At 38.9% G+C, this 72,089-nt stretch overlaps 1 protein-coding gene across 1 annotated transcript; it reads right to left on the reverse strand.

Moving 5' to 3' along the window:
• Positions 1–20,481: 20,481 nt before the first annotated feature.
• lrrc4.2 (leucine rich repeat containing 4.2) lies at positions 20,482–33,343 on the reverse strand. Its single transcript, XM_085167764.1, has 2 exons — positions 31,177–33,343; positions 20,482–31,024 (listed from the first exon to the last, which is right to left on the reverse strand). The coding sequence occupies exon 2, from the start codon at positions 30,901–30,903 to the stop codon at positions 28,909–28,911; it is 1,995 nt and encodes a 664-aa protein (XP_085023890.1). The 5' UTR covers positions 30,904–31,024; positions 31,177–33,343; the 3' UTR covers positions 20,482–28,908.
• Positions 33,344–72,089: the final 38,746 nt, after the last annotated feature.

Below are 72,089 nucleotides of genomic sequence, written 5' to 3' on the forward strand. Positions count from 1 at the left end.
ATGATGATACACCAGTCAAAAGTTTGGACACACTTTCTCATTCATTGTTTATCCTTTATTTTTACTACTTTCTACATTTTAGATACATACTGAAGACATCAAATATATCAAGCAAGATATATGGAATTATTTAGCAAAGAAAAAAATTAACAAATAACTCTAAATATGTTTTATATTTTATATTTCCCAAAGTAGCCACCCTTTGATTTGTGGACAGCGCTGCAAACCCTTGGCCTTTTCTCAATGACCTTCATGATGTAGTCACCTGAAATGGTTTTTACTTCACAGGTTTGCCTTATCAGGGTTTATTTGTGGAATTTCTTGCTTTCTTATTGGGGTTGGGACCATCAGTTGTGTTGTCAGCTTGGTACACAGCGGACAGCCCAATTTGACAACTGTTAGAATTCATATTATGGCAAGAACCAGTCAGCTAAGAGAAATGATAATCCACCATTACTTCAATAAGTGAAGGTCAGTCAGTCCAGAAAACTGCTAAAACTTTGAATCTCCCCAAGTGCACTCACAAAAATCATCAAGCGCTATGACAAAACTGGCTGACATGAGTAAAGAAAGACCAAGAGTCACCTCTGCTGCTGACGATAAATTTATCTGAGTCACCAGCCTCAGAAATCACAAGTTAACAGCACTTCAGATTAGAGGCCAGATAAATGTGACACAGAGTTCCAGTAGCAGACACATCTCCACATCAACTGTTCAGAGGAGACTGCACGAGTCAGGCCTTTATGGTCAAACAGCTGCAAAGGAACTACTACTAAAGAAAAGCAGCAAGAAGAAGAAATGTGTTTGGGTCAAAAAACACAAGGAATGGACATTAAATAAGTTTAAAGCTTTGGTCTGATGAGTCCAAATTTGAGAGCTTTGGTTCCACCTATCATGTCTTTGTTTGACGGATGGTCTCTACATGCATGGTTCCTACCATGAAGCATGGAGGAGGAGGTGTGATGATTTGGAGGTGCTTTGCTGGTGACACTGTTGGGGATTAATTCAAAACTGAAGGCACACTGAACCAGCATGGCTACCACGGCATCCTGCAGCGACATGCAATCCTATGATGTTTGGATTTAGTTGGACCATCATTTATTTTTCAACAGGACAGTGACCCCAAATAGACCTCCAGGCTGTGTAAGAGCTATTTGAACAAGAAGGAGCATGATGGAGTGCTGTGTCAGATGGCCCAGTCTCCACAGTCACCTGACCTAAACCCAATCAAGACAGTTTGGGATGAGATAGACCACAGGGCGAAGGCAAAAGGGTCAACAAGTGCTCAGCATCTCTGGAAACTCCTTTAGAACTGTTGGAAAACCTTTTCATATGACTACCTGAGAACGCCAATAGTGTGCAAAGCCGTAATCAGAGCAAAGGGTGGCTATTTTGAAGAATCTAAAATATAAAACATATTTTGAGTTATTTTACATTTTTGGTTTACTACATAATTGTGTATGTGTTTGTTCATAGTTTTGATGCCTTCAGTGAGAATCAGCAATGTAAATAGCGATAAAAATAAAGAAAAAACATTAAATGAGAAGGTGTGTCTTTTGGTAGTGTATGTGTTGACTTTATTTAAAAGTCGATGATTGGCAACAAAAAGTAGCATTTCATCTAAGAAAAAAGCCAAAGATGTCCACTTTACAAAAAATTGGCGTTTTGTTTTAAAAAAAATTCCCACATAAAAAACTTTTACAGTTTCTGCAATCTTATATAGATTCGTTTTGAAGTCACATGACTACATGTAAAGTAAACCAGACAAAATATGGATCTATCTGCTCAAAGTCATTATGAACCTTGTCTATCCCCACAGCCTCAGCAAAAGTGTGCTGAACGATTTCAGCTGTTAATATGATAATCAATTATACATGTGTCAAAACTAATGGCCTTGGCCAACACAAAAGGGCATCAATGTTGAACTGCAAGACCAAAAGAATTGTTACAGGAAGTGTAATTTTCCTCCCTAGGATACTAGAGAGGATTAAACTAGAGGGCTTGTGGGAGACTGGAATTGTTTTTCCTCTCAGTGGGGTTGTCTCAGGTAACAACTATTCTAGTATTATTAAAGAGCTAAAAATGGCCCATACAGTTACGGCAACCTGAATTCAGCTACCATAGGGTATTTGTGTGTGTATGTGTGTGCAAGTGGTGTGTGTATGTGCATGTAGATGACACGAGTGTGTATGTGTCTTTGCATTCATGTGTGACTGTCCCTTGGAGATGTATGCGTTGTGTGTCTGTACAGTGACGTGTGTGCTGATGGAGGCAGTTGGTAGCTGTGAAATGTGTCTAAGAAGAAAGCAGGGTGAGAAGTCCTCCTTAAATGTGCACAGCGCTGCAGAAAACAACTCTGGCGTTTGTGCTGGAGCACTCCAAATAAACACCCGATAAGTAGGTCTGTTTTGTCATTTCAAACTCTGCATATATTTCACTGTGTTGAGCATTTTTTTTTTCGACTATATTTCGTTTGCTGTGCATTCAGAAGGTGCACTCTGCTCCAAATGTGGTTTGTGTCTGTCACAGGATATATTCACATCAAGTCTTTTGTCTCGCTCGCTGCCTTTTTAACTGCAGGTTTTAGCAATCTCGTTACAGTGCCACTTCTCTATGTTGTGAATGCAAAAGTTAACAGACCCATACATAAACACACACACCCTCAGATATATAGTACACGGCATGCACAGACAGTTTTAGCAGTACTCCACTACTACATGCATAATTCCTTCCTTCATGTGGGCTGACCCCTTTCTTTTCCTCTCTGCTCTACTCTTCTATCAGCCTGCACTTCCATTTCATTATGAATCCGTCATACATTGCTGCTTTCACTGGGCTTTCTCTAAATGCAAACAAGATTTAATATCTTTTATGCATGTTCATGTGTGGTGGTCCTGAGAGCCAGAGTGCTCTCAGCATGCAGAAAATCAGGTCAATCAGTAATACTCCTCATTATCCGGTACTATAGTGGCAGACATCCACAGACGTGGATGGCATTTATTGCAACTCTGGCGACAGAGCAAGCAGCTGTGTCTTTCTATCTGTTGACACTTGTATGATTTATGAAATGTCTCTTTACACTGATGCCTGTGTTGTTCTGAACATGCAGTAAAAATTACTACATTGTAAGTTCATATGTGGGCACACACAACCTTCGCGGTTTTGTAGTATATAGTATGCATCTACTTACAAAGTGCCTGTGACATTGATTTGTATGCTTCCTGATGCCAAACATACACCTGAATTGACTAAAACATCAGCCACATTCACTGCTAGCTTCTAACCAACCTATGTGTATTTTTTGTCTTCCTTCCAAAAAATCGGTATGGGAAGCCACTAAAAATATGTCACATGCCAGTGATTTCCCCACCACAGGGTGCAAAAGCTTCTCATGCTATTTTAAGTGACTGTTTCTGACAAATAAACAAATTTGTTCTTTCTGGAGTCGCTAGGTAGACATGTGCCCCACTGAGTCTTGACTGTGTGTGACTGAAGCTGAAGTGAGTTTTAGTACACAACTCCACAGCTACCTGTGTTCATGTCCCTTTTCCCTGGGTCCTATCCTGGTGAAAGACAACAGAAGTTTGCTGCACTCTGACATCTGTTTTGTGATTAGCCTGCCAAGCTGCACAAAGGTGCAGACCCTTGAACACTTGCATTCCCAAATACCTGTCGCTCATAAGTTTTTTTTTACCCCAATCGTCCTACCTGCTGCCTCCTTATAGTATTACCTTCTTATATTTGCTCAGGTTCCACTTTTAAGGAGCCGATTTATGATAGAATTATGTTTAGCCTTCTTTTAGACATAAAGTTTGGTTGAAATTGCAAAAGATTCAATTAGAGAAATGCTCATTTAATGATATCTCTTATCTCTCTTCGTTTTCATACAGTTTTGATGTGGAGGACTTAGAATCAAAGAAGCAGCTTTGCCATTCATTAAGCAGGATGACACACTTGCAGTGTCAATGTGTTATGTTTATGCAGTATATAGCAGGAGACTATAGACTTTTATATTGTATTATCATATGTCTGTGTAGGTTCTCAGTCATCCAGATCATGGTAGTCTGAGGAGTTTGGAAATAAAGCAACTGTTTTACCTCTGATCTAAAAGGCTTCTTCAATTTTAAAACTAAATGGTGAAGAATTCCAGGTCTTTAAACCCTAATGAGGGTTGTCCCTTAAGAGGGTCATTGACCCACTATTAATCATGTACCTCATCACATGTGCCAAGGTACGAAAAAAGGCGTGGGTCTGTACCATCAGAGGTTTCTCTGATCTTGCCTCACCATATCATGCGACCTATTGAGGTCACCTGACACAAGATGTGAGTGGGGGTTGAGGGTCTTAGGAAGGAATCTCAAGACTGCATCGTAGGTGCCTCACAGTCGGTGTCAAATGTCACTAACTGTATAATATATTTCAAGAAAAATTATTGCAACAAAAATAATAGTTTACACTATGCACACCAGTAGCTTTAGCTGGGACCAATTGGGTACCTATTGCAAGATTAAGAGTTACTATATGCAGTCTAACAGTTCTGGTAGCCAGATACATGTACCACAGCTGAGCAAGCTGCAGGCTAGTCAAGGTTCCTTTAATCGGTAATATATATAAGTACTGTATAAAACTCTTGAGTTGCTCCTCAAAGTTCCTTCCAGGGGGCCAGACTTTCTTGTAATTTTTAAAAGTGGTCTTGAATATTAGTTCTTCTAAGTTTTTTTTTTTCAAAGTTTTTCTTTGGCTGCCTTTTCAGTCATTTTCAATCCAGCTATACTGCCCAAAAAGAACACAAAGGCTTGTCTCACATTTGCCAAAAAAACTCTGAAGACTCCCTGAGACTTTTGAGAAAACAGCCTGTGGACTGACAAGGCAAAAGTTAAACTTTTTGGAAGTTTTGTCTCCCATTACATCTGGCATAAAATTAATGCACCATTTGACAAAAGGAGCAACAAGTCAGCAGTCAAACATGGTGAGGGTAGTGTGATGGTCTGGGTTCTGCTCTGCTATTTCAGAAATTGGTGACTTCTGCTCCATACCATTAAGTCCTGAAGGAGAATGTCATCAGTTTGTGGCCTGAAGCTCATGTACAGATGGGTTAATGAGAAGAATAATGATTCAAAACACGTAATGTAGAAGAAATGAAGAAGAAAAAAAGAAAAGAAAAAAGAAAGCTAAATGACCATTTTGGAGTATTTGCAGATGTTTCAATAAATCATCGTGCCTATTTAACATTTTTCTAGCAAAAAATACAGCTTTTGCACAACACTGTAATAGCTTACTATGTGAATATAAAAAAGACCCTAGAAACACTAGCACCCTGTCAGCATGGTCTTAGAAAGGTAGAGCCATTTGAATGATTTTGTACAAGAATGCAAGCGATATATCTATTCATATCAAACACGATTCAGACATTGTAAGACCACAGTTCCTTATGTTGCTGTTTCACTTGAGGCAGCTGCCAAAATGCAGCTAAACTCCAAAAAAGAAAAAATCTGACCTTCAAGCTTTATTTTTTTAATATGTTAACATTTGTGTATGTTATTTATGTTTATCATATTCATACATGAGGACTCACATTGGTCCACTTCTCTCCTCTGACCAGCCTGCACCCTTTAGACCATTTGCCTGAAATTGTGTTTTGTGTATTTCTGCCTCAGCCTTCTGTCAAATTGAGCAAGTGGACTCCAAACAATTTCACACAATAAACAAAACAAATATGACCTTTAAACACAGAAAGGCAGAGGAGTAGATGGTAATGCAGGCGTTAAAAAAACAGAGAAAGGGCAAAGGATACATTCTGTATTCATGTTAAGTACCCTTAAGGATAATTTTAAGTAAGAACCTAATATTTAACTTCACATTTTCAAAAGTGCAGCACCAACCAGAACTGTTTGCTAGAATGAAATTTAAATCACCTCTGCCATTGCTTGGGTCAGTGTCATTTGGAAGTTTATGGGGGGTTGACTGCAACAGATGCACAGTAACAGTGATCTGGTTTGCACATGTGGGGTGTAGTTGACCACATGTGGATCTGGTCATCAATCAAATATAATCACTAATATCGGCCCATTGCTCACAATGGTCAGTTCCTTCTATACCAGTGGTCCCCAACCCCTGGGCGACGAACCGTTACCGTTCTGTGAGTCGTTTGGTACCAGGCCATGAGAGTTGAGGCTCGGGTGTGAAATGTATGGTTTTCGGGGTTTTTATCATTATTTTTTTTAATCATTTTTATTGTTAACTGGGCCTTTCCCCGTGTGTTATGAATAAATCTTCTTCTTTTTGGTACCGGTACTGGTTTTATTTCGTTGTATTTACCCGCGACACCTTAAAGGCCGGTCCACAAAAAATATTGTCAGACATAAACCGGTCCGTGGTGCAAAAATGTTTGGGGACCACTGCTCTATACCACCAGTACTGAGTGTGCTGCTCCAAAAAGAGGTGTATTACATACAGTATTTGTTGTTGTAATACAAAACAATACAGTACAAGTTACATATTTACTCCATTACATTACTTTTCCTTTAATTCACAAGATGGCCTGAGATGCACTGTCAGACAATTAGCATTTAGCTATATAGATCTGAGCCTATATCCACACAACCACCTATCGTAATTTGAAGGCACAAAGAAAAACTTTGTGTTGGTGTTTAACACAAACCTTTCAGCAAAGTTGACAAAAATCAGTCCCTAAGAGCACTTCACAGAAAAATGTTAGTGCAACAGTGATTCTCAGGAGTAGGTTTTTTGGCTGGATTCTTTGCTACCTTTGTGTTAGCATATTCTCTTTACTTACATGGAAAGACTTGATGTCACGTTAGCAGCAGAGAACAGTTGTTAATGTCCTGGAAGTCATAAAGGGATGGACACAGTATGCATCTTCTGTCTGCTTTAGTTTTCTGATTCTGCTTAGTTTTCTGATCTTCGCTTACGGCAGTGGCACTGGTGTGCCCTTCTGCTGCTGTACCCCATCGGCTTCAAAGTTCAATATGTCATTCAGAGATGCTCTTCTGCATACCTTGGATGTAAAGACTGATTATTTGAGTTGCTGTTCCCTGCCTATCATGTTGAAGAAGTCTGGACATTCTTCTCTGACATCAAAACCCACAGAACTGCCAGTCGGTGGATATTTGCTCTTTTTTATACCATTAACTTAGTTTACAGAGTTTAGTTGTGCAAGAAAATCCATGTAGATGAGCAGTTTCTGAAATAGACTAGCCAGTGTCTCACCAACAATGCCACATTCAAAGTCCTGTAGATAATCTTTCTTCCCCATTCTGATGCTTAGTGTGAAATTACCGGGCTGTCTTGACCATGTTTACATACCTAATGTATTGTGTTACTGCCAGGCTATTGGCTGATTATGTATTAAAATGTGCTGAAGTGTGAGGAAGTCACTCTATATCATGTGAAAAAAAAGGTCTGCCAATTTAGCCCCATTTGATTGAGGGAATAGCTGGAAGTAGTACTTCAATATATCTCTCCATATAGTGCTCAGTGACTTTATCTAGGTATCCATTGAACACAGAGAGGCACCAGATTATGCCATTGTGTAAAGTAGAAAGGATGATAAGCATAACAACAGGAGAGGATCCAGAGCGGTTCAACTGCACACTGCCGGGGCTTCTTCCAACCAGCTCAAAGCATTATTGTCAAATAGCCTATCCCATAACCGTTTTTAGAAGGCCTTTTAAGTATGTCAACAACTGCAAGTGTAAGTGCCTCTTTTTATCCTGCCTTAGTGCATTGTTTTAGATCTGTCACAACTTCTGAGTGACAGCTCTAAAAGACATCCTCGTATATTTGAGCCGACACAGCTCAAAGAGAGAACACCAAAATGCCATCCTTACTTTAAAAAAGTAGCCATGGTCAGATTTTATTTCATATTTGAAGTTCAAAGTACATCACAAGGACATAATATTTCCTCACCTTTTTTTTTAGTGGAAACACACTGCACATAAAACTGTGTTTATTTTCTGTAACAGAATTTTATTTAATTTTTTTTTTTTTACAAATAACAGCAACAAAATGTATTCAGGTATTGAAGATGTGAAAAGATGTCGACACCAGTGGTTTGAACTGGTGCATGCAGCATGAGATTAATCATATAGACTAAGAAGTGATAAAAAGGCCCCAGGATATTCTGGCTACAAACCTGAATAGAGAATGAATCTATATGTCCTTCACTGTGTCTGGTAGCTTGTGTGCATTGGCGTGCACCAGAAGTGCCTCACACATTGTAAACACTGTCCACAACCTTTAGTGTTTGTGGTTGAGGAGATGTTTGTGTTTGAGATGGTGTCTCACTGTGTATATATCGGCTTGTGTAGGTGTGCGTGTGTGTGTGTCATTGACAGAGGTCATGTCCGAGAAAGGATTTTTATCTGTCTAATCGTGTCCACTAGTTTCTGTGACACCATTCAAGATAATGCCTATCTGAGCTAAAGAAGAAAATGTGGCCTAGATTGTATTCATGGATCGGATAACAGAGGATATTTTAGATTTTTCAGAATTTATACATTTATGTGAGCCAGTGCTTAACCTTGTTATTTTTGACATGACAAAACCATTGCCTGTGGCAGGAGAAACATTTTAGTCGAGTTAACAGTTCAGACAGTTCATCACAACAGTGAAGCTCCTCTGAGACTGAAGACTTGCCCCCTACATACACACACACACACACACACAAATCACAAAGTAATAACAAAAACAAGCCACCGTTGTTGGAGGTGTGCCTGTGCATGTCTCTGTTTCAGAAGTTCTCGTGTCCTTATTAGCGGTAATGAAGAGTTATGAGCGTGTGAACGGTTGCAATAGCGAGGCTACAAACATCAACGCACTATTAGTCCACCAAAAGACCAAGTATAATATATTCAAAATACAGCCACCGGGTCCTTGTTTCCACAGTGGTCTTTTAATAGTTATATCACTACTGTATGAAAAAGACAGCAAGCTGTCCTGTCTTTCTTGAATGACCCCTGACTGGATCTTAGTGACCAATGCAAGGAGAGGAACATTTATTATTATTCATTAGAGTGGAGGTCAGATGAGGCCGGACTACTGAGAAATAGAACTTGAGAGTGGGTGGAAGAACAGAGAGTGAGAATGTTTTGAATGAAACAGAAAAGCTAAATTGCAGCTGTGCCTTAGAGTCTGATGAGTCATGCATCCAGACAAATAGACATGAGAGAGAAATGAACATGAAAAGTGAGACAATGAGGGTAGAAAGTTTGGAAATGACAAGTGTTTTCTAATCTTTTGAGAAATGTCGGGACAGGTTTTGTTTTGGTCAACATAGCTGTATTGTTTTAATAAACCCAAACCCAGAGAAAGAAAAGGAGGGAATATAAGCAGATTTCTATCAGAACGTTTGATAAAATACCGTCAACAAGTAATCAAAAATATAAATAATATCTTTTGAAAAGTTATACTGAACTTGGTAAGTGATAATAGTAAGCACATTCATATTTGTTGCATCAGACTGCAGATTCAGTAACTTGATACAGACAGAGTTAAAACAGATAACCTGAAAAGAAGTGACAAAAATAAATAATGAAAGTCAATATCAAAGACAAACACTTTGCAAATATTTGATTAGTCACAGATACAGAATATTCACAGACACTAATTTCAGGATTCCAGCATCAATATTTGTCTTTCTTCAGCATTAGATGTGATTAATGTAGTTTATTAAATTTCATATATATTGTTAAGCTGTTAAAAGAGGAAAATACTGTGTAGTTGTCAAACTGTTATCAAACATCAGTTCAAGTAGCTCAGCCCAATAAGTTAACCTCTTAAGCCCCAACGCCCCCTGATACGGGGGCAAAAAGCAGGAGATCAGGTAGGCTTGGGGCTTAAGAGGTTAACTGTGACACTGAAGAAGCATACTGTGGCCAAGTAGTAAATTAAAGTGTGGAAATGAATACTGTACTTGTGGTAATTAATACACAAAGTCTGAATTTTTCTCTAAATGCTGCACAGTTATTGCTGCCATAGCAGAGAAAAATTAGACAAGAGACTGTACCATATGCCTGAGAATGACCCTGACATTTTTTTTCCATGAGGCTAGTAAGCCTGCCACCTGGGGCTGAAGGGTCAGACCTTCAGTATGCTCTGTTCCACAGAGAACGATCGTTATAAGGTCCTCAACTACAGGGACAACCTGAAAGTAAATGTTGCGGCCCAGGTGAGGAAAGAATTATTGCAACAGCAGAAATAGGATTTTGCTGTTTGAATCCACGGTAAAAATAACTAAATAAGACTAACAACAAAGCAACAAACAGATAAATACAGATTCTGTAGAAAATGGGGGTTCATGGGGTTCATCCATAAAGTATAGCACAGAAGATTTCACCATTTTAAAATGGTAGATTGTACTTTTAGTCTCTAAAAGGAATAAAGGACTACAATGAAGTTTAAATGCAGCTGTGGAACTACAAAAGAGTCAAGGCTCGCAACACACAAACAACACATGTAACCGTTCTGTTTGTGCATGTAATTCAGTGCTGAGCACTTTGGAGTACTGACCAGGAATAACATATCTATATACATCTGCCGACTTAATTTTGACTTTTCCACATGACTTTATTATACAAGATGTCCCTGTTTGAGGCTCGTTTAATATATTTTTCCATAATTATTCAAATCATTGAAAAAGAAATTTTATCTTGAGTAATACTTCTATCGTTTGTTAAGATTTATTTTTTCTAATTACAGTGAAGTTTACCACGGGGACTTCAGTACTTTTTATTTACCGACATTTGTATAATGCTTTTCTGGTCTTAGTGAGCTGAAATGTGTTCATTTACAACTCAGGTTCAGATTTTTACACCTGTTAATGTATACATTTATGTATTGTACCTAGCTTGAATTCACATATAACATAGCGTAACATACAATGCCTTTGGATTGTGGGACTGAGTAACTGACTACACACAACGGCACAGAAAGAACATACAAACTCCACACAAGAAGGGTGTAAGACAGATGATTCTTCCAGGATCTGAGGTACAAGCCTCTGAAGCTGTGGCTCAGAGGGTAAAGCTGGATGTCAACTAGTTGGAGGGTTAGTGGCTAAATCCCTGGCCTTTCCATGTTCCCTATAACACCGAACACTAAGTTTCTTCCTCTTCTACTGTAATTTCCTTTACTACTAATTTACTTCATAGTTTATATTAACAATTACATCAATGTATTGACACTGTCATCAACAAATAAAAATTAGATGAAAATAAGAAAAACAAAATCCAATCGAATTAAGTTCTTTAAAAAGGTGGGACGAGTGATACTCTGAGGAATAATCTCCTTATGCAGTAAGGTTAGACATGCATATGTGACCTGCCTCAAGAAACTGTATAGCGTTTTTTTTTTTTACTCACTGGTATAAACATGACAAACTTTTACACTTTATAGATTTATCAACTTTAGATTTATCAACTTTAGATTTAGTCAACTATAATCTTATGATCTTTAGTGAAGTAAAGCTCGACTAAAATGAAAAGAATTTAGATTCAATTCAATTTTCAATCCTCCTGAGAACCGAGGCAAAAAGAATCCTCCCATTGAATTTTTTTTTGTGATTTGCTGCCTCTTTGGAGCTAAAAGAGGCCACCCCACACACGAGATATCAATGGAAAGCCCAGGGTGTCCTCTACTTAGGACTCATCAGGACTTATTAGGGTAGCACAATGAAAGTCAAAAGATATAGACCAAAACAAATGTCTATTATAAAGGACATAAATGAATAGGCTGGTTCTCAGGAGGATGTAGTGACAAATTTACAAGAGTTACTTGAATGCACTTTCTATTGTAAGGTAAAAATCTACAATAATAATGAGAAAACCCGAACAATTGCTAACGGTGGCTACGTTACCATCGGCCACACCGACTACAGGGGCCTGGCTACTTATTGGTTTTAAGGGTGCAGAGCGAGGTCTCCAATTCAGTGATCCTGGCCTCCAGAGCTGTAAACAGGTTGCGGCAGATAGCCGCCCCTCCCTGAGCCTGGTTCTGCCGGAGGTTTCTTCCTGTTAAAAGGGAGTTTTTCCTCTCCACTGCTGCCAAAGTGCTTGCTCATAGGGGGTCATATGAATGTTTGGTTTTACTCTGTATGTATTATCGTAGGGTCTACCTTACAATATGTGCCTGTTGATGTGATTTGGTGCTGTATAAATAAAATTGAATTGAATGAAAGATTACAACTATCATTATTGCTAAAATAGAGAGTTGAGGAGTAAAACATATTATACAATGATCAGGTAGGTACTGTAAACAGGAAATGATACAGGAAGTGATACTGTACCACAGATAGAGCCAACACCAAGTGATTGCCTAAACTGACTAAAACTATATCAAAATCTCATGTCAAAATCAACACTGCCATCAGCTAGTTTACTTTTGGAAAAGACATGTTAAACCCAATCATTATAACGTTGTACTGTTTTTCAACACGTGACATTTTTTCTTTTCTTCAAGTGCCTAAAAAGTTTCAGGTTTTAGATGCACTGGCACTGTTGGAATAAAACGTAGACTAGTTCAGGTATTTTTATTCATCTTAGGTTATTTTACCCTGTAAACTTGACATTCACTTCTAGGTACTTCCCTGGTACCTAGAAGAAGCAAAATGTCCCAGCGAAACTCGTGGAGGATGTTTGTGTGAGAGAGAAAAAGTGAGAGATATTATGCTGCAATAACTTGAAAAGGTTTGAGTACTTGGTTGGACAAACAGCAATTTAGGTCTCACCCAGACATATAAGTGATATATGGGTAAGAGTTACCATGTGCTCTCTCATCACTCTCTGTCTCCCTCTCTCTCTCCTTTCCTCCCTCTCTCTCTCTCTCTCTGTCCTAGTGAGCGTGACTGTACTGACAAAAGCTCTCATCTGGGGAAGATGGTTGCTCTCTATGTGCAGACACCCTGGTTGCCGGGGAAACCAGTCTAAAGTTGTGAGCAAGAGGCAACGCAGGCCTCTGCAGTGCAGCAGAAAAACAGCAGCACAAGTCTGAACTTGGAGTGACGGCATGCACAGCAGCAGTCATCACGATACACACAGTCACACGATTCTCCAAACTCTCGCTCTCTCCCTTCGTCTCCCTCTCCCTCCCCCTTGCACCTGAAGATGTAACACACAACAGCTCTGTTTCGCGTGTAGGCGGGTTCCACCGTGGCTGGAGCTGTTTGCTGCGTACCATCAACAAGTCAAGTCACTTGGAAATCAGAGTGAGAAGAAGCCTGAGAGTAAACACTTGATGTTCGCTGTTCAGTGTGTAGTTGAAGAGCGCTATTACACAAGAGCTAAGCCAAACAAAGCTGTCAGATATACAAGACACCAGATAAATTTATTTATCCAACAAAAACTGTGCAGCATATGAGAGGAATTCTGTACTACTAACACTTTCTAAAAGTGGGCCTTGGTAACAGCTGCTTCTTGACCATTTTCTTTGTTTTTAGCTTTTGTTTTTGTTTTCTTGTCTTTTGCTTCTGACCTTTAAAAATGGCAGCATCCAGGTTGCTATTTATCATTAATATAAATGCTATAAGAATTAAAAGCAACACAACAGCAACTGCAGAAAAACATTCAATATATAATTTTTGCCAAAGAAAAGATTTGAGAACCCACTGAGAAACTGTGTGGCTTATATCTGAAAGCCGTTATGAGCCAAATTTGAATGAGGTTTAGTTTTCGGATTTTAAAACCAGAAAGCCAACTTTATGATCTCGCCCTACATACGGCGCCATGTTTGCCATGCATTCATTTTCCAGTGTTTGTCACCTGTGAGTGTAGCAGAGCAACAACAGACCTTGAAGTCTTTGGGACTGTTATTGTTATTCCACGGGACAAACTGCATACAAATAAACTAACAGGCTAAAACACCTTGAGAGAGTAATACTTTCATAAAATCCAATTACATTCTTCAAACTGAATGATAATGAAAACAATATGTAAACTTTTAAATTCATGTAATTTTGTATAATTTTGAGCAGCCGCGAAGAGTCTGCATCTCTTATTTTTGCATTTTGTGTAGATTCCAGGTTAATATTGCAGCTCTTGACGGGTACTGTATACTAGTTTAGCCCATCTAGAAAATGACTACTTAAAAAAATACTCTGTGTAACGAGGCTACAAAGAGTGACAATCATAGGGTTATTTGATGTAAAGATTAGTCCCACTTTACCATCTTTTGGTCTAAAGCCATCCAACGGTCACAGCAGTCGTTTGTCGGTTTAATATATAGCTATTGTTTAACACTTAGAAGTGACTAAGGGAGAGAAAATAAAATAACGCATTGGAAGAGTCATCACTTGTTCTGTCAGCAGTCGAATCTGTATTATTAACCGGAGAGTTAAAAGAAAATCAGTTAGAGTTGCTTAGAGACACTGTGTCAGCTAAAACTCAAGGCTTTCTTTCGCCCGCTCTCCCATCCTCATAATTTCTTCCTTACCGTTTCTGTGTATGTGCATGAATGGTATGATAGTATGGAACTTTATAATGCTGATGGGCAGAATGAGAGCAGAGGGGAAGCTCCGAAATGGTGAGACCATGAGAGGTTGAAAAGGGAAAAGGGGGGGAGAGGATGCAGTCGCCTGTCAGTCAGAGCTCAAACCTCATCACTTGCAAAAAGACAAAGGGAATGAATGAAAAATAGAGGCTGGATTTGCTTGTGTGCACGTATATCTGTAAATAGGTGAAGGGAGAATTAATAACACAAAAACAGGGTTACATCTAAATTAAGTCTATTTGTCAGGAAATGCCAGCCACTGTGCCCCCTGGCATTGCTATTGTGAGGAGTGTTGCTTTGCATATTTTAGCTGGAACTGATATTGTTTGAGGTGATTGAGATACATGAGCCTTGTTAGTGAGGTTTCTCTCTCTCTCTCTCCTCTTCTTTCGCTTTACATGATCGGCCGGACAATCAAGGATAAAAGCACAGCGGAAAAGAGAAAACTGCAGACGTGATAAAATAAGAGATACTCTTTGCTGGCTTTAATAAGTTAGGTGTGTGCTTTGATTAATGAATCAGGAAGCTCTGACATGTATCAGCACTTTCTCTAAAGAGCCACTGTCACTTCTCTGTGCCATTTTCAACCGCTCAAGCTCCAGATACACTTAAGGCGGCTAATCATCAGTACTGCAGTTGCAGCATATTTTACATATATTAGTCATTAGTCTTTTTAGTTGTTGTTTTTTTCCAGAATTTATTTTTTTTATTTTTACTTTTTAGAAAGCAGTGTATTACACTATTTGTTGCATTTCTCCACATCACTGCTAGGGAAGCACTGTCATATAATTTCACACACACACACTCACACATTTCCTTTTATCCTTTTTGATAAATGAAACTACAAAACCAGACTACAAAGTTGATGAAAACCAGTCTAACGTGTGTTTTACACAAAGCCTTTCGTTGTAGTAACAACAGAGACTTTTGCCTTTCTAGCATCATTTCAAAAGACTTAAGGCAAGAAACATATTTCAGTGTTGTGTAAAGTGATTTTTAACAGATCAAATACACCTAAAAATACTCACTAAATGAATCAGATTATTTCATGTTTTTATTATTTCTCCATATTACCACATTATATCTAAGAAGAAGTTCATGAGAAGAAGTCCGCCCAAATGTCCAGGCTGAGAGCCACGAGCAAAATGCTGTTGATTTATAGTTCATGCAAAGTCTTTATTAAAGACGAAGGGTTCAGGATCTCTGTCTCTGACCCTGATGTTCAGATATTCAGTGACTGCATGTTGGAGTTGAAAGGAAGCGGCATTATCTTAAAAGAAAGCAAAATATCTTTCTCACTGCCGCTAGGTTGGGCTCTATTGAACTGAATCTTGTTGCTCATCGTGTGTGAGACACAGTCACTCAAGGTGACTTATGAAACACAAGTGACATTATTGTTTGAGTCATTTTAACTCAGTTTCCGAAATTAGCAAGAGGAACAAGTTCTTTTTTTTGTTTTACAGGCAAGTCTAATGTGATATCATTACAGCGATACGTAATGACTTGAAACATGCTATCCTGAACACTGCTAACCATGTATCCATCCGTCTCTTCGTGTGCCTGCACCTTACAAAATCTTTCTAGTGCTTCATTCGTGTTAACAACGGTGTTGTGTCTTAAGCAGGATATCAGTGGCTGTCCTTGACCTTTTCTTGCCTATTAACATCCTCTCCTCCTCCCCATTATGGGCTGAGGAACGAGATGGAAGAAAGGGCAGCTCGGGGGAGATGAGGCTGAGGTGTGGGTGGGTGTGAAATGGGAGATAGAATCAGTGTGTCTGAGTGTATGTGCCCTGCTGATCAGCAGTGTTCACTCTGCTGGAGTCCAGAGTGAACAGCGTTGCCTTCAGGAGCAGAGTAATATATTCAGCTGATGAGCTCTGCTGTGCTCTGTAAAGTGTTCTCTCCAACATGCTCCTGTGTGCTTTCCCAGGGTGCAACATGAATAAACACTCTCAGGGCTCCCATGACTCTTACTTCCACAAGCTGAATATTTTATACTGTTTTATTTTTTATTTTTTTACTAGGGTGAAATGCTAATCAGAGCAGCCGCAGTTTTAGAACAATAAATATTGAACATAGTAACGTATTCAGAAAAAGTGGGCGATGTGTTAGTGTGTATTAGCTTTATGGATGTGTGCATGTGTGTGTCTTTGAGTGGGACAGATAGAAGTGGTTACAAAGGGGTGGCTGTGTTTCATGCGCTGGTCCTTATTTCCTGAATGTGGCAACTTGGAATATTAATGATGCTTGATTACCCACAGCACAGCCTCCATAGAGCACATGCATGCATACACACATACATATGTCTATATGCACATGCTCTGCAGCCGTAGCCCGCAGACGCTGCCTGCCATGGGCCAAGCACCAGTTTACACTTTATAAACAAAATTGCACACATACACACTCTTGCTTGGGGCAAACTCTTAAATTGGATTTAGACTACAAACTGATCAAAGCAGTTTGCAGCAGGATTGATGCTCCTGGGAGTCCTAACCTGCTTGTAAGAAAGCTTCCCAAACCCAACCCACCAACCCCTACTCCAAAACAGACACACAATACTATGTGCTGGGATCTTCTTTTCAGACCACCGTGCGTGTCTGGTTCAGTCCCTCTGCCACTGCTTACTGCATTAAATCATTGCACAATGCACTCCTGGTGTCACACGCACACAAGATTTAAAAAGAAATCGGTCTTCTCTCAAATATATAAAGTTTATCAGATTACCCGATTCCTGAAGATATACTGCTTTCTAAACTGATTAACTGACTGTTGATAGAAACAATGAGGTGAATGCAGCATACAGGCAAACAGGAGCACACTATGTACTCAGTTTCTGTGAAATCCAGTATTAATAATCATAATAATCAACCATACACATGAAAGTCATGCATGATCATTTGTGTAATTCATTAAGACAAATGATCTCATCGTTGTTTCAACCTCAGACTAGCTGTGCAGCATGCTATTAGTAAAGAGAGGTCTATGCTGTAGCCAGCAGTAATGTGGTTAATGTGATTTAGTCATCACTGTGCAAGCAGAGACATTTACCTCAGATTATGACTAGAATGGTGCATACTTAAACAGTAGTCACACTTTGCTCCATTTCCCTTCATTTAAACCTCATGTCACTTAATATAAAGGTGTTATGCTATGAAAAAGTCCAAGAAACCACTTTTTTTTTGTTTTGTTTTTGCAAAGTTTCCATCTAGACTGTCCAAAAAACTCAAGAATACTAGAACTGTCCTGTCAATTAAGGCTAGTGCCCAGCCACCCACATACACACATATATCATCCCTCACTTAATTCTCACTCTCTCCCTCCTCTCTGTTAAGACAGATGCGTCAGTGGGACAATAATGGAGTGCAGAGGCATATGAGTGAGTCCTGAGATGACAGAGAGCTTGGCGTTCCCAAATCCCCCTATACTGCACCATGGCTCTTTGTCACACTATAATCCATCCTTACTCTCTGAGAGGCTACAGAGGAAATTCAGCAAGAGAGAGAGAGAGAGAGAGAGAGAGAGAGAGAGAGAGAGAGAGAGAGAGAGAGAGAGAGAGAGAAGAGCAAGAAAAGGCAAGGAATAAAAAGCAGAACTTAATAGATCTACAGTTTTTTTCTGATCAACATATTGCAAAGGTCGCTGAAAAAAATGAACAGAGAATATATTTGAAAGAGGTGAGCCGTGCTGAAAGGGAGTCACTCAAAGAAAATAGCTTGGAGAAGGGCTATGACTCAGCTGCAAAGGCAATTAGGACAAGGTGCAATTCTTAGACAGAATCCAAATTAAAAAAAGGCATTAAGAAACTGTACGAGCGAGAGAGGGAGAGAGAGAGTAAGGGACAATGAGAATCTAAAGCGAGTCAGCGGCCATTGTGTGTGGGAAGAAAGAAAGAGTGGGAGGGAGCCAAAATGAAAATAAGTAAGAGTGGAAGACTAAAGCAATTAGCTCATTTGAGTTGACAGAGCAGCGCCAGAGTGTTTGGAAGTGATAAGGTAGTGAATGTACAGCACATGCAGAAGGCAAAACAACTGCATCTTCACATCCTCCTATTAATACCACCGACACGCCACTGAACACTCTTGTTCCAACATACTCGTTTATACACAAATATGCTCACACGCACACACACACACACACACCCTGGCCTGCAGCACATTTGCCGGTCCTAATGGTCTGCGTAATTCAAACACAACAGAGAATTAGTGTTGAAATAAAAACACATTTATGCCCCCCGTGCTTGTCAGCAGGTTATTTCCAAGCTGATAGCTTGAATTTGTGAGAGTGATTTGGAGGGTAATCTTCTGTGTATTAAGATAAATGCTTCTCTTAAGAACACATAATTATCCCACATACAGAATAAAACCTGTGCTCGCACTTCTCATTGATATATATTTTTTTTACTTCAGTGTAAACAAATTGGGGTTCTATGTCTTTCAATTACACAGCGAACATAATTGTCGTTTATCAGGCTTTCATTCTACAGAATGACTGGCCTCGGTCTAACACACGCCGGCCAAGCACAGACACACAGGCACTCAAGCTTGTGTGTGCAATACACAGTGCTGATTGACAAGGAATTGTTCTGAACAAGTTTAGCATGCATGTTATGAATGTGTTTATGTGAATAATCGGAATCAAACTATAACAAATCACAGATTGCCTGAATGCCTTTACCTGTGGTTGACTTGTAACAATGTGGATGGAAACCTTTGTTTACATCTTCTGTTAGTATGTTTTCTAGTGTCCAGTTCTAATAATTTACTATTACTAGTGTAAAAATCCATCACTTACTGTTTTGGTTGTACACAGAATGTCAAAGCCTTTGAGCAGGACAAAGTTTGTTTCAGTTACTGTATTTTTTTGAATATAATTTTTTACAATTTTCTTTACTGTGTTACAAGTTTAAGTGCTGTTTATTTCATACATCCATACTTAAATAAGTTTTCTCTGATATCACTAGTGATGCTCAGGGTGGGTTGCCACTACAACTACTACTACTACTACTACTACTAATAATAATAATCCTAATAATAAAACTAATATAACTAATAACAATGCTCATATTAAGGTCAAGTTGCATCACTGCATGCAGACCCCTGGCCTAGTACAAATAAAAATACATGGTTTTAGTCTCTACAGGTAATTCTAAACTTCATGAAAAGTTGGTGGGTATTTTTATCCGTTTTTTTTTTTCACAACTCAATTATTTGAGCTTGACAGAGGCCGACTGTTAAGCTGTGCACTGTATATACTCAACAACTACTTTGTTAATTACAGCTGCTCAAGTCCTCTTCTAATCAGCCAATCGCATGGCAGCAACTTTGTCATGTAGATATGCTCAGTTTAAGCTAAATATCAGGGTGATTTAATATGGCATTATTGTTCGTGCCAGCTGGGCCGGTCTTAGTATTTCAGAAACTGTTGATCTACTGGGATTTTCCTGCACAAACTAGGGTTTCTTTAAACTAGGGTTTAAAGAGACTGATCCAAAAGTAGGAAATATTCAGCGAGCAGGAGTTATGTGAGCAAAAATGCCTTGTTGATGCAAAAAGTCAGAGAAGGATGGTCAGAGTGCTTTGTGCTGATAGGAAGGCAGCAGCAACTCAAATTACCACTTGTTACAACCGAGGTATGCAGAGGAGCATCTATGAATGCACAACTTATTCAGTTTGAAGCAGATTAGCAACAGCAACAGAAGACTGCCGGGTGCCACTCCTGTCAGCTAAGAACAGGAAACTGAGGCTACCATTCCCACAGGCTAAGTGAAATTGGACGGCAGAACACTGGAAAACTGCAGTTGGGTCTGAACAGTCATGATCTGTGCTGCAACATCTGGATGATAGGTGGAAACAACCTGAAAGCATAAAGATTATATCAATGTTTCAGGCTGGCGGTGGTGCTAGGTGGTGCAGGCTGGTGGTGATGCAGGACATCTTTTCATGAAACACTTTGGATGCTACGGCCTACACAAGTACTGTTGCTGACCAATTCCATTTCTTTATCAGCACAATGCACCCATCTTCTGAGGGCTGCTTCCAGCTTGTCACAAAGATCCGATAATCTCACAGTCACCAGATCTCCGTCTGAATGTATTGTGGATGTGCAGCTGACTACCTGCAGCAACTTTGTGTTTCTATCGTGTCAATAATGAACAAACTCTCTGAGGAATGTTTTCAGCACCCTGTCGAATCTATGCTATAAAGAATTAAGCCACTTCTGAAGGCAAAGGGAGGTACACCCCGAGAACTACTTTGTTAAGGTGTACTTAACAAAGTGGCTGAGTGTATAGGCTACTTTGACTGCAACTGGTGGCTTTCTCCAAGGCACCTCATCTAATTTGATCAGTTGAACTGGACATCATGACCATTTGTTTTGTTGATTCCTTTCTTAGCATTTTCAATACAGCTACCTCACATGTACAGTATGACTTGTTATATATGTACTAACAGACTGACCAAGTATTTATTTGTAGGTTACTAATTAGCAGCCATCTTTGTATGTCTGATGCACCCATATGGGCTACGCTACTTACAGGTGAATGAGATTATTGTGGTTATCAGTGTCCCGCCACTCACTGTGGTATCTACTGAGGCATATGCGTAAAATAGTAAGTGGTCCTTGAGTCAGGAGCTACTTTACAATGTAAGTAATAAATAAATAAATAATTCCCACATTATATACGCAAAAAATAACTAATATTTAAATAAATAATATTTCAAGGAGCAGTACCAGTATTTTGGCCTGGAGTTTGTGTTATTACTGCGTGAGTCAAAATCGGTGTGCCTCAATTTATTTCGAGTGCTGCCTCATGTCACTTTCACACATTCCTCATCCTACATCTTAGATCAGCGGTCCCCAAACCCCGGTCCGTGAGTCGTTTGGTACCGGGCCGCGAGAGTTGAGGCTCAGGTGTGAAATGTATGGTTTTCAGGGTTTTTAATCGGTTTTCAGTGTTATTTTGTTATCGTTTTTATCGTTAACTCTGTTTTCCTGGGTCTTTTCACGTGTGTTATGAATAAATCTTCTTTTTTTTCGGTACCGGTACTAGTTTTATTTTGTCGTATTTATCCGCGACACCTTAAAGGCCGGTCCATGAAACTATTGTCGGGCATAAACCGGTCCGTGGCGCAAAAAAGGTTGGGGACCGCTGTCTTAGATGGTTTAGATTGAATGCATTCAACATCCAGTACTGATATAACACACTTAGAAGGAGTACATAGTAGTATGCACATTCACATCCTATGCACTACCGAGTTCCAACTTTTAGAAACACAGGTTACAGTGTGTTGCTGTATTCCACTCTTGACTGTATCTTTGTTTTCCTCTTTCAGCTATTGTCTGCAATTTAATATTCTTGAGTCTCACACATCCCATTTTTGCTGGCACATATTGCAGTGTGTTTTCTTAGTTATTAAGATAGTACAGAAAACATCTGTACTTTATTATAGTGTTGTATGTTGCATTTTTACTGTAAATGTCATTGCTTTGTTAAATTGTAAAAATAAAAAAAATGGTAAATTGCTTCCTTCCATTGTGTGTCACATAACAATGAATTGTAGAGCTCTGCTTTTGCGATTTGTAAAAAACATTATAAATTTTTTTTTTTTCCTTTTTCACATCATTCTCCTCTATCTGCCACAACATGAACTCAGCACATACCAGCCAGTGAGTAGGCCCATTGAGCTTTATTTTGAGTGGCTGTTTAACCAAGGTCCTCAAAGTAAATATGAATACAGTGCATTCTGTCAGGGTCACAGTAAGCTCCCTATTCACACAGCTCCATGTCTACCACAATTTCCTCAACAGCCAATCACCATTGCACTAGAATCCAGGGAAACCATAGCAACCCTGGGGCCTTGGATGTTATTGGCAGGGTCGATAGAATGAAAGAGAAAAGAGGCGGAAGTCAAGTTTAAAGAAGAAAAAAAAAAAAAAGCCCACTGAATCTATGCAACTGCCAGAACTGTTGCTGAGCTGTGAAGATGTGACAGTGAGTCTGTTGATGAACCTATAAGCTCAAATAGATAGTGTTTCAGTGGCGTTTTGGCTTTGGTGCAGCTCAAAAAGTCTGTACCACCTGAACTTTCTCCAAAATCTCTCTGTTGCTCTCTCTGTCTTGCTCGGACTATCACATTTTGTTTTTCTCAACTCAGTTCATTATGTTCTTTCTGGTGTGAACGTCAGGTGGACAATACTGCCATAGCTTGAAGGATGATGCAATTGAAAACTAAGGAGGGAAAGAGAAAAACACAACTCATTAAGTAGAATAAAATTAATAACCACATTAAAATGAAAAGAACATGAATGAAAAGAAAGACAAATCTCTGTTAGTATGTGTGTGGGTTTTAAATATGTAAGACACATTATGTCAAGATTTTATTTTGACATAAACAAAATATATTTTATTTTGATAATATTTTATTTTGACATAATCATTTTTTATTGCTTTGACTTGTGTCCTCCTTTTTGCGTGAAGGTATGCTGTTAATACTATTTGTCATCTTAAGGGGGAAATACAGCTTTGTCTCTACCTCTTGTGCAGGGATACAGACTCTTTGATCTGATGGTTAACATCTTTTCTTTATGGCTAGAGTATAGTCACTAAAGACATTTTCATGCATGCATACATTGTGATAACGCAAATTTCTGATTCATGTGGATTGTACATAAAACTGTCTTTGACCTAGCAACACCACAGAGTTTTAACTCCAGTCCACCTTTCTTTCTTTCTTCCTCTTCAGCAGGGAGAACACATCATAGATGTGAGTAAGAGCCACTGCAGATAGTGTCCCTACTTGAATCTCCCAGCTTCGTCCTGAGTTTATTTGATGCTTCAGATAAAAAAACAACAACTTTGGATTAGGGGTTAGAATGCAGTCTTGGTTTGAAGTTGAACGCTATATAGTTATTTGATCAGTAAGTCTTAGGACCAGCTGACAAAAGGGATTAAGCTTTGTATTACCTGAAATCTCAGTGTATTCTGAGGGCTCAATTTGAGATGTAATCTCAAATGTAAACATTCTTCTTTTAATTTTACTTAATACCTGAGTAACTGTGTAAAACCCCAGTTCTTCCTTCAGTGCTATGTAGTCACTCCCAGAGGAAAGTTACCTAAAGCAGTTATTTTAAGCGCTACATCAGGTAATCATAATGTACTGTGTGGTCTAGATAACTGTTTGTAATACTCTCATAAACAAATACACTCACACACATCATGTGTGGGTCAGTTGGTGGTGAATAAAGAAAATTAGGGGTACACATGTCAGGTAGTTTTCTTTCTATTTGTGATATCAGAAGATCTTCTGTATTTGTAGATGTAATTGTTTTGCTTCTTTTTCAGAGAGAGATGGGATCTGTGAAAAATACTTGTAGTATACACTTTGCTATTTTCTGTGGCAGACATAAAAGTCACAACTTGATTAAATCAGTCAAATGGTGTCCAAACTGTAGCCTACAAATCTTTACTTATAGTATCTACATTTCTGTAAAATGTAATATAGCCTGTCCACAAATATGACTTTTTTTTTTAGCATTATTGCTTGCTTTAGGATTCCCTGTTAGCATACATTGCTTGTCAGTATATCATGCATGAGTTCCACTTTTACCCTCATAGTCATGAATGAGAGGGTTTAAAATAACATGACAGACTCTAGAAGACACTGAAAACACACACACACACATACACAGGCACTTACACACAGACACATACACCCCTCCGAAAAATATAAAGAGTGTCAGATGGACTGACAGAGAATTAAACCTTCAGGAACAACCTCCAGTTGCTATCCCTTATCCTGAGCTGCAGTGGTTCAAAGAGAGTACCGTGGCCTACATTCCAGTGACACTGACTTATACAATGCAGTGCAGTTCAGTAGGATGCAAACTGCGTCTCTACTTTGAGGCAATATAATTGTAGTGACACCTTACCTTATGTTTTATTTTTTATTTCCTTTTTGTGGACTCGTATTTAGTATACGTATACATATCACAAGGGCTTTACATGTTAATGTTCTTCATTGAATCAGACCAACACCGAGTGAATGTCCTGATGAAGTCGCACATCTTTTCTACTGCATAGGAGAAACCTGGCATACTTTGTTCATAGTGGCGTAGTAAAACTGAGAGCATTATTTCATTATTTCAAAGAAGAAGGCCACTCACCTGGTGTACACAGCATCGTTGAGGAATTAGAAACCATCAAAAACTTAAGTATATGGAATATGATTCACAAATGTAAGGTGAGATGGGGTCAATTAGAAATTTTGTTTGATATGCAAACATATATAAAATTAGGGCAAAATCTTGATGTTCTAAGAAAATACATTAATATGAAATAAAATAATCCAGATCCACATATCCTTGTGGAAGACATTCAGATTTTCATTTAGTGGAGGTATGAGGGCTCATCAATAATTTCAACAATTTCTTGGCAGTTGAATCAGAAAATATAGTTTATGATTGGCTTAGCTTAATGTACCTGCGGTACTTTGCTTAATCATAAAAAGTAATTGGTGGGAAAATTGCAGCAACACAAAATACAATCTAGCAAAACTAAAAAACCAAAAATCAAACTTTTGCACTGGCCTTTTATTTGTCAACTAACTGTAGATTTATCTGGTTATATGTAAATAAACTGCCGTGTCTTCTCTCGCATTTACATTTTCTCTTTGATGTATTAACAGTATTCATTTTTCCTCGATCCAAAACCAATAGCCAGTGAAATTGCAAAACATTGTACATATTATTTTGACAATGTGATTCAAGGTTATTAATTCCCTTACATTTTTTAATCTTTTGAATTTGTGCACATTCTGCCCTAGTTAAAAAACAAACAAACAAAAAAAACAAAGACACAGGCCAAAGCTTTGCAGTATGATAAAAGTGTCCAATCAAGTGTTGAGAGAGGGATGAGTCCTGACAATTTCTCACTTCTAAGGGTCATTACAATCCCTCTGTGGGCACAAAAAGGCATCAGTCAATGGAGAGAGTGTGGCAGCATTTCTGCCACCTGACCAACTCTTTTTTTTTCTGCAAGAGACTTCATCAACAGATATGGATCTATGGGCTCAAGGACATGTTCCAAACAAACCCTCAACCTTATAAGAATGCAAGCCATAGAGCCGTAGCCTAGCCTTTTACTTGTTTCTCTGCAGATCCTATCAAGTTGGAATAAGATCCACCCATATGGTGGCAAGTTACGGATTCTTTTTACTTACCTCCATATCCTGCAAAGTGTAAAGCAAGAACAAGAGCTAGTGACACGCTGCTTCCTTAAAAAAAGTAACCATATATTTGACTTTATCATTATCCTTTTAGTAAATAAAAAAAGAAGAAGGGAAAAAGCAAAGGGGTTCAAATGACGTATGCAGATCAGTGTACCAAACAGATGAGCCTATAAACCTTCAAACACGATCTATTTCATACTGAATCACTAATTGAAAAACAGTCAGAGATGGCAGCAGTTATGGCACGCCATCTTCCGATCTTATTTACAACAAGGCGGCATACAGCAAAAAAAACCAACAAAAAGAACAGCAAGAGGCTTTAATGTGCCTGGTTATCAGGCACATTAAAGGCGTCGCAAACAGCCAGTAGCCTCTTATGAAGATGCTAGCACGGCCAAAGAACCATGCTGTGCTGGGGGAAATAATAAGAGTCTGCTCTTTTTCAACCCACACATACTCTAACAACCAAGAACACTCTGTTTTGCCAGTGCAAAAAAAAACAGCCACCACATTCTGTTTGGCACCTGAATATTCAGTAGTCGATCGTCCTTGCATTTTCTTGAGGAAACTGAAGAAACAGTTGAGTTGCATCTGCTTATTGAGGCCCTTCCTTACCTGGACACTGTCAGGTGTGCTGCCAGAGAACACAAGCACCTCACTGTCCATTGAGAATTTAGAAAACCTTCAAAAATTTGGAGGTATTTAATCAACACCTGCAACATATTGTACAACATTATTTACATACATCCATTTTCTTAACCGCTTATCCATTTCAGGGTCACAGGGGGCTATAGGTTCGACTTTGGATGAGAGGCAACAATATGTATAATTCAAAAATGTTCCTTTTACAAGAGTTTATCCTTAGAAAACTCATCCTCAATCAACCTATATTTCAAACCATGCATAGCTGTTGTTCCTGTTTTCTTTTACTGCACCAGAAACAAACTGTAATGCAGTCACATTAGTGTAAATGTCATAGTAAATTAAGTATCTATATATTACATCACCCAGTACCTTTAAAACCAATTATTAAGTGTCTTGGATGGCTGGCCTGGAGCTTTAAAATGAAGCATTGGTGTTCCTGTCAACTCAACATGCACCATAATTATCAAAAGGGTCATACTTTAATTTCCTCGTCATCCCTAAATAGTCTCAGCAGGAGCACTTTTTCACTGCAACATAAAAGTCTTAAATGACCAGAAATGTGGAGGGTTGAACAGCATCTGTCAAAATCAGTATGAAATAAGGAGGACTGATGAGTGTTTGTATGAAGAGCAACAGTATAACATCATGGGTAAGCCGTTTCAGTCACCACAGACTGCCCACGCTTATTTATGGTAGCTGGCCTTTTAGCTGCGTGATGTCAAGACCAGATTGCTCAGAAATGCACTGACACATACAGCATCTGCAAAAAGAAAAAACAAAACAAAAACAAAACTAAAAATATGCCTGCTTTCTCATTTTTAAGTGATAAATTGGGACTGCATTTGGAATGCAATACTTGTTTTGCTGAAGAAAAATAATGTTGGACTCATATCATTAAAACCCCCAATATATTTCTCTTTGTTCCATAAGTGACACATTCAGGTAAGAGGTATGACCAGCGGATGAATGCGTAAGGAAAAGAAACCCACAAACCGTAGAACTGTGGGATACATGTATTTTTTCCCTTCACAGTCACTGAGAAATCAATGTTAAGAACTAAGCTGAGGCATCAAAGACCAACAGCCTATCTGACCTGCATAGAGCCCCACTGTGGGGTATAATGCAGCATTGTACACCAGTTACTTAAAGACCCATTCATGCAGACACTAAGTAAATGCATAGGACCGTAAGATGGGGGTGTTGGCTAAGATACGATTTACAATACTACCTCCAGCCTTTACGATTAAACAACTTACACACAAATGGAAATATTTTCAGAGAGAAGAAAAGAAAAACATTAGATGAAAGTGTTTCTGATTAGAGAAATACAAACCAAAGATTTTATTTTTCATAGCCTCCTTTGTCTCTCCATAAAAATAGTGTTGCTAAAAATAAAACATTAAAAGAAAAAGAAACACAAAGTAATTTTTCGATGTAGTCCATGGAAAAGTCCCGGTATCATCAGACATTCATTTTGTTTTAACTCAACCCTCTTTGTTTTCTCCAAAAGCAGAATGGTCAGCAAAGCCCCGTATCACTTCACCACATGTCTGTTCCTTTGAAAAATTAGCATCGGAATGAGCCCTTGCGGAGACAAGTCAGGCAACTGTTGTAATGCATTACTAAATTAGCCCTAAACACTACACAAGCCAATGAGAAGCATGTCAAAACCTAAGGGAAAAAAAAAAATACAAAATGCAAACAATAACAGAACAACATATTTGCAACAACTGTTATTAGCCTGCATTCCACATTTGCCAGTTAAACCAGTGGGGAATCATGTGCACACTAAATAAACATGTTTAGATACGCTACAACTAAGAAGCACTGGCACTGTCAAATAAACGCAGCTGAACTCCAGCGAACAGAGGGTTAAACCTTAGCTGCAGAATTTCACTGCAGTCCAAAAGCATTTGGCTGATAGCTACTGAACAGCACAATCTATCTGTGCCATTATGCTGCTATTGGACAAATGTTTGTATCTATCTAGAATTTGCTTTGTGTGTTTTTAAACTCCTTAGTTTGGAAATACCATTTTATTGCATATAATATTTGGCACAGTTAAAACTGGAGCTTCCATTTGGGGCTGGATTTAGAAACTGGTGCCTTTGCAAAGAGCTTCTTACTGCCTCCTAAATATGGTCGAAAACAAACTAAATGCCTCTTTTCCTATGCTAGACATCACAACTTTCCTCTTTTCATTTAAAAAAAAAAAAAGCAATTAATTATCCATTTTTTAAATAGAAGTCACCAGTTATTAGAAAATAGTTTCAAATTACTTTCTTTTCTAATATAATTTGCATGTCTCACCACTGCCTGACGGTAGTTTTATTTATATATATTTATTTATTTTTTTCATATTTATATACTTATGTATAGGCATGTACAAGAAACAAAAAATGTCTCTGTTTTGCACTTCTGTACAAAAGAAAGTTACCGTTCTGTTCTTTGTGCATTCTATTGCATGGACTGGTGAGCAGAGATGAGGGGAGAGGTTCGGACAGAGTCAGACATAAATCCATAGGGAGCGTTACTCAGATTTGGGTCTCTTGAACCTTGTCCTTGCCATGAGTAGTCTTAATGACGTAGGGATCAGCAATGGTGCTGATGTGGCTGTGATGCTGTCTAACAGAGCGGTGAAGAGAGTTGTTCTGAGTCCAATGGGCACCGTAACCGCCCTGGCGGGATGAGGAGGACACATACCCAGGCTTAAAGGTGTTGCTGTTGTGTTCCACCAGTGTAGGCAGTACTAAACCTGTGTCATCAGAGCCACTAGATCCAGATGTGGGCGGTGGAACAGGAGGAACTTCTTCCTCCATCTGTATGATTTCTATGGTCCTGGCTGCTGCCACGGTGCTTCTCTGTTGATGCCTCTTGCGCAACTTATAGAACGCTATTAACATGGCAGCTGCCAGCAGGGTAACAGCAACAAAACACCCAATAATGATTTTGGTGGTTTTCATCACCTCATCCAGGCTGGCAGCTGGCTCACTAGGGACTCTGGCAGTGGGAATTGATACCTGCCTTGGAGTCTGAGTGTTTTGAAATAGCACAGTAGGTGTGGAGATAAAGACAGGTTGAAATACAGAGGGTGATGCAGGGACAGTGGGCTTGGGTTTAGGGGTCTCCTCCACTGTGGGCGCCAAAACTTCCACCGTTACAGTGGTAAAGTAGGACAGATTAGATGTATTGAGTTCAGCATTGCTGACGTTTAGGTAGGCCGAGGCGTTGGAATTTCCTGCCATGTTGCTCACCATGCAAGTGTAAACACCTGTATCTGATGGGAGAACATTGGAGAAATTAAGTGTTCCATCATTAAGGACAGATATTCTTGGATGAGCCGAGCCATGGGTCAAAACAGTTCCATTAGGGAGAAGCCATCGTACTGAGCTCATGGCAGCCGTGCGACACTTAAGCTCTGCCACCCTCGCTGCTGAAATGTTAAGATCTCTTGGAGCATCAAGTATGAATGGTGCTGAACACTGAAAGGTTGTTTGATCAACTTCCACCAGGTAGCGTCCTCTCATGTGGACTGGAGTGTGGCAGCGTCCACAGCAGGTGGAATTTGTGGGAATGTATTCTCTGAGCCACCAAGAGAGCCACACTACATCACAGTCACATCGCCATGGGTTGTGATGAAGATGTAGCTCCACCAGATACTGCAGGGGGGTGAAGAGGTTATGGGGGAGAGACGACAGGTTATTGTGGGCTAAATTAAGCTCCACCAAGGCTGTGATGTCATCAAATGCATTCCTTTCAATCATAGTAATGGCAGAGTTCATAATCCATAGTTTACGTAAATTCTTGAGGCCACGGAATGCTCCAGGCTTCAGTTCAGGGAAAACATTCTCTGATATCTCCAACTCCTCCAATCCCACCAATGGTGAAAGATTGGGAAACTCCCTCAGATTGCACATCCCCAGGTTCAGGTACTTCAGGTTGTGAAGGCCCTCGAAAGCGCCATCTGAGATGTACTCCAACTTCCTCAGCTCTCCCAGGTCCAGTCTCATGAGTGAGGGGACACGATTAAAAGCGTAAGAGGGGATGCTCTCAATGGGATTGTTTCTAAGCCACAATTCTCTAAGCTTTGATAGATATTCAAAAGCTCCACTAGGTATGACTGTCAGTCTGTTGTCGAACAGCTCCAGGGTGTTGAGACTGGTTAGGCCATTGAAGGCCCCCACTTCAATCTGCCTGATAGCATTCCTGCCCAACTGTAGTACCTCCAAGTGATGCAGGTGTCTAAATGTATCTGCCTGTATGGTTTCTATGCTGTTTTCCATTAGGTTCAGGTACCTGGTGTTGGCTGGGATGTTAGGAGGAACCCTAATCAGCCCTCTGCGTGTACACACCACCTTGCTGAGCTGGTTAGTGCAGGAGCACACACCTGGACAGTTCTGTGGCTTAGCTGAGCCGAACTCAGGGCCTGTGGACTGGCACATAGTGAAGGCAGGCACCATGAGGGAAAGCACGGCGAGCAGGGCTGCATTCCAGGTAGGCTGCACACTAACCTGGCCCAGAGGACTCATGGTGTGGAGGGCTCATTATTCTGCATGGTGGGGGGATATGGCACACACCAAACGACAGACCACCCTAGCCTGGCTGGAGCAACTCAAGGCTCCAAAGTTCCATCGACAGTGCAGGGAGATGCTGCATCAAAATTGTTGTGTGAGGGAATGAAGGGGAAAAAAAGGAGGACAGATAAGGAGAGAGAGTGAGAGAGATTAATACAAGAGAAGAAACAGAAGAAAAGCAATGCAGCAATGTAAGAAATAGGTTGAGTAACAGTCTCAGTGACGTACCTCATTAGTTTGAAAGTCCTCCTTTTTGCCTCTTTCCAAATGTTAAGCACAACAGTCACACACAGCATTCATGTGTAATTCCTTTCCACAGAAGGGCATGAGATAGATGGTTTCTTCTTTTTCCTTTTTTAAGAAAGTAGTGTGGCCCTCTATTAGCCAAGGGTACAAAATGGCTCCTGATATTAAAGACTGAGAGCAGCATGGAAAACACTCACAGACAGCAGTAAGGCCATGAAGGCTTAGCAGGTGCCCAGATTCCTTCTGCCCCCACCAACTGTCCCTCTGCCAGGCAGCAGACTCCAAAATGCAGCTGCACTATAGATAAATCACAACGATCCATAACGCAGTTAAACACGACAGAAGAGGAGAGAAGAAGTGACCAAGTGAAATGAATAAAAATCCTCAGTTCTGTCAGGTCCTGATACATGTGTTGGCTCGTCCGGCTGGTCGCCTGTTTGGGTGAGAGACCTCCCTCACTGTGACTTTGCCAAGGGCTTGTCGGTCGCTGATTAGCCCTGTTGTGACAGAGACTGAGAGACAGAAAAAGGCTAAAGAACTCCCGGCACAGTCATCCCCCTCTCCTCTCCTCTCCTCCTCTGTGTTCCTCTTGCTTCCTCCCAATGTTGGGCTGGCCCTGGTCAGAGCAGCTGCAGGCTGCTGTGTGCACAGCTAGCAGTAATCCATCTATTCCTCCTGGGGGGAGGGGGGCTGGGGGTGGTGGGAGAGATGGTGGCGCTGTGTGGGGGGTGTAGAAGAGGATACGCTGCACTGTTGGAGCTTCGCAAAAGGCTGTCGGAAGAGAGAGAGAGAGCACTCTTGTCCTCTTCTGCAATGAGAGAATGCAGAGAGGATTACGCTTGAAGGATGTGTGTGGAAGTGGGCTCCGTATCTGTATCCATAAGCAGAGAATGGTGTTGAGGATCCTTCTCTCCGCTTGCTCTTTGTCCCCCAGGCTGCGTCCTGCAGTGGTCTTCTGCTTGCTTTTTTGTTAGTTTTTTCTCCAGGACTGAGGTAGTAAGTTGTGGCAGTTAGCCATGTGTGTGGCTGTCAGACTTGCGGCTGGCTGGTGGACTACTGCAGTAGCCAGAGTAGAAGAGAGAGAGAGAGAAAGAGGGGGGAAAGAGAGACCGAAAGAGAATGAATGAGAGAACCACTGACAGATCAAGAGCAAGAAAAAGATAGAGTGTGCGAAGGAGAGTGTGTGTGTGTGTGTGAGTGAGAGAGAGAGAGAGAGAGATGGAGAGGCACGCGAGCGCTCTAACAGGCAGCCCACCGTCAGAGAAACAGCAGGAGCAGCATTCTAATCCACATCTCCTCTTCTTGTTTATTCTCCAATCTCTCTTTTTTCTCTATTCCCCCCCTTCGATGTGTGTCGGTGTTGCAGGCAGCTAAGATGCTCGCTCTGCCCCCTCCCTTTGTCCTTCAGTGGGAACGTGAATGTACTGCTGACGCACTCCTCATAGCTGCTCAGCCAGCCTCAGAGCAGTGCATTGGTTTGATGCAGTGTTCCTGTGTATTAACACATACAACCTCCCCTCCTCCCCCATCTCCCTCCCTTCACAATAACCATTTTCTCCTTTCTTTCTTTCTTTCTTTCTCTCTTTCTGTGTCAGAGTTTCTCACATGCTCTGTCCCTCGCCGTCCTTCTTCCCTCTCTGGATCACTTTACCTGTGCCACTCGTCCCTTCTCCTGCCATCTGTCTAGACACAGCTCTTCACAACCAGTTGTTAAAAATTTTAAAAAATGCATTCCGATCTATGATTTAGAGACAAATGGTCAGACTTTCTCCGTTAACTTTAGAGTTTCTTTAGTTCTCTCTCTCTATCTCTGTCTCATCAGTGAAACAGTGCACCAGAGTTTTCCAGTGGAGATGCAGCTGTCCGTCTCGTAAGGCAGTTTTAGGAGTGTTTTCCTCACTTGTTATTAATGCCATAAGGGGGATTAAACAGAGTTGTTTTCTTATGATGGGTTTGACTTTCTTATTGTGTCACTTGTGTGGACGTATTATGTGTGTGGGTGTTTTGGAAGTGAGGGTATTGGATCGGGGGGGTTGTGACATCATAAAGGACTGAAACGCTGACTATGCTTCTCTGTCGGCTGGGCAGTCTTCTCTTCAGGGAGGAGAAAGATGAAAGCGCTTGCACGCAGTTATCTCTGGGAATGATGAGAGAAAGACAGACAGATAGAAGGAAAAGAGACTTACCGGGAGAGTGGGGGGTGGGGGGGGGGATGGGGCTGGGTAGGAGGAGATATATTCATGTCCTTGGTGAAATAGGGGGAAGGAGCCTATAGAAAGAGGAAAGAAATGAGATAAATAGGGATAGAGAAGAAGAATGAGGGAGACGGATGAGGGAAAGTACTGCACTGTAGTCTCCTAAGAAAAATGGCACAAGAGCAGGAGCAAAAGAAAGATGAGGATTATGAGTGAGGAGTAGGAGGTACGAGAGGCGTGTTGATAGTGTTGGATTAAGCATCATTTGAATGCAGGAGAAGGAATCTCCCTCACTGCCTTTGGTTAATGACCACATCCTCTCTCTTCCTCCCCACCCTTACACATGCACATTGCTGTTGGGCACCATACCTGCAAAAAGGTACAGTCGATTCCAAATTTATGAAAATAAACGTAACATTTTATCGCGTTAAGACACTGTTGACAAACTTGCGCATGTATTAAACCATAATGAGGAAAAAAATCATAAATAAATTAAATGGATGTAAGCTGTCATTTACATAAATGTACTAAAGGTTTAATGTTTGTGTTTATATGTGGTCCCCTGTTTAACATATGTAAACATAAAAAAAATATCACACTAAATAAATGATAATGCTCAGCTTTATCTTTTGGATAGTTATTAATAAAATAGTAAAGAGTGGATCCAATTCAATTTCAACAGTTTTATTCGAATTCTTCGTGTCATAAGCAAAAAACAATTATCTGCTCCATTTCAGAAAACTGAAAGCACATGGATACAGTATGCATGGGTATGGTTCTTACAGTGATTTGCTTTACACTGTTAAGCAAATCACTGCTATGTACATGTCAGCAACAAAATGTATGCACATTGTATGTCATTTCTTATTTTTGTGTTTTATTTATTTATTCATTTATATATATATATATATATATATATATATATATATTTGTTATATTTTTATCATCACAAAATTGTAAGGAGTGAGGCCAATGCCATCAACTTAACCATCATGTCTGTCCTTCATCGCCCTACAATATTTGGGAGTAAAACCACTGTATAAGCAACAAAGGGAATAAATGAAACTTATATCTCACTTTGTTGTATGCATCAAAGAATGACTTTGAGAGGACTGGAATAACAGATAAAAAACAAAGGCTGAAAAAAAAAACCACTCACTCGCATCTGTGTTTCTAGAGGTAACAAGCCAGGTAGCTTGGAAGAGAATTTCAACACTGTGCCAAATGCAGCTCATGCGCCTGTTCTATTCCCATTAGATGTTATGTTTAAAGCGAACTTTGGAGGTGAAAAATAAATAGAGAGAGAGGAAGAGTATGTTGAGTGGCATGCGGAAATTATAAACTATTAGTTAAGGATGGTGCAAACAAGGATGGTCAGATAATTGATGGCCATGGTTTTAACTGCTGTGTTAATGCTATTACAGAGGCCAGAGAAAGGTCAGTTTGGACACTGAATATATGATGTTGTGTCCTGATGTCATTATGGTTCTCTTGTCATCTGTCTGTTTTTTCTTTTCTTTTTTTTTTTAATCTGTTTATATTGTTTCATATTTTTAGGCTGACGTCATTCACAGTTGCTGAATACATTCCTATGAATATGTGAAATTGGGTCCAGAATTAACTGCCATCTGCAAATAAAAATACAGTGTGCAGTACATCATACGCAGTCTGATGAAAGTGTAGTTAGCTGTAACTTTGTAACTCTGTTAGAACATCATTACATTTTAACCCGAACCCCTTTAAAAAATAGTTATCTATTTAATTATTATCCTTCAAATAAGAGATTGTGAATATTTTTAGAGACATTTTAGACCCTAAAATAAATAATAGGGTCTGTTATACAGGAATGAATTAAGTAAAGAGTCTGTGTTTTGTTTTTGACAATGTGCACACCAGAAATACTACAACTGCCCACACCTAATATACATCTGCAGGAGCTCTGTAGTTTCTGGCACCATTGGATAAGCAGCAGAGCCTTTATAATCTGGAAGTTGGGAGTTTGAGACACAGCACATTTTCCAACACATTGTCATTGGTTCAGGGCTGAGCTCCTTTTAGATCTCTGTTGGTGTAAACAGTTCTCGCCACTGCTGACTGGGAGCTCCCTGCAAAATGTGCTGTCACTGAGGTGCTCCCACCCATTCCTTAATAATTTGGCTCTTGTCAAAGTTTTTCAGGTCTTTGCACTGCACATTTATATTATATCCAACACACATAGAATAAGTGACTGGTCAATAACTGTCAAAGTTATATCAGGTTTGGACAAGCACCATTTTCCCAAGATAATTTACTTCAGCTATGAGTTGTTAAGCTGTTTTTGGCTCATAGTTATTAATGACATGAGTGGCTAATGAGGAAAATATGTGTGTAAATCAGAAACTATTTCCCCACTGATCACAGATGTATTGATCTCTTTTGTCATGCACTGTCATTATTGCCTTCATTATTCTGTTATTGTGTAGGCCCTTTTTCTTAATGCAGGCCAGTCAGTAGCCTTATATTTTAAACCTACTACTAACATATACTGTTAGACATTTTATTTTACATATCCGCTTAAGGACCACTTGCTGTTTTTTTCTGTTTCTGTTCTGTTTATCCTTTATTTATCCAATTCAAAAGTCACATAGAGATTAAAATCTTGTTTTCAAATGAAATCTTCAAAGAATTAAAAATAAGGAATCTTGAGAAGAGAGCTAAACAACTCTGAGCATAACCATAACAAATCATTCCCTTATGGTAATATCAGCACTACATGGAAAAACTTTAATTAAAAAATATGCTTTTGCTTACTGAAGCAAACATAGAAACACTCAGGAAACATTACTAGAGTGTACAGTAATCAGAAACACAAAGCTATCCTCTGATGTGTTCAGTCGCAGCTGGGCATACATGTATGGTTTCTAAAGCTGTGTCACAGATCTTTCTTAAATATTTGTTGTGGTAGTCCCCGAATTACAAAAAATGCACATGGCCAATCCCTCTTCTCATGCAAGATCTGTCAAAGTTTAAACTCCACCCAGTTACAATCAGTCATTGCATGGAAAAGAGGAGCAATATTCTGGCCCGTATTACCCCAAAGAGAAAAAAGCTATTTACGAGGTTTAAAGACAGACAAGATTAAGTACTGCGGAGAGTCTCAGAACAAGGAATACAGTCCATGAAATGTCTTGGGCAGTGCAAGACACAGATAAGAGGAATGTGCAAATAGTGTTTGTGACTTAGTGTAAATGTAGTGCCCAATCAGTCTATGAGGGTTCTCCAAACATCACCAAAAGTTCAAGTTATGACACTAGGTGGCTCTGAATGTGCTTCAAGTCATCTGTAGCAATGCTGTCACTTCATTAACTCTGCTGCTCTTACCAGACTATAAAAGGCCCTTAACTTAATGTGGACTGAAAGACAATGACTGGTATCAGTTGCTCCTTTTGCAGAGTTAAAAGATGGAGACAGTCGTTGCGAGCTGAACCCTAGGTCAAGCACCAAACAGATATGCTGTTGCTAAAAACTTTGATAGGCTGATGCAAATTGTGCTACTGCAAGTTGCTAACGCTAACACTACCTCAGTCACCACCAGTCACTAAGGCTTCAGACACTAACACAGACATGTGCAGACACAGTATGTTATGCAGTTACTTTGGTTATTGTTCACATGGCCAGCATATTCAATATTTTGACCTAGCATAGTCACACAGTCACAGCAAACTGATAACAAATTAGAGAGTTCATAGGTGTCTGCACAAAGGTTTGCATGCTTTTCATGATTTGGAACCTGGCATACTCATGCATATTCAAATATGCAGAAATTATAACACATGCATAATGCTCTTGTTAAAATTCTTTGCTTTAACTTTTTATGTAACTTTTTGAACCACACAGCTTTACCTCATTTAGTAATTACAGCTACCACCTGAGCTAAAACTTGTAATTAGCTGATGGTATTAACCATTACCGTTGCATTTTACTAGTGCTCAATGTTTCCTACCTCTGTGTATTCCTCGCAACTCAGCCCGTGCTTAGTGTGGCAGGTCATAAAAGTGCTGGAGCAGCATTTGGCCTGAGAGTAGAGCAGTGGATGGTGTGAGAGAGAAGGCCGGTGGAAGCAGATCGATGTGGCCTGTATTCATTAACCCTTGCTCACGGCTCCCTTCCCCTTCCCAATCACAACCCCACCATTTTAGGACAGCAGGAGGTGATTTATTAGCTGTCCTGGCTCAGTCAGCACCATCGACCCACAGTCTGAGGAGAGTTGACTCACACCAGGATATACTGATTCCCACACTGTGGGCTGAATTCACTCAGTGATTCGACACCACGGAAAGAGGAACAAGGCTGGAGGAATGCAAGATGATCAACATATATTTATGCCTATTTGTGAACTCTCTCAAAAGGCAAATGAACAGTCTTATGGCTAAATGTGAGTTATATTTATTCTTGACTGTATTATTCAATTAAATTAAATTAAATTTTATTCATATAGCGCCAAATCACAACAACAGTTGCCTCAAGGCCTTTATATATTTTACAGTAGATCCTACAATTATCCAAAGGACAATTTATTATAAGTGGAAACACATACGTTTTTTCATTTAGAGATTGGTGGAAGACCTTACTAGGTAAGATAAGAAAACTAGATAATAAGTTACATGCTACGGAGCTGAGGAGCCCAGGACTCCCGCAGGCAGGACAACTTGCAGCTACTGCTGTTCAAATATTGATAGTCTTTAACAGCTGTATGTGGTCCCTTTTCATTCACTAAGGATTGTGAAAGGGAAATCTACAAACAGAAATACATTTAAATAAAATATATAGCGTGTTTCTTTCAAAACATTGAATCCTAAATATGAGACGGGTCATGTTTTTCTAATGCTGTTGCTGCTGGCGTGTATGATTATGTTTAAGTTAGTTTAAAAAAAAAAACACTATTTAAAAATAACATTTAAGCCAATTTTATACAACAAAGTTTACAATATGGTTTAGTGGTTTTCTGGCTCTCTATAAATGTATGAAATTCTATGCCTACTTCCAATAGATGGTACTGGTAATTTGTTTGCAATGGGTTCTACAGCAGGCATAGTTTATGTTTTTAAGTCAGCAGTACTATTGGGAAAATGCAACAAAATGTAAAAGAAAAAAATAAAATCAAATAATTTTGATTATTTTGGCGCCCAATTTAGCCAACTGGCTGTTGTGCAAAAATAAAAGATAAAAATAAAACATTTGCACTCAAACTCTTAATGACTTATAAACAGGGTAAACATATCTCTTCCCTTATTTATTTATTTCTTTTTATTTAAATAGTACAATATAAATGTTACACAGTGTGAAATCATGAAACTAAGATGTTCTGGTTTTTAAAAAATCCTATGCTCATACTGAATTTAATGGCAGAAATACATTTGTTAAAAGTTCATTGTGACTGTGCTGCTTCACATTTAATAACGCTGAACTGTAGTTTAAATTAATATTTTTGTTTGTTGTTGTTTGTTTGGTTTTTTGCAGCAAATGTTTTGTCTGGTTGAGAGACCTGCATCACAGGCTGCATCACAATTTGCTCAAACCTTTCCAGTTGTCCCAGATTTTTTAATCACAATTGCACAAAAATGAGAAACATACTTATAAATAAAAATGTCACTTAAAATTGACCATTTTTTCTAAATCGATTTCATTATAACTTGCTTTAATTATATTTTATACTGGGGAAATAATTTTGGAAACAGGCAGTTACAAATCGGGCATAACAAAATTTTGACAATGAAAATTAGGTGCATCAGTGATTTAAACTCCTTGCTGCATTTTCATATTGTTTCATAATGAATTAGAAAGCAGACTGGTGACTCATTTACTCGTACTGATATATCCAGTCTGAGGCTGATGATATTAACAGAACTGCAGCTCAATAAATCATATTGATTTTAGTGTTTTTATGTTTGCATGTTCATTATATTTTAGTGTCTAATTAATGCAGCAATTCACATAAGGTTTGAATCACAGTACCAATTCTCAGGGGCAAAATAGGCTGAAATGATCAGCACCAGTATTTTGACCTCTTCAACTAATGAGTGTTTTAAATCTGGCCAACTGTTTAATACAATACAGTGTCAAGTGAGATTATTTTTATGGGTTGTAGTCTAATAGTTCTTCAAGTTAAATCAGTATATGTCCCTGGTTGTATACATTTAATTCTTGCTTTCTTAATACAAATATCAATAAAGTTCTATCCTTGGTACTTCAGCATTTAACTAGCACTGCAGGATGGGGAAGCCTAAATTGAGTAATTTTAACTTTTACTTATTTTATTTTCTTCTCTTTTTTTTTTTTTTAGGTTTAGGTGATTTTAAATGTAATGCTTCAAAAAAGATGAACAAACAAAAAATAGCTTTTGTGCAATTTAAAACAGTTTGTCTACTGGCTGAAGACTTTACTTTCCAAGAAGAAAAGATGTTAATGTAGTGGCTTCATTAACAGAGATGGAGAAATATGTAAGGAAAAAAGAACAGGAGACAAAAACTCTATTTATTCAAGGTAGGAAATGCTCAGCAAGAGACTTTTCACTGGAAATATAATACATATATTGTCCTAATTCATGCTTCAATCGCACAGGGGCTTTGTAAATGATGAGTTGCCAAAGTTATTTGGTTACTTCATACAGACATGATATGATATCATATAAAAGTTAAACAGGACATTAAACACAAGCCAAACTGTATTTTGCAGTACATTTTACAGTGATTGTGTTGCACTGGGGCATGATAGTGTATCCATGGTCACTGAAAGGCTCTTTGTAGGAGACAATATAGGAGACTTGACACTAAATTAATTCAGAATTCAAATATAATTTAGATTATTTTGCATAATTTTGTTCTGATAATTTTGCAAAAGTAAGCATAGTGTTGTGAATATAACTACCAGGGGAAAAATGCATTTAAAACCTTGGTTGGGGGCAAAGTTTTAAGCTTTACGAGGCAGTTACGCTGATAAAGTTTGCTTGCCAAATTCCAATTCTGTACTTTATAAAGGTGATTCTGGTTAGGGTTTAGAAAATAACCATGACAGCTCATGTAAGTCCACAAAGAGTAGTAAACTCAGACCCAGCAGGGGTCAGCTGACCATAGTCCGTCCACAAAAAGAAGAAAAAGAAAATCAAGTCAACTGGAACAGAGATCATAACAGTACTCATTTCAAACAAAGTCATTTTTTTCATTCTGCACTGCTGCACTGGAACACAGCGTTCTCCCCACCTGCCAAATCCAACTATAAACCCTAGCCATTTTTATTCCAATGAGCAAATGAATGCATTTCTGAACAAAGCTCTCATTGTCTGCAGACTGATGGCTTTCATTCATAAATATTCATTTGGTATGTTTCTGTAATCGGGTGGGTGAGAGTTTATGTCTTCAAAAATGCTACTTAGTTAGGGCTATCACGGATGATCTTGGTCATTAACTGCACTGCTGTGTATTGCACAAAACCCACAGAAGTGTTACTCATTCAGATTTAAAAGACTGGTGAACCACACTGGTTGAAAGGCTCAAATACTCTGAAGTAAAGCCTTGCACAGTGGGCCACAGCCTTAAAGCCAGAGCCGTTATTCATCATGCAGGACTAGGGAATTAAATTTATTTGCCATGAAAGATTCAACAGCACTGTGTACTGAAACCATTAGTACTTATTTGATGAAAGTGACACTAGACCTTTCCTTTAGTATTTCAATAGCCAAAACAAGCAGAAAGACCATCCTTATAAATAAGTCACACACCAAATTTTCACCAGTCCCTTTTAGTGGCAAATGTACACTGAAGTATGCACACAAAAACACATCCCAGTATGCTGGAGATGTATGAAGGCAGTGTTTTGGATCAACTCCCGCACCTCTCATATGCAAATAACTTTGCCTCATGCAGCTCGGTGATTGGCTTGCTGTTATTAATATTCTGCCAGCGTGTGACTTCGTTAGCCTGGAGTTACTGTGCCAACGGGCAGCACTAAAAAGGGACTTTGTCAATGTTTGATGTCTCGTGAAGTGATGCAGTGTATGTGTGTGTGTGTGTGAGTGTGACGGCGTGTATGTGTGTGTTATATCTAAGCAGACTGAAATTTGGGCAGTGGGAGACTCTTTTCCCCACTGACATCAGATTGAGGAGGAAGTGTCTATCTTCTTGTGAATATAATTGCAATAAAATTCTCTCTCTGAACACCCATTTTGTGTTCTCTGTGGAGAAGCCAGCCACATGGTAGGCGCCGTCTGGGCTGTCCAATCACAAGGTCTATGTGGTTTGGCTTGTGGCCACTGTCAAGTCCAGCATCAACCTATATCTTTTCATCCATTTAAAGACTTGGCCACTGCCACATATGCATCTTCAGTTGAATCATGCAGGCCAAACTAAACCTTGTACTGGGCTGTGATGTGAAGCCTAAACTGGCTGTGACATATTTGCCTGTGGCCAGCCTTCAGTCACCCGTTGTCACACTAAGTCACTCTGTCACTGCCGTATTTCAACAATGACAGCATGAGCAGTGTGTTCTCAACACAGATCATAGGGTTTGTCATGGCAAGGGTCTCTGTGCTATGTGTATATGTAGGTGTGTTTTGTGTGCTTGTGTGTGTGAGAGTACAGTAAATCCCCTAAACTGGAGCTAGTGACCCTTTGTAATACATTTCCTTTGGCAGATCACTTCTGGATTTCCCTCCGGGTGCCCCTGGGTTTCACAGAGTGGAAAGTGTAAGGCAGCATTTTCTAAATTGAAGTCAATACCAAATGGCCATTTATCTACAAGCACCCCGATGGGCGTCTAAAGGCACATGTGTGTACAAACAAACATACTCGCATACAGACACGTTGAGCTGATCTGGTATTCCAAAGGCAGCAGGATTTTCTTAATCCTAACTCATTCAGATATTGCATGACTGCATTGAGTGTGGGTTAGCAAGTATCAAGTTGCCAGGACCAAGTTTCTCAGGAATGGGCTTGTTTCTTAGGAAACAATAGGATTTGCCAATAAACAAGCTAATTTGTCTTCTTCACCCTTGAATTGAAGAGACTATTGGAAGTACAGCAATTACAGGGCACATTATGCATACAACATCAGTTGGCTTTCATACATCTTTGTACTCCTCATATCCTGAGGATGGTGAGTCATTTCCCCCCCCCCCCCCGTTTCTTCTCTTTTTAGTTTATGTTGCAATTACAAATTAGTCATATCATTTTATTTTTTTTATTTGACTTGGAGAAGACAACTAATACCCTTCTACTGAAACAGGGTATTAGGCAAAAATAGGCATATATCTAAATCTTCATATTTCTGTCTTCTTAAAGTCTCCTTTAGCTAAATCCCTTTACGATTACATTTTGTCTCATAGGATTACAGGTCACAAACGGTTTGCAGGTAATTCGGTGTCAAAGTTCAGTGACCCACATTGTAGCCATATATACCAAGAAGAGAATGAATATTCCAAGAAGTGCATAACTAGAAGATGCAATTTGTTTTAAATTGGAACAAAAACTAAACTGAAAAATGAGGTGTTTCTGTTTCATAGATTTCATATAATATGGGTCTGAAAAGTAAACACAACATGCAAGTGCATGCACAATATTAAACTGCATCTTTATAATGGTGAGCAGGGGCCAATGCCTACAGTCTGATTGTTCAGAATTGTGTAGGAAAATGACACTACTTATTTGGTCTATGACATTGGTAAAGACAGTTCTGTTGGGCCAAAAACAGTCCACTCTGATTTTAAGTGGGCCAGACCAGTGAAATTCCCCTTTTTGTCAGTGTATAGAGTTACATATTCGACTGTTTCTCTACATAATAAAGAAATGGCTGCTATGACAAAGAAAAAAATCCTTGACAGATGGCATGACTCTTTCGACATAAATTTTGAGAAATAAATGTGTAAAATTAGAGAAAAAGTTCTGGTATCTCATTGCCCAGACTGTCCAGATTTTTTTTTTCTTAAAAAAAAAAAAACTACAGTTGTAAAAACACTGAAATTTATATAGCAGAAAGTGAAAAACAGAAACTTTTCTGGCTTTTAATTGTTAAAAGCCAGAAAAATTGCTTAATTATTTGTGTCGCATAAATGGCATTGGAGGAGGTTTTTATCAGCAGGAAAAGCTTTAAATCCGGCCTGGGTGCCGTATTGTTGACACCCTTGCTCTATAGTATACTCTGCCTAATGATAAGGCAGGATATAGTACTAGAAAACCTTCACAAAAAGTTAATGATGACTTTTTAATCATTACTTTATAGGGATATCGTCTGGTACATGAGTACATGAACAAATTCTACACCCCATTCTATTTAAATGGAAACTATTATGTATGGTTATTAAAAGATAACAGATAAAAATGAATGGAATAGAATAGCATTTTATTGTAATTGTACATGTACAGCAAAATTGTGGGTGCTCCACACCATCTGTGCATGGAATAAAAATATATAAATAGTAGGACAGCAAGAATAAATAACAGACAAGAGGAGTATATACAAAACAGGAGGAAGACATACAATGCTAAAGCACATATTGGAGTGCAAAGTACTTGAGAATAGTGCAATGGACTTGGTCTGAGTATAGAGCCCATGTGAGTAGCCTGAATGATGAGGGTTGCTCAGACCATGGCTCAGACTGGTTGGTAGATGGGTGGTCAGGTGTGTGGTGTGAGGGGGATAGTGTTTTTTTTTTTTTTTACAGAATGTACTTTGCAAAATTTGTAAAAAGGAAAAAATGGATAATTTAGTTGCGTAGAGAAAAACACAATTAACCACTGAGGTAGACAACCGACCACCAGTTTTCCACAGAAACTTTCATGGTCGCTTCTTGACTTGTGGCTTCAGCTGAACCTGTGTATTATTTGTCAGAAGAAAGTAGCTAAGGCTAACATTTGTGAAAAGGGAGAGATTGGTTACTTTCTTGCACTGCCAACCCACTACCTAAAGAAAAAAAATTGTATTTTCTCCATAGAAATTATAATGACAGCTACATTTCATGCATCTCCAGCTGGAGTCGTGTATTATTTCTCAGAAGAAAGTAGCTAATGCTAACATTGACACTGACAACTCAGACATCCCCTTCGAGCGAAAACTAGCTTTTTTACAAAAGCTTCAAAAGATGGAGCAAATGCACGATCGAAAGTGCCTTTTTATGATAACAATCAATAATTTTACAGACATCATACTACACAGATATAAATACAAATGCGTCTTGCAGTTTTGGCAAGACTTTATATGTGCATTGGGTTTGTCACTGCGGTGGAGTATGGCCACTTTGTGACTGAGTGAGCAGTGTCCTTGGTTGTCAGTCAGATAAAAAATTCTGACGTGTGGTTTTAGAAGACCAGAACTGCTTAGGTCAAAGCTTTGAAGCAGGAATTTACAAACCAGTGGCAATGCCTATCTTTTAAATACAATTTATTATTTGTTTATAGTAGAAGCAGCAATAAAACGCCATATCTTAATGTTTCTTAAAAATCCAAGCTGATAACATAGTTGTTCAGTTCAAAATATGAGTTGTGCAATTTGTAGTTTTGCAGTATGTGCTTTAGAACAATTACCACTGTATTACAGCTAAGGAGGCAGACTGCCATCAAAAAAAGAAATAAAGATTAAAGACCTCTAAACGTCTTTCTAGTATACTACTTGGAAATATAAAATATCAATTCCCTGTAGCAGTTTGGTGTTTTCTATTTGAGTCCATTAAATATTGGGTGCTGCTCGCTTCATTTCATCATGGCTTCAAAATGTCCCCAAAAAGTGTTTACAAGCCTTTTTCCCCCTGCAAGTTTTTGGCTCAATTCCTACATTATCTTCAGTCTACTGAATAGTAACACTGCTGTCATGCCAGTAACTAAGCTGTTAGAAACCTAAGGAGCCCAGAGAAGGAAAAAAAATATGCAGTTGACAAAAAATACCTTTGAATTAAAATTTTAAAAAGAAAACTCAAAACTGAAAAAAGGAAACCTGTACTCAAAACCTAAAAAAACAAAACAAAACACACACACACACAATAAATTGAGATATTTCCACAAAGGTGCACTGCATTGTACAGTCTATATCTTTAGGAGAGAAATTAGTGAATTTGGATTGAAATGAAGGTAGATAGTACACATTCTATAACTGTGTTAGTTGAAAAATAATGGGAAAACTTTTTCTCAGGTGACTGGTAATATTCGTGCATACTGTGTCAGCAAGAGAGGTCTGTCAGCAGTAACACATACAGTGACATTATAGGATTTTGCAAGTGTCAAATACCATAAGCTCTGATCTACAGAGATGTGTCAGTTAGTAGTGAAATACGATGCACACCTTATTCTCAGCAAGTGTTTTATTGACTTTGGTGTCATCTTTGGATTTTTGTTTCCAATTGCTCTTTACTTTTGTGTTCACTCACAGTATGGTTAGGATTGGGTGCCAAAACTAGGCCAAAATCTTTTGGCTAACTTAACCCCTTAGAGCAGGGGTGTCAAACTCAATTGCACAGGGGGCCAAAACTCAAGGCACACAGGCCAAACAAGATAAACATTTATTGAACACATTAAAACAATGTTTTTTTTAAACATAAATATGAATAAAAACAGACAGGAATATTATTCCAGATTAAATAAACTTAAAAAAAAAAAACTTTAAATATTTTTTTAAATATTTTGCTCTTCATAAAAATATATCCTGTCAAAATTATGCAAGTTAGAAATATGAACATGCTGCCAAAACCCCCAGAAAAAATAAATGAAAGCATATACAAGGTTGGAGCCGCATGTAGACGGAGCTGGGGTACTGCTTCAGGAATGGAACTAATAAACTGTGCGGGCCATTCAGTGTCGTACTTTCCCTTGAGTGTATCATTACACTGCAGCTCCATCTGAATCTGCACAGGTGCAGTTCAGCAAAATCCGCTGACTTGGTTCAACATTACTTGGCAACAGGGAAAGTGAGGCAGGTTGCACTGGTGCATTTGTGACAGCTTCGCTTGAAATGCCTTCACCGCATCATACATGCCATGTCCATGAACTGACAGCTTTCCTTGCTGAGCTCAAAAACTCTATTGAGAATTTTTATTCCAACTCAGCCAACGGACCTCTGTATGATAAGGAATGTCGGCAAACTCTGAATCTATTTCCCACATAAAAGACTGAAATTGACTGTGATTTAAACTTTTAGCTCAGATAAAATTTACGGTTTGCGTTACGGTGATCATTACATGCTCCATTTTTTTAGAACTTTACCACACAGCTTTTCCTGGTGTGTGATGCAGTGATATGCTGTTAACTCACCGGTACAGTTCTCCTCCTGCATCTTTACTCGCATCCTGCTGACTAGTCCGCTTTTTTCACCACACAACACCGGCGCTCCATCTGTTGTAAGTTCAACAAGTTTGTTCCAGGGCAGTTTCATGTAGGTTACACTTTGACATACGTTTTAAAAAATGTCTTTTCTTGTCGTTGTCCCGTGCATCGATTTAATGTTCAATATTTCCTCTCCACGGATGAAGATGGCCAGCTGTGCGATCGGTCTCAGGTGACTCTTTTGCGTGTTTATAAATGGGAGCGGGTGCGGTCAAATCTTCAAATTTAACACAAGCATTGTACACATCCGTGGACACATCCGTAGAGGCAACTTTACGTTTCTGGATCATATTGCATACATTTGTAAATCGTTTGAGGGATTTAACTCTGCATACAGCAGCCATAGAGCGAGAGTCGGGGTACACGGTGGGCAAGCCGACCGCAGGGCTAACAAAAGCACCTTTGTAGCTTTATAACGGAAAGACATGAATGTATGTCATGAAAATGTTTTCTTTGTTCAGCGTTGGTGTTGTCTGTGAAATTTATACTTTTCTCCTTCTGTTTAAGTTAGCTTTATTGATATCATACATACGTCGACCTTCAAATAATGAATAACTAAATTCTTACATTCTTACCTGATATAGCCGAGAGTGCAGTGCAGAAACTGTTGTTCTGACAAAATGTCTGGTCAACTCTGCTGAGCTTAAATGGAATTTCCCACTGCCTGATGGGATGTACCACTGTGAGAGGGGTGCTATGGAATAGTCCAAGTGGTAGCAGCTTTAATTTCCTGCTCAACCATAAATCGATGGTTTTTCAACGTGATTGTTGTCACCTTGTCAACTATAAATAGATCAACAATCAACGATGACAGAACAACAGTGAATCAATGTTATTTCAATGTCAGTGTCAGGTTTCATCAGTATTTCAATGTGGTTTCAACATTGGTTTTGTGTTGACATTTCAATCCTGACGATTGTGATGGTTCAGATGGAGAATCAACATCTGTTCAATGTCTCCTTGCTATCTGGGATGTCCATCATGTCTGTACTTTCATCCATGGCAAGAAAGTATGCAATAAAGTTTTCGCTTCTTTCACACAACTGTGTTCTTAAATCAGTGGCCATCTCACAAACCCGATCAGCAATCGTACTTCTGCTCAGGCTCACATTTGCCAAAATCTGCGTTTTGTCTGGACACAAGACGTCCCACAGCTTCATCATGCAGCTCTTCAGAGTGGTACCGGGCTGATTTGGCTATCTCCTCTGCAACAATAAAATTTGCTTTCACAACAGCTTCACTTTGTGATTTTGCTCTGGTGAAAAAAGTCTGCTGAAATGTCAGATTCTTCTTTAGCTCTTCTACTTTCTGTAGTTTCTGCTCTGCATTTAGGTTTTTCAGCTTATCCCGACATTTTGTCTCGTAGTGCCGTCTTAAATTAAATTCCTTAATTACAGCCACATTAGCTCCACTAATAAGACACACGGGTTTCCCAGCAATGTCTGTAAACATATATTCAGTCACCCACTGGCGCTGAAAGGCTCTGCTTTCAGAATCAACTTTTCTCTCCACCATTGTGAGCAGCTAGCTTCACAAACACAAGTTTGACTTGATTGACGCGGGAATGTTCCCAGTTAGCCTAGCGTTCAGCGAGGCTGCAGTGCTGCATTATGGGATCTGTAGTTTGTATATTATCAGCGCCTCATATCACCGGGCCATGCATAACAACAATAGTACATCTATATAAAATGATCTCGCGGGCTGGATATAAATGTACGCCGTGCCGGATGTGGCCCGCGGGCCTTGACTTTGACACATGTGCCTTAGAGGGAAGCGTTACTGCAAATCCATACAGGCTCTTCTGGATGATAATGTCCCCATCCACAGTTTATTGTCATGGTTTTGGCTTTAGTTTGTCACGTCTCTTTACACGTCTCTTTGCTACAACCACCATTATTTTACACTCGTCAAGCATTTTCACTGCATTAAAGTAAATTGTATGGATTGTATTAAAGCATTCTTTAGAATTGCATCTGAAGACTGCAGCTACTAATTATTGTGCAATTTTTCAATGAGCTCCTTCATTATTTTTGGTGTTCTACGTGTTCTACACTGATTTATATTCAGGGTCTAACCCTGTTCTTTGTGATGAAGATTATGCACTCAAGAGGAAGGGTAATTTGATATCTATTGATTGAGTCAAGAGTCAATCTGAAATGGAGAAATTGTACTCATTGCTATTGATTTTAATAACTAGGCTGTTACAGTTCATTCAGAGCAGCTCTAGTCAATAAAGAAAGTAAAAATCTTTTTGAAGAGCCATAAGAGCCATCTAAAAGAAGAGCTTCTAAGAGAAGAGCCATACTTGATCCAGTGGTATTGTCTTATTTTGAAAAGTGATATGAATGTGCTTTGCTATCTCTGGAATTAAGAATCCTAGTCCATTTTATGCTGCTCTATGATGTCAAGCAATACCAGTGTTAGTTAAGTTTAACATAACATGAGACCTTTCCTTAACCTGAAAGCAATACATTTTTGATGATTTGTTAACACTGATCACCAAATATAAGAACAAGCCAATGGTTTCCGTATTTTCTGAAGTACCCCGCTATCTGTATAAATATATATAGTCATTTTTGCAGTGCCAGGAGAGATTGGTGCGAGTCTGAGCCTGAGGCAAGAAACTTTGGGCAGACAATATGCTCAATACAAGTTGGAGATATTAAAGCCAGTGTTGACTTGCTTTTCAATCATTTTCATAACAGTATAAAAAACAACAAAAAGGAGTGGGTCAGACAGACAGAGAGGAGAAAAAGTCAGTATAGCCGAGAGAAAATTATATCAAGCAAGACTGACGAGAAACTATTTATGTTATAATATTCTAATATGCATTCAAAAACAATAACCTTTTAACATATTTTGCATTCACATTTCTAATATTTTTATTGCATTCTGATCACACCAATTAAAAGTTTGTCAAGGCTGCTCTAATGGTTAAATGCACATTCTTCTATATATGTTTTGGGCAGCGTATCTTGGAATCCTTGGGCTTGCAGCATTGGCAGCTCTGCAAAGAGCAGAGCCTGTGGTTGAGCTGTGAGAGGCAATCCTGGCTGAGGAGACGAGGCATGGCTATTGTAACTCTAAGTGGGAACGAACAGAAGACTAATTTGATGGGAGCCACTTTTCTCTCCACCACATTTAAAACCCCATTACACTAGCATCCATTGTGAATACCCACAGGTTCTTGTGAGAGGAGTAAATTGCATAGGTCACACACTTATATCCATACAGTGTGTATGCGTGTTGAAAATATTGCTTGTTGGAGAAAAAAAAGAGAGAAGAAGACTGGTATAGAAATTACTGCCTTAAGTAAATGTGCCATGGCATTATGGTTACTAGACCATGAACAATTCTGAGCCTTTCAAAGGTTAAAGCACACAAAAACTCACTCTCTCTTTCTATCCGTGATTTCCCTTCTGTCGTTCTCTCAAGCATTCACACCCACACACACCTGTCAAGGACACCTATTAGCACCCCTGCTGAGATTCAGTTGGGCTTTTAGGCTCAGGTGCAGGAAACCTCTCTGTGAGGAGAGGAACTTGCTCTGTAGGTCTTTGATTCCCCACCTCTTCTGTAAATAGCAAGTTGAACAAAAGTCAAAGAAAGGGTGCTCTAGCATAAAAACTGTCCACAGCAAGCATCCACGTTCACACACAAAGTCACAGAGAACAGCTGCTAGCAAAACTGCAGTGGGAGATCACCGTAGCAGGTGGGATTAGAACAGGTTGAACTGAGTTTTCATCAAATGCACACTCCTGTGACCACTTAGTGATCAATTTCACAAGGAGTGGCAGAGGCATAGATGCACAAATGGCTCTCCGCATGCATTTTGGAACATGTATAGTTGGGTGTCTGTATGTGTGTGTTTGTCTGTGAGCGCGTTTACGTGGGTCCGCAGTCTTGTCTGTGTGAGATTTCTTGTGTAGGTGTTTGCGGAGAGTTAAAATATCAATATGTTACAGGATTTTTTTTTCCCTCACCACTGTTATCTTTGCTTTCCCTCCTACATTACACCCCCATCAGCCTTGGATGGATTAAATGAGCAATAAAGACCTTCATCCATGTCTCTGTAAAAGACATTAGACACATTAACGGCATGACACAATGAGCAGTCTCGTACCCACAGGCAGATTTTACGGCATTTATATTTGTTCCGTTCTCTTTTATTGTTGTATACATCTTTAGGTGTGCATTCTTGTGTTTTCATACATGCATCCATCCGTCTGTGTATGTAAAAACAAAAACAAAACTGAATTGTTGCAAGAAAGACAGGGGAAACGTGTTAGTCACAGCACCTTAGGCGGTACATTTTCAAATGCCCGGCAAATGATTTAAAATGGGTTTTTATTGACATTGTAAATGTGTTTTACCCAGGCAGTAAGCTGCCAAGGGATAAAAGACGCATGCTATCAAAGCCACGTGTGGCATGCCTCCCACCACACAGCACTATGCTTGCCAGTGTGCCTGTGTGTCCATGTTTGAGTGTTTTTCATAGCTTTTCTTTTAATTACCCCCCTTCTGAATTAGCTAAGGAGTGGAAGACTGACTATGCAATGTTAAGTATCTTTGGTTAGGAATTATCTGTTTAGTCTTTCCTTTTTGATCTTCAGGAATAAGTCATTAGTTTGCAAGTGATCTGCTCCCTCTCCAGCCCTCCCTTGTACTTCCCCTTTCTTTTTTTAATCCTCCCCAGTGTGGTGTCTTTATTTAGGAAGTTTCTTGGAGCAGGGTAACTCAAATTGCTCAGTTATATAACAAAAAGGAGAGGATTATTTTATGGAGATGAAAAGAGGGGAGTGGTTGGTAAGGAGGTGGTTAACTAAAAAATAGAGAACAAGTACATGGCAGGATGTGAACCCTTACTTCCAGCTGATCGGGGAAATAAAGGGGTTCATTGTACAGTGCATTGCACATGGTGAGAGAAGGCCACTTCTCTAACTAGAAGGCTTGAATAAAGATGAAAAGTGCATGTGAACATGGTTGAATATACTTGCGTGTGTTGCTAAGACAGGGTGCAGAGAAAAAGACTGTTAACACCAGTGTTGGGTAAGTTACTTTAAAATAGTAACTTAGTTACATTACTAGTTACTTCTATCAAAAGTAACTCAGTTACTTCAAGTTACTCGTTACTTTCAAAGTAACTAGTTACTAGGGAAAGTAACTTTGGTTTTACTCAGAATTCTCTTGTTAATGTGTTGCTTCCATAACTTTGCCAGTCTTCTAGCTTGCTTACTTGCCACAAGTGCACTGTGCCACCTACCAATAGAAAGGAAAAGATAATGTGCATATTTCCACGAGAGAAATCCCACGCCTGGACCGTCATTGACTGCTGCCATAATTCTAGCCTACGTCACAGCATCATGTGCGCCTTTTACATCCAACACAAAAACTGCAGTCGTGGTGCTTTGATTGTACTCAGAACTCGGAAATTCTGCCTTCTGAATAGGAAGATGTAGGTAACACCAGACTGCAGATGAGCTGCATACAGGGCTGGACTGGGACAAAAAATCGGCCCGGGCGTTTTGACTGACCGGCCCGCCATTATAGGAAAAATCATAAAGCCTTTGAATGAAAACAAACGCTGTTGTGACAGTGATGTACACTGTTTGATGGTATATATGCATCAATCTATCAATCGTTTGTTGTAAGATTCAGATAATTATTTTTTAAAAGCTAGATATTTTAAATGAGAATAAGAAAGAAAAGTATTTCTTTGTGCCCACCTCTCCCTGTTAATGCCCTACCTGGCCCCCCTGGCAAAAACTTTGCTAGACCCGCCCCTGCACAGTTACCAGCTGTCAGCTACATAAAAAAAAAGGATCCTGGTGTTATTTGTCTCTCAGAAACAGTTCATAACTTCCCTTCAACTCATTCATGTCACCTAAAAGGTAAACCTGTTTCTCCATCACCTGTTCAGCTCTGATGATTCAGTAAGGACATCTCCTGGTTTCATCTTCATGTTTCCCTCTCACCAGATAACCAAACCGATATCATGACCAGCAGCTTTACAGCTGTGGCTCCAGCAAACATCAGCTGATAGTAGAAATTAATATTAAATAAATTATAACAACACCTGATCAAGCTTAAACGTGCTGCTGTTGTTTAACGCACATCGGCTGGTTTCCTCTCTCTGGCGCACAGTGACCGATAAACAAACAAGAGAGAAAAGCCGATCAGCTGATCACTGATCAGTTTTCATGATTGAAGTAGAAACGGGAGAGGGAGGGGAAGAATGAAAGAAGAAGAGGCAGCTGTGCAGCAAACACAGAATAACTCCAGCTTTGTGTCTTTTTCATTGTAGCTGAATTACGGGACAAACTGTTCCTTTTCATCTCAATAAGAAACGCGTAATATTTTCTGTGAATACCAGACGGGACGGTTGGCAACTCTAATAACTTATGAACAAAATAAAGTTCAACATCATTAACATCATAGCACCCACCCAGCTGTATAGAAACTCCGTCATGCTAGCTAGTACGCAGTACGGAAAAAGTCAGAATAACGAAAATAAACTCCACCTAAACTTGGTTTATATCTGACCCAGATAGACTGCAGGTCATAACTTCTTACCTGAAGTTCAGTTCACACTTGGACCGGCGGCCGCCTCGGGTCTCTTTTCCTTCTGCGTCCCCTTTCCCTCATCCACCTGCTGCCTCCACCACTTGCTAATGTTACAGAATCTGTGGAAGCTCCGCGATGCCACCACACGAAGTAACGAGTAACGACCCTATCTAAATCCCAGTAACGACTAACGCGTTCCTGATTTTGGCATAATAACTAGTTACCGTGCTCGTTACCACAATAATAACGTAGTTACTGTAACGCGTTACTTAATAACGCGTTAGTCCCAACACTGGTTAACACTGGATGAAGAGCAACCATTAGATGGTAATTGGCTGACCAGATGCTCTTTTCGTTGCATGCAAATTATAGTCTTTAACTTCTAGCCCACTGTGTGCTATTACTAATATGCAATCAAAGTTTTCTGTCTGGGTATAAAAACATGAATTCAGTTTTTTTATTTGCCAAATAAATAGCAATGTAATCTTTAGTTTTAAACAAGTTTTTGACAAATTTCTAAGATATTAGTGTTTTCTTGTTTTTATAGCAGGTGGTCTAATACATTTGTTAGGCACTGTAAATTCATGCTATTTTAAGAAACCTTACTGTACCCATTTTCCTGGTCACAGCAATTCCTTTATTAATGTTTAAGTGTGACACTGATGTGTTTATCTCTAATTTTATTATCTCTGCATTTGAAATTTTGTTATCCAGCACTTAATGTTCCAGTAAAAACCATTAAAATGAAAGTCTGCCATTCTCCCTCTTAGTTTGAGCTGTTTGCTTGGTGTTTCAGGGTTACTCAAACCACTCTGTAAGTCTTTTTCAGACAGGGTGCCAAACTGTGTCAATGCCAAGAGAAGCATTAGCAGACCCTGCACAGTCTCCCCCAAATGGATATTAATAAACCCTGCTCCATCCAGCATTCACTTTCCTACAGATCCCACTTCTTCCTCTCCATCCCCTCTAATCCTCTCCTATCTTACACTCCACCCTACTTTTTGCTTTCTGTCTTGTCTTTTCCCCCTTAAGTATCAATAACTCCTGCTTGCAACATACACACACACACACACACACAAAGCTGTAGTTGCAGTGTCAGGCTTCCACGGGGGCTGGTATAGTTACACAGTAGACTCTGTGGGTTTAGTAAAATCCTCATTAGGACTCAGTGTAGGTGTGAGCATTCCTGCTGCTGTCTCACAACAAATTGCTTACCTCAACAGAACACTCACAAACACAAACAGCTGCACATTGACCAAACAAAACGGAAATTCACAAACAAATACAAGGTGGGGAACGCTGACATCTACAAATATACACATTCACATTGTATAAAGAATAAATGTATGCCCTTTGTGTTTTCCAGTATTTTACACAGACACGTAGTATGTTTTAGTGCCGTGTTTACAATGAAATGTCTTCAGCAAATTAATTTTAGTCAGGACATATTCAAATATTTAATGATAACTTTGAATAAGACTTCAGAGTGTCGGAATCAGGTTAATGATCTAAAAGATTATGGAAAGTTCTTAGCAGTAAATTCACAGATAGATTCTAGCCACACTCCTAAAATGAAAAGAAAAACAACTGAAATATCCAAAATAATGGCCATCTTAGGCTTATATTTTTCAATCACGGGGAAGAGGGTGAATGAATGTTTTTAATTTTAGGGTAGATGACCATCTTTTAAATTTGTATAACAATGCACTGGGCTTGAAGGAGTTCTGCACTTTCCCTTTTTAGTCTGTTCTGATCACTATTGTCATGGATGATACTTTAAAGCTGTTTTATAAAATCTGTAATTTTAGCTTTCAACAGTCTAGTGAGCCTTGAAATTTTATGCAGTTGATATGCCTGCTGTCATTTACCAAATTACAGAATCTACTAATGAGCTCTCTTTTATTGGACAAGAACTGTTGAATTTCTATAAACTGAGTGGTGGTGGAGGAGTAAAGCAAGTACAGTATGTTACTGGCATTAACAAGTGAGCATTTCCCTTCACCATTTGTAGAATTAGAAACTTGAAACAGAAGGCAGGGCACTTAGAGTTGAGAACAGAGCCAAGTGATAGTAGGTTTAACATCTTAGTGAACAAGATGTCCACACTTCTTAAAGCAACCCCACACAAATCAGTGGGGGAAAGGCCCAGATATCAGATTATCAGTGATATTACAATAACTATCCCCTGCCTGATCCAAACCCAAGTCTGTATTCTGTTACTGGACTTCTGTGCTAGGCACAGATTGCCCATTATGAACAGTGTGTTCCAGCATAAGGATGTTCATAAATGCACTTGGCAAAAAGGCTACAGTGTGATGATTGATTTTGTAATCATATTATCAGACCTGTGGCTGTAAGTCTTGGATGCTTAGATGAAAAGAGAAGCTGAGCTGTCAACTAATTGCCACCCGATGGTGAGTTGGGTCAGGTGGGAGAGAAATGCTGGAGAGGACTGGGGTCCCCATATTCAAAGTGTTTGGCACATGTACACTGGGACAATCCGGCAATGACCTGGACCAGGAGATCTTCTACTTCTACCTCTGGCAGAATGGACCATTTTTCGCAACTGCACTGCTAAGGAAGTTATACGGACGTGGTTGATTCCTACCATGGCCCTCGAACCAAATGGAAGACACTAGAGGTAAAGGGACCTGTAAGCTGAAGAAGGTGTACTATCGAGAATGGTTGGTGTCGGGTGAAAAGGGGGTGTTTTACTGTTATTTTAGCATCAGCATTATTATTATATCAGAATCATATAACAAGCATTGCATTAAACATTGATTGACGCTATTGACATTACATTAACATTTGTATTACAGTGATTGCTATAACCTTGTGTTAATCTTGTACTTACAGGTGTCAGAATAATCATATGATCTCTCATTGCAGGTGTAAACATGATCACCTTATACACATTGCAGTTTGTTGCTCATTATAGAGTTGTGCTCAAGTTAATAAAGGTCAAAAGCTACAGTCAGCGCTATGACTGGCTGATCTATGGTGTGGGATGACTTTGGGCCCAGGAAGTCGCATGCGCTTACATAACACTGATATCATGTGATTCTTTGTGATTTTTTTTTATTTAGTTATATCTTTTTATTAAGTTTTAAGTAGTGGCAGTTGATTAAGTAACATTCATTTAATATTGCATACCTGATTCAGAGTATTATACACAGGCCAACTTGACAATTTGCAAAACCTTGTAGCTGTAGTGTTGTGTCTCTATAAGGGACAGTTGGCTCTAAGGAGATAAGTGGGAGTCAGTGTCTGTCCTCGAGAAGAAGAGAATGTTCCTTTGCTGTGTCAAAAGTTGTCAATATTGATTGTATTGTACCACCTTTACGCATGAGGGGGCGTTCTAATACCCTGATTTTCATAAAACAATTGTTGTGTGGTGTCTGAGGCGAGATCTGATGCTGTCTGCTGTATGGTGTCCATCTCCCACGCGTGTGTTCAATAAATCATCGTTTGACTTGACCCGGCCGGACCAGTGTTGTTATTTTTGGTTTTTCCTCTTGTATCCATCCCCAATATTTGAATCCGTAACATTGGCTTCTGGCACTGTGGAGAGAGCTTGAAGGTATGGGCAGGCCCAAAGAAGCACTGCTCTGAAAGCAGTTAAAACAAAGTCCAAGGAGTGTGAGAAGATCAGTGAGGCTGTGGAGCAAGACCTTTGGTCGGCAGGTAGGGAAAAGCAGTTTTTGCCCCACACTGTTTATGGTGGAGACCAATTGTTGCTGAGATCAATGGTGGAGCTAGTCAGACAGTTGACGGAATACTTTAACCCTTTAAACCCTAACCTAATTTACCCTTTAAACCAGGGGTGGGCAACTCCAGGCCTCAAGAGCCAGTGCCCTGCAGGTTTTAGATGTATTCTTGATCTAACAAAACTGATTTAAATGGCTAAATTACCTCTGCAAGATTGCATGGAAGTCAGGGACAGTAATTGGATTGTCAAACTGGAGTGGTGGTGCCTCTTATAAGGAGACCTGAAGGCTGTGTTCCAACTTCAGGTAACATCTTTGCCAGGATACTGGAGAGGAGAGCAATGACCTCCCGCTTGCACTGGGAGGGTTTGCAGCCAAGTGTGAAGTGATTAGGATGAAAATCAGCACCTCCAACTCTGAAACCATGGTTCTCAGCCAAGAAAGGGTGAAGTGCCCACTCCAGGTTGGGAATAAGTTGCTGCCACGAACGGACGAGTTCAAGTTTCTCAGGGTCCTCTTCATGAGTGAGAGTGGCAGAAATGAGCTTCCATCTAAAGATGTCTAGGCTCACCTTACAAGACAGGGGGAGGAGTTCAGTCATTCTTGGGGGACTCAGTTTTAAGACAGCACTCCTCTACATCAAAAGAAACAGGCTGAGGTGTCCTAGGCATCTGACTATAATGCCTCCTGAATTCCTCATAGGTGAGGTGTTTCAGGCATGTCCAACTGGGAAGAGACACAGGGCAGACCTAAGACATACTGAAGAGATCATGTCTTTTTACTGCATCATGGTGCCCTTGGAAGAGCTGGAGGAGGTGGCCAGGGAAAGGGACCTCTGGGCATCTCTGTTTAAATTGTTACCCCTACGACCCAGATAACCACCAGAAAGTGGTTGAATAAATAATTATGGTAAAAAAGTATGGAAAATGATTAGTATTTGGGAGCAAATCACAAGAACGGCAAAGCAAAATTTAACAATTTAATTATCCTAAATTATCCTGATTTTAAACTAAAAGAGTTAACATTCTTCTTTGCAAAATTACATTAAAATTCTTGAAAAAATAGCACGTCTTAACACCCATTTGGTTACAGCTGGTAGCTCTACATAAGCACATGGATCCAGTATGTTAGCGGAGCGCTGTGTCTAATGATATCACTACCGATTCCTGACAATAGATGCAGATGTTTTCATACATTTGACAAGTTCCAACAACACTTACCGTACACTCATGAGGCGAACATATGTAAGGTTGACTGCTTCCCATCAGCGAGTATGAAGAACACCTGTGCAGGCTGACGTTATGACAGACGTCAACATGAGAAGCGTGCGCACGTCCACACAGCAAAAATTAACATGCACTTAAATTGTGTGAGCTCTTTCCTCTGCACCTCTCACACACATTTCCACTCACACATGCACTTACACTTGAAGGGCTGCTCATTTGGCTAACAGACCTCATTACACGGGTGGATGGACCATCGACCCCTTGGTGGAGGAATTAAAGAAATCTCCCTTTTCTTCTCTTTCACGCAGAATGCGTGACATGATGTCTTGGAGTTATTTACCTGCTCTCTGTACCGTGGCAACTAATCTCACCTGCATCCCCTAGACTGTGTGCATGTCTCCTGCATAATTAGGGGGACACACGACTTTTGGGCAAATTAAAATTTTGACAGTTTCCTAGGGGACAATCAGTTTCCTAATGACAAGCGCCACTGCCATGGAATGACAACATACTGCATTTGTTAATGCCTAATTTGCAAAACCCAAAACCTTTCCATCAGGTTAAAATATTAGCCCTCCGAATTCTGACCAAACAGATGTTACTTAAATATCTCAATATAGACTTTGAGACTTCACAATTTTAACAAAAACACTTGTTAGGGACATGGAACATGCTTAAACAACCAACAGCTAAGTATTTTCTCCCTGATTATATATGTTCCAAATGTATGTTAATCATTCATTTCATACTTTCCTGCTGCTGCTTTCTAAAAGGAAAACGTTAACAGCCCCTTGTGGTGAAAGTCCAGCATTTGACTAATGGCAATACCATCCAAGTAATAACACTGCTACATTTTTGTAAAGTTGCACCTAAATAAAAAGAAATGAACTTTTCATTCATTGGAATGTCAGTTGTGACAAAAATGGACTTGCTGCTAACCTCATACAGTATCTATGCTGGATTATGGTAATATATACAATGCATATGGAGTACAAATACTGGATACTGTCTATCATAGTGCACTGAGATTCATTACATCCCATGAATAACTCATGATTTCATGTTAGACTCAACAGCTGTTTTCAGATAGTGTCACTCTCCTGATATTTTCAGGCCTTCATCCTTTGACACGAACTAGGATGTCTCTGACTTTGCACACAAGACTTGTTCCTCGAAAACTATCCTTAAAGCTTTTACTCAATTAGGATTTAATTATCCTTAATTATGGTGCTAGAAGTTATTTTTAATGAGTTGACGACAGCCACATCTGGCTGCAAATGCTGTAAGTGAGCGTAACTGACCATTACTGCCCTTATTTGCCCGGTGATAACTGTGACGATTAAATAGTCACAAATACATATTCTGTTTGTAATCTACTGCTTATCTTGACACCGTTTATAAAAGAGATTTAAATCTCAAGAGTCCTATTTTCTCACATACATAAATAAATAAATAAATAAATACCACCCTAGATAAATTAACAGACACCAAAACCCTCTGCCACAAGTAGTTATTGCACTTCCCATCTCAAAGGGCCAGTATAGATGTTATTTACATTTTGCAATTCAATGTTGATGACAGTGGTTCTTCTATTTATTCTAATTGTAAGGCAATCAGGGGTTCCAGATGTGTCCTGAAGACTGCAGGCCTGTTATGCAATCTGTGGCCACGAAGACAGATACTTAAATTATCATGACAACACTAATTAACATGATGGCAACCAGTTAAATTCCCACCACAGCTGGGCTCCGGTCAAAATGGTAGCACATCACAGTCAAGTGTTCTTGACATCCTTTCCAGAACATTGGGCATAGTGTCCCTCACAAATGCTCTGTGTCACATACACAAGCCCATAAGCATGCACAGCTTGTCGTACTGCACACATGAACACAGAGATATAACACACACACACACACAAAATTACAGGCCCTAGGAGGTGTATATGTGTGACTGGATTTTGAAACAGCTTGAAGCCATGTCTCATTTTTGTGACCTCCCAGCTGCAGACCAGTGGAGAAAAAACTATCAAACCAATGAAGCTTGGCGGGGCGAGTGTCTGTTTGTGTGTGCGACTGTGTATATATGTATCACAGCTGCACATGTGACCATCAAATGCCTTGGGGGGAAAATACATTCAGTTAAATTGGGGCTTGTTACTCACAGCCCCTCCCTTTAGTCATCCTCTTAGCTTCATTGAGAAATCAGCAGGACTTTTAGGTCACTTTTGGTCACTACTGCCCTCGTCTTTCCTCCCGTCTTTCTCCAATCTACTTCCGCTCATACATTACATCCCTCAGCCTCCCACCCTGTCTGACATCACCACTAAAGATGTCAGACAATGGTTTCACACTGATCAAAAGAGACAGTGTGTCAGTTCCATCACAGGCCACAGGGAACAGTAGGAACAAGTGAAATTGTTTGTGAGTGTGCTAGAGAGTGAGAGCCTGTGCAAGCATTTGTGCATGTGTGTGCGCACGGGTCTGTGTGCACGCGTGCGCATTGTCATGTGAAATTGCAAAGGTCCAGATGTGTGTGCATGCGTGCTGACGTGTTGTGACGTCAAGATATTGCCTTAGAGAGTGTGCAGGGTAAAGAGAGAAAGGGATAAAAGGGTGTGCTGGGAGAAAGTATGTCAAGCAGAAGAAAAACAGTCTTTGCCACAGATGAACTGTTATGGTACATATGGTTTACATATGGCAACAAGTACCATAAAATCTCAAGAACTTGAGAAGTCACCAGAAATCTTGTGTGGTACCCACATGACATCCACTTCCTTGTTCCCAAAATAGTCTTTTTTTACCAGTAGTTGCAAAATGAACAATATAAAGAATTACTTAACTAGTATTTCATTTTCTATATTATTTAAGTACTTATAATATTATAATATTGCAGAATCTACAAGTTTGGACCCCAGCAGGTGAGAAACCCCTTTGTTATATGTTATACTAGTAGTCATTTGTATGAACCGACACTGCATGTCGCAGAAGAAAGCCAATAGGATAATTAACCATTTAGACATTCAAAAGTAGTAAAGCAAGGAAATTTGCTTTTAATTTTTTTTTTAAATGTATCATTTTTTTTAACAAACAATGAAATGAATTTATTTCTTATTAGAGTAGCTTATAATATCCTAAGTCAGTTTGCATGTAATATATAGACTCCCTCTGATTTTGCTCACTACTAGCATGCAAAGACAAAGATTTGCTTTGATTTCACAACCTGTGTCAAATTAGCCTATTATCTAGTACCAGTGTGCGACAACATCAAATAATAAAAAAAAATGGTACTAAATGAAGATATGAATAGTAACACTCTGTGACGATGAAGCAGATATGATAATAGATTAAATCATCTTATTATCACATGCTTGTGGTTTTTACATATCTAAAATTGTTGAAAAAATCTATTAGCTAAACTAACAGGTTCTTAATCAACTACACAAAATGTTCACAAAAGAATTTACAAACATTTAGTGAATTTATAATATTTTAATATTTCATTAAATTAAAAAAATGCTTTGAAGAGGTCAGAGTGAAGCTACATTACTCCCACAAAGGAGTGGCTGGAAATATTCAATCTATCAAACAGCTTTGAAATGCCTCAGTGTCCCCCCAGCAGAACTCGAGGAGATAGATGTTGAAAAGGTGGTCTTGGCATCTTGCTTAGATGGCTGACCCCACAATACCAACCTGGTTAAGTGGCAGAAATGATGGCTTTATAGATGGATAATGAATTCCGTCTTTTTTTAATGTCCGTTTGACAAAGTATACCATTTGTACAATTAGAAATTATACTCTAAGTTGTGTCAAATGTACTTTTTCTACTGTCCATTGATACCCTTGTATAATGTATCTTAATTAATCTACATCTGAAATACCATGGAACTGATGTTTGCAATTTCTTGCTTTATATAGTACCTGTTTATGGTTTTATTAAATAAGGGCCTAAATCAAATGTTCTAGTTATTCTGTATTTTTCACAGCTTCATAGAGTATAATATATAATTTCAAAATGTCCACAATCCTGTATAACAACATATTACTGTTTTTCTTATTTTTATGGATTTATATGCATTATAGCTTTTATTACAGTGTCTCTGTACAGTTTGTGCTCTTTCAGTAGGTTTCAAGTTCCTGGAAAACACACAGACTTAGGCATCTAACCTACCTTCATTTAATGCACATTCAGTGATTGTGATTGCCACCATTTGCTACAGTCATCTTAAGAGCTTTAACATCACTCCTGATGTGAATTTGTCCATATTTTTCAGCTGCCTACTAGAGTTTCAGCTTATATTAAAGCATATTATGTAAAATCTTAGAGTACATTAGGCCTAACATTTTTTTCCTCCTTTTCAGTGTCTTCATCTTTCAGTTCAGTATTTGGGTATTCTTACTGTCACTCCCTTTAAAATACAGCCCATCAGTTTTCAAACTTTGACACAACATCAGCAAAAACACACGCAGCTTCAGCTTTTTTCCCTCGGTATTGCTGATGTAACAGAGAAGACCTGGTTTGATGTAGCGGGGTGAGGATTACAACTGCAAGCTTTTACATATGCACACGTGCTTGCACACATGCGCTCACACATCCACACCCTGCACAGGCCTTGAGCAGATGGATAAAGTAGTGAGGATGTGGCCAGAGGAATGATGCATGACAGGGACAGCTGTGCTAAGCTCATTTCATTCAGAATATACATGCTCAGTCAGGGGCAAAAGTGTCAAAGTGAGACACAAGAGCGAACACAAAGGATGCCTCTTATGCAGACACTCTTAGGAGTGAAACCGCTATTGTTTATTTCAAATGGGTGTCTCTGTTACCGTAAAGTGAAACACACCTCACATGGTGGAGCAATAACATGCATCGGATGCAACTTAATTCTTTTTTTTACAATAATATAAGGTTCTTTCATCTTTTCAAGTCGCAGAAAAATCTCTGTAGGTTGTACTGTAATGGGCCATAATTTGTCCATTTTAACATACCAGCAAGAGGCAACAGCAAGAAGAAGACTTCTTCTTCATTATATGTAAGTATAAGGACAGTTTCCAGCTGACAGATTCCAAATATAATGAAATGTTGTATTATTTCAACATAAATAAATAAACGAATGCAATAAAAATCTGAAATATCGTGTTGTGACATTTATAGCAAAACAGTATACTTATGGATTATTGATTAAGGGAAAAAACTAAATAAAAATTCTTAGTAAGGTTTTGAGGCATTAAGTGTTTTTCAAAGTCAATGTTACATTTGTTACAAATGTAACATTGACAATGGTGGTAGAGACCCCTGTCTAACAGATCTTCCAAAATCTCTCATTGCTGTTCAGCTGAGTTGAGAACTAGTGACTTTAAAAGGCCATACCACATGACTCACATCATCCTTCTACTCATCAAACCATTCAGTGACCCCTCACGCCACATATGTGTGGCCATGCCATCTTTGAAGAGACAGCTCTCTTCAGGATAGAAAGGATTCTTCATTCAATTCAATTCAATTCAATTTTATTTATATAGCGCCAAATCATAACAACAGTCACCTCAAGGCGCTTTATATTGTAAGGTAGGCCCTACAATAATACATACAGAGAAAAACCCAACAATCATATGACCCCCTATGAGCAAGCGCTTTGGCGACAGTGGAGAGTAAAAACTGCCTTTTAACAGGAAGAAACCTCCGGCACAACCAGTCTCAGGGAGGGGTGGGCATCTGCCACGACTGGACTGGGAGAGAGAAGGAAGGCAGAATAGAAGACATGCTGTGGAAGAGAGACAGAGGTTAATAACAGATATGATTCAGTGCAGAGAGGTCTATTAACACATAGTGAGTGAAAAAGGTGACTGAAAAGGAAAAACTCAATGCATCATGGGAAATCCCCAGCAACCTACTCCTATTGCAGCATAACTAAGGGAGGATTCAGGGTCACCTGGTCCAGCCCTAATTATATGCTTAAGCAAAAAGGAATTTTTTAAGCCTAATCTTAAAAGTAGAGATAGTGTCTGTCTCCCAAATCCAAACTGGAAGCTGGTTCAACAGAGGAGGGGCCTGAAAACTGAAGGCTCTGCCTCCCATTCTACTTATAAATACTCTAGGAACAACAAGTAGGCCTGCAGTGCGAGAGCAAAGTGCTCTAATAGGGTGATATGGTACTACAAGGTCATTAAGATAAGATGGGGCCTGATTATTTAAGACCTTGTATGTGAGAAGCAGGATTTTGAATTCAGTTCTGGATTTAACAGAATTATTCTTCATATAATAAAGGTGATCACTCAGAACAACTTTGCATTGATTTGTAGTCAATGTTCCCCTTAAGGGGTCAAGTGGACACAACAATTCCAGCAAAATGTCATTGTGTTCCCTCAAAGTAGAGGTCAAAGGTTCAAGTTTTCAAGTTTTTCCCATAATCTGGGAAATCATAATCTGTCTGCATAATAATGTCTGCAGACATTTGCAGTCGTAATAAATACCACAAACACTGACTCCTGAAGGCCACTGAAGCATACTTCTCATTTTAATATTTCATATAGAGAAGTGGAAGAACAGAGGAGCTTTCCATTTTTAATGGCCTGAGGGGGTTTTACTACCAAACCTTTAGTGGCTCTAGTAAAAACAAAGTTTCACATTTCATGACTATTTATGTTGTTGTCGTTGAATCAGTTTAGAGTACTGTGATGGTTTTAAGGCATGGGGGAGAAGAAGAGAATAAAACAGAACCTAAAAAAGGAAATATCCTGGAAGTGATCTTTTGAGTTATCTCTCTGTTTGCCACTTCTGAGTAACAAACAAGGTCCAACAAAAACACAAAAATGTAGTGCAGGCTCTGTTTTATATAAACACACATACACATACGTATATATATATATATATATATATATCAAATATATATATATATATATATATATATATATATATATATATATATATATATATATATATATATATACATATGTATATATCAAACAAAGACGACCTGAGTAAATACAGAATGCATTTCTTTCATGATAATTTGTTTCATGAAGGGAAAAAAAATTATCTAAACCTGACCGGTAATTGCCACCTAAACCTAATAACTGCTGGTGCCACCCTTGGCAGCAAGAGCTGCAATCAAGCATTTTCAATAACTGGCAATGAGTCTTTCGCGTTGTTGTGGTGGGATTTTGGCCCACTAATCTTTGCAGAATTGCTCTAAATCAGCTATATTTGACGGTTTCTGAGCATGAATGGCCTGTTTAAGGTCATGCCAGATGAACAGCCCCAGAGCAGCACTGGATATAAGACTGGAATTTGACTAAATTACTACAAAACCTTCATTTTGTTTGTTTTTTTGTTGTTGTTTGAGCCTTTCAGAGGTCGATTTGCTGGTTTGCTTTGGATCACTGTCCTGCTGGAATACCTAAATGGGGTTTTGCTTTAGGTCACAACCTGATGGCCAAATATTTTCCTTCAGGATTTTCTGGTAGAACGAAGAATTCACGGTTCATCAGTTATTCTAAGTCGTCCAGGTCCATAAGCAGCAAAGCAGACTATCACAGTATCACCACCATGTTTGACTGTTGGTATGATATTCTTCTTTTTATGAAATGCTGTGTTAGTTTTGCACCATATGTAACCGGATACATTTTTTTCCAGGGAGTTCAAGCAGCAAATCACCACCACCAAGAAAAGAAAGAAAACAAAACAAATTATGAAATAAGGGTTTTTCTTTTCTCTCTCTTTTTCGACCAGTTATCACTTTAAGGTTTTGTTTGTTTTTGTAATACTATTTGTAATACTATGCAGATTAATTTTACTGAGGTGTAACTATTCTAAATAGAAAAATATACCAGTATACCAGTACTCATGATGCTCTTTGTTTAGGTTTGGTTTTTTCGCTATACTAGGATGTGGTGGTGTGTTTCAAGGTAAACAGTGTTTGGAAATCAATATATTTAAAAAAAAAAAAAAAGAAAAAAAGCCCAATATGTTGGTACGTCAGCCACAAAGCCTCTTCTCTTGGGAATCTAAAGAGCATCATAGATCCATTCAGTGTGTGCTGTCATCACCCAGAGCTATCAGTTGAACCTAGGAGTCAATAAAGGGCAAATAGCTTTCATTGAGTTTCAATGGTCCCCAAAAGAATAAGGAAGAGTACAGTGTACAAACAACCCACTTTCAGATGATTGCTGAGTCTTCATGTTCCAGTGTGAAGCAAGTGCACACATTTTTTAGAAACCAGCAGTTCTCCTTAAACAGTGCAATACTTGTCTGCATGCTGTGCATCAGTGCTGACAGCACAGGGTGATACATTTTTAAAGGATTAAAAAAAGACACGGGGAAAATAAGGTGACTAGCATCTCTTTTTTACTAAAGCCCACAGTAGGCTTTCTATTGTATTTAATGTTGTCAGCTTTAATGACACACAGAGAAAATATTCAGTCATGCCAATAATAATTAAATAATGCAATAAACCTTAATGCAATACATGCATTTCCTTGCCTGTAACCATGTGTCTCTTTCAACATTATAGTAGTACTGAGGTTTTCCACAGTTTGCCAGTTAAACGATCAACTGATCATTTAACTCGGCAGCAAAAGAAACAACCGTTAACATCCTGCTGTTGCTCTTTTATTCACTTTTATTGTGTTGGCTGTCCTTCGCTGACTGCTGTTGTTTTATCTTCTTCCCAAGGTCAATTAGGATACAAGTTCTGCAATTTAGAACTGAAGCACAGTGACATAGATGATATTTTGTAGCACCGAGTAAATTACTGTGCAAAGCTGGAGCACCTAATAAATTGTAGAGGCACAGGACCTTAAATATTAATACTGGCCTTACCTAAAGCTATAATATCTACCTCCCAGTCATTCGCCCATCCCAGATTTAGAGCTACTTGTAAGAAACAGGGTGGAGACTGCCGTGCTGCTCAGCTGACAGCTGAATGTGGAAATTATATGGTAAAGCAGTTTTCCTCTGTTTTCATTAGATCTGCATGTATATATTGAACATAGTGAAATTTGAAACTCAACCACCTATGTAAAAATATGCGTCTGAGGAAAGGCTCTGTGTTACTATCAATATCTTGTGTTTGAGTAATTGAGGAAAATGAGAAGCAAATTGTGCTTTGCCTGATAAGCAGAAAAAAACATCACTGTATATGTACTGTACATTATATTATATTTAATATTTACAGTCAGTGGAATTGTAATTTTCTTTACAGTTAACAGAATAATAATGTACAATGTAACATAACACTATATCATCTGGATATTCAGATCCTCGCAAATATGTAATTACACATCTAACACTTCAGATGGCGACTTGTGAAACAGATTTTTGTGCGGATACAACTACTTGAGGATAATCCTTTTATATAGTAGAAGTGCTGGTGTTACTGTGCATTAATAATACATTTCTTATATTCAAGAGTTATCACTAAGCAATAACCTTGTCTTAAAACAAAGATATTCTTTAATATCTTTTTTTCAATTTTGCTGTGATCCTAAATATAAATTAAAAAAAAAAAATTGTTGTTGTTGTACTTGTGTGGTCATCCAATTAAGCTGTGGTTGGATTCATGGTTAAGACACAGATATATAACGGTACTATGAACAAAGCCCAGTAATACACAAATTTTGAGAGAAAAAAGTCCAACAATCACCAAGAACCAATTTGACTGTAGGATGATAGGGGATCCCCCTCCCCTTCCCTTTGGGTCTCCAGTCACGCCTCTAGCAATTTATTTTCAACTCCAGTGAGAACCAAAATTACCCCACTAATAGATTTATGCTTAGGTTGAACCTTTGGCTGAAAGCATAGCTGAGCTTTTAAAATAAGGATGAAATCATGATAATAGCTGGAGGGGCAATAGGGTCTCGTAAAAAAAAAAAAGAAGAAGTGTGATTTCCCAGTTGCTCATTACTGAACAGAAACAGAATCCTGAGTCATTATCATATCTGTAACATATCTGAATCCCATACATATTAATTTAACTATGCACATTTGGCCAATTAAAGATAACTAGTAATATAATTAGGTCACACCAATATTCACTTTTTTCCCCATCTGTCACTGCCCACTTTTTCATTTAAGCTAGAATGTGGAGTGTATTGTGCCAAAGTTGCCGCTCAAGCAGTTCATGCATAGAAGGAAAAAGATATGAACTAGCAACTGCCACCAGTGTTCTGCTATTTGATTTAAAATACAACAAATCAGTAGGAGGAAGTCGTATTAGCCATCCTGAGGTGGAGTGTAGAGGCTTCAGTTTATATGTGTGTCTGTCTGAGTAAGTGCAATTTTGCTGATCATTACGTGATCTCTCTAAAACATCCATTCCCTACAAAAAGCAGACATCCAGCAATTCTATGATTAGAAGGTCCTTGTCATTCCATTTTTCTGTCCTACTATACGCTTTCATATTGGGCCATTTACCCTCCTTCCTCTCAGCCTTTTTGTAGCCTTGGGTACGACTGCTTGTTTAAGCAAGTGTGTTCAGGTTTGTTTATACTTGCTACTTAAATGTCTTTAAAAACAACAAAGATACATTTTTTAATTCAACTTGTCTTCTTAACCAAAGAATAAATTCAATGAAGAAAATAAATGAATACATTATCACCCACTGAAAATTAAAAAAAAAGGGGGTGGGGGGGGGGGTTCTTTTTTCAACTCTGACACATATCAGTGCAACAACGCAACCTATAATTTCCCCGTGGGAGACATTAAGGAGATGGGAAGCAAAAGACAGGGAGCAAAGTGTATATGCTGTGCTCTAAATGGGTGAGGCTTATTAGTTCTCATGGGCAAACAGCTTTCAGGAAAGGCTCAAATATAGCGTATAGAAATAAAGAGGAGAAAAAGATGTAGAAGTACGAATTGAAATGTGGGATGCAGAAAAATAAGAAATATAGTAAGTGAGGGAAAGAGACGGGAGAGAGGGATGATGGCGAGGTTTTCAATGTGAGCCAACAATCAGTCTAAAAATATTCTTGATGATATATGTCTGAGAACATTCAAATGAGTGTTTGTGTATGTGTGGGCAAAAGAGAGAGTGTGTGGGTGCCCAATAGTAGTCAGAGAAGATTTATTACATTTTATTTACAAAAGTGCAGAATCTGAAGTCCCACAGAGAAATGACTGAAGGCCTGAAAGACTAAGAGATTGTATAGGCAAGTGAGAGTTAGCGATATGAGAGCTCATCTAACTTTAAATCTCAGATAGAGGTCATTCTTCACAGTAATGTCTGATCTGAGTCCTCTACTTCCTGATCGTAATCTTTTTCTAACGAAACTGTCTAGAGTTCACTTTCAGGGTCCTGATTGAATTGGAGTAAACCAAGCTAAACACAACACTGTACACCAATTGGTAGGTTAAGGCGTTTCACCCTCTCCTGAATGTTCGTATGTTGACATGTGCTTCCTCACGTGCATGCGTGTCATCTATCACCACACACTCAGCTCAGTAGGAGCAAATGAGCATGGTGGTATGCAGAGTAACTATCTTTACTGACAGCGTGCATGTTCTCAGGTGGCCCTCTAAGTACCTGTTACACATAACCTATTGTAAATTGCGAGATGAGATGAGAAAAGACAGCAAAAACGTAATCAGGAGATGGCAGATCAAAGGAAGTATATGAAGCTGAATGTTGGAAAAGGATGGCATAAAGACTCCAATGAACATCATGTAAACATCAAAGATAGCTTTGTTTCTATATCGTAATGCCAACATGCTGCGCATAATAAAGTTATCGCTATCATAATTAAAAGAGATCATTTTTAGTTTTTACAGTTATGGTATGTGTTGGGTTGATATTGTAATATGTAATAATAATAACATAATATAGGTCTGTTATTACTAAAATTATATTATACTTATATAATTTTTTACATTTTTTCTTTCGTATAAGCACAAATGCACAACATACATATTGTGAAACGAAACTACTTTTTTAATTTTGTACCTTTAACCACGGTAATTCACAAGTAACTGCAATATTTGTCCCAAGTCAGCAACTGAGAAAGAGAAAGAGCCGTGTTAAAACTGACAGCAATATATATTTCACTCCCAGAATAAAGTGCGAAATGGTAGTGTGTTGTATTGAATTGTGTGTTTGTGTGTGTGACCAACCTGCAGTCGTGGGCAGAGTTGTATGTTGGTGCTATAGTAAGCAGACAGGACACACGTGTCGTATCGTCCGCCAGCACTCATTAACACTGCATGGCCCTTTAGACAGCAGTGTTTAGCATTCTATAATGAGCTTCCCTCCGGAGCAGCAGGCTTGAATGTCACTCACAGTCAAATGCAGTTTAAGTTGGGAGGTGGTGATGCGTGCGGGTGGAGCAGTGCGCATCAAGCTTGTATCTGTTTTCTGAACACAGAAGTGAAAGTAAATAGACATTAGATGACTCTCATAAAAAATAAATAAATAACCGCAAGCAAATAGAGGAGAAAGCAGAAAGCAAGCGTTTATAGAGTATAACAGCTATGTGTTGGGGGACATGTTCTCAGCAGGCACTCTGGACAGACGAAATGCCAGAATAAATGCCACAGACTGTGTGCGTTTTCGGTGGGCATGGCCTTTTAGGCTAGACAGAGTCTATTATTCAATTAAAAACCGCAGAACCCGCTGGCCTTAAATAAAACCCCAAATTGGATCCAAGTTTGCAAGGCAATGCATTGCACAATGAGTGGGAGTGACATTTTTATTGTTTAACCTTAGGCTGATGAGCCTGTGCAACACAAGAGCCCCATCTTGACATTTGCTAGTTGTTGAGGTAAACAAACAGAATACAAAACTCTGGAAATGCTTGAAAGCTAATTCATATACTTTGATACCCAACGTAGAAGAATTATGGAGAGAAATAAATCTGATAGTTGGACCCAATTTTAACTTAATTGTAAACTTGTAGTATTTGAAGACTCCGCCTACACTTCATTAAATTGAATATTTTTTAATGAATAAAACTCTAAATTGTTCCCACCAAAGAAAAATATTTTTTATTTTCTTATGTAATATTTTGTGATAAAAGTAAAGACTAGAATGAGAGTGTTACAGTAACACCAAACCCTGTTAGGTGTGGGTGGCTTCTTTGATACAGGGAAGCCATGGAAGTGTATGTGCGCGCGCGCATGTGTGTGTGTGTGTGTGTGTGTGTGTGTGTGCGCGCGTGCTTTTTAACAATAGCAATACAATATGTCATATGCTTGTCCCGTCTCTTATCTTAAATCATTCATATTAACCTAAGAAATCAGTGTGAAGGATAAAAACTGTTTATTTAATTTCAACATTTCAATGTGTTTAAGCAAAGAATATCCATTATTATTACCCACTGAACTGAAAAAAGCAATTTCCTGAATGCTACCTACATAACTTTACGAATCCATCAGAGGAGAGCAGTTTTTGAAAGTCTTCTACATTTCAGTGCAGCCAGTAGAGAAGAGGAAACTGCAATTACTGCTTCACATATATATATATATATATATATATATATATATATATATATATATATATTTATATATTTATATATTTATATATTTAAATATATATGTATATATATATCTATATATGTATATATATATATATATATATATATATAAAATATAATAAAATAATAAAAAAAATATATAAAATATATATATATATATGTATATATATATATATATATATATATATATATATATATATATATATATATATATATAGCCTATCCCAGCTACCATAGGGCAAGAGGCAGGGTACACCCTCGACAGGCTGCCAGTTTGTCACAGGGTCACAGACAACCATTCACACTCATATTCACACCTATGGGCAACTTAGCATCACCAATTAACCTAACCCCACTAACTACATGTCTTTGCACTGTTTGAAGAAGCCACAGTACCCAGAGA

This window comes from Neolamprologus multifasciatus, chromosome 7, assembly GCF_963576455.1.
Source record: "Neolamprologus multifasciatus chromosome 7, fNeoMul1.2, whole genome shotgun sequence".
NCBI classification, from domain to species: Eukaryota; Metazoa; Chordata; class Actinopteri; order Cichliformes; family Cichlidae; genus Neolamprologus; species Neolamprologus multifasciatus.

Coding starts and splice junctions, on each gene's coding strand:
- lrrc4.2 (XM_085167764.1), bottom strand. CDS start 30,903: ATGAGTCCTCTGGGCCAGGTTAGTGTGCAGCCTACCTGGAATGCAGCC.